General features: G+C 40.3%; 5 protein-coding genes across 12 annotated transcripts in view; 2 read left to right on the top strand and 3 right to left on the bottom strand.

Moving 5' to 3' along the window:
* Nucleotides 1-296: 296 nt before the first annotated feature.
* On the bottom strand, nt 297-5763 carry ubiad1 (UbiA prenyltransferase domain containing 1). 2 transcript variants are annotated; one of them, XM_062427057.1, is made up of 3 exons: nt 5444-5763; nt 2675-3285; nt 297-1150 (listed from the first exon to the last, which is right to left on the bottom strand). In XM_062427057.1, the coding sequence occupies exons 2-3, from the start codon at nt 3237-3239 to the stop codon at nt 663-665; spliced, it is 1053 nt and encodes a 350-aa protein (XP_062283041.1). In that variant the 5' UTR covers nt 3240-3285; nt 5444-5763; the 3' UTR covers nt 297-662. The 2 variants fall into 2 exon arrangements, with proteins under 2 accessions (XP_062283041.1, XP_062283042.1); XM_062427058.1 differs by having other exon boundaries at nt 5542-5612.
* A 2786-nt stretch (nt 5764-8549) lies between these two features.
* mmp23ba (matrix metallopeptidase 23ba) lies at nt 8550-19387 on the top strand. Its single transcript, XM_062426956.1, has 8 exons — nt 8550-9113; nt 12912-13048; nt 14096-14235; nt 14716-14883; nt 15023-15187; nt 16187-16297; nt 17368-17494; nt 19014-19387. The coding sequence occupies exons 1-8, from the start codon at nt 8886-8888 to the stop codon at nt 19186-19188; spliced, it is 1251 nt and encodes a 416-aa protein (XP_062282940.1). The 5' UTR covers nt 8550-8885; the 3' UTR covers nt 19189-19387.
* A 1124-nt stretch (nt 19388-20511) lies between these two features.
* On the bottom strand, nt 20512-33636 carry cdk11b (cyclin dependent kinase 11B). Of its 6 annotated transcripts, XM_062427852.1 has the most exons (21): nt 33619-33636; nt 32439-32569; nt 32055-32194; nt 31787-31914; nt 31525-31669; nt 30191-30217; nt 29838-30013; nt 29365-29490; nt 29130-29228; nt 28845-28973; nt 28683-28757; nt 27280-27497; nt 27069-27159; nt 26872-26993; nt 26672-26777; nt 26414-26535; nt 25064-25171; nt 24622-24738; nt 23955-24103; nt 21559-21748; nt 20512-21123 (listed from the first exon to the last, which is right to left on the bottom strand). In XM_062427852.1, exons 2-21 carry the CDS (start codon nt 32547-32549, stop codon nt 21031-21033), a joined length of 2472 nt encoding a protein of 823 aa, XP_062283836.1. In that variant the 5' UTR covers nt 32550-32569; nt 33619-33636; the 3' UTR covers nt 20512-21030. The 6 variants fall into 6 exon arrangements, with proteins under 6 accessions (XP_062283836.1, XP_062283837.1, XP_062283838.1 ...); XM_062427853.1 differs by lacking the exon at nt 33619-33636 and having other exon boundaries at nt 31525-31666; nt 32439-32592; XM_062427854.1 differs by lacking the exons at nt 30191-30217; nt 33619-33636 and having other exon boundaries at nt 32439-32592.
* An 8552-nt stretch (nt 33637-42188) lies between these two features.
* On the top strand, nt 42189-47753 carry szrd1 (SUZ RNA binding domain containing 1). Its single transcript, XM_062427851.1, has 4 exons — nt 42189-42255; nt 43526-43575; nt 44070-44339; nt 45265-47753. Exons 1-4 carry the CDS (start codon nt 42208-42210, stop codon nt 45374-45376), a joined length of 480 nt encoding a protein of 159 aa, XP_062283835.1. The 5' UTR covers nt 42189-42207; the 3' UTR covers nt 45377-47753.
* Nucleotides 47754-48125: 372 nt separating this feature from the next.
* Nucleotides 48126-60948, bottom strand: part of atp13a2 (ATPase cation transporting 13A2) — a 17475-nt gene continuing 4652 nt past the window's right edge. Inside the window, exons 3-29 of one of the 2 annotated variants that reach the window (XM_062427849.1) lie at nt 60506-60673; nt 58714-58772; nt 58532-58598; nt 58358-58437; nt 57476-57553; nt 57311-57380; nt 57032-57166; nt 56828-56894; nt 55244-55375; nt 54791-54952; nt 54524-54634; nt 54254-54300; nt 53952-54140; nt 53651-53857; nt 53386-53484; nt 52835-52991; nt 52452-52563; nt 52106-52230; nt 51788-51960; nt 51038-51130; nt 50772-50851; nt 50087-50239; nt 49902-49998; nt 49577-49800; nt 49288-49439; nt 48956-49128; nt 48126-48430 (exon numbers count right to left, since the gene is read on the bottom strand). In XM_062427849.1, coding sequence (XP_062283833.1) covers nt 48263-48430; nt 48956-49128; nt 49288-49439; nt 49577-49800; nt 49902-49998; nt 50087-50239; nt 50772-50851; nt 51038-51130; nt 51788-51960; nt 52106-52230; nt 52452-52563; nt 52835-52991; nt 53386-53484; nt 53651-53857; nt 53952-54140; nt 54254-54300; nt 54524-54634; nt 54791-54952; nt 55244-55375; nt 56828-56894; nt 57032-57166; nt 57311-57380; nt 57476-57553; nt 58358-58437; nt 58532-58598; nt 58714-58772; nt 60506-60673 — 3378 coding nt within the window. In that variant the 3' untranslated portion in view covers nt 48126-48262. The remainder of the gene's footprint in view (nt 48431-48955; nt 49129-49287; nt 49440-49576; nt 49801-49901; nt 49999-50086; nt 50240-50771; nt 50852-51037; nt 51131-51787; nt 51961-52105; nt 52231-52451; nt 52564-52834; nt 52992-53385; nt 53485-53650; nt 53858-53951; nt 54141-54253; nt 54301-54523; nt 54635-54790; nt 54953-55243; nt 55376-56827; nt 56895-57031; nt 57167-57310; nt 57381-57475; nt 57554-58357; nt 58438-58531; nt 58599-58713; nt 58773-60505; nt 60674-60948) is intronic. The other variant, XM_062427850.1, reaches the window with a different exon arrangement.

Raw genomic sequence — 60948 nt, 5'->3', positions numbered from 1 at the left:
AACAAAGATTTACATTCTTGGTAGAATAATACTTCAATTATTTTAGAGTCCACTCTATCAGCTACGTAGTACACATAGGTTGACCGATGTTCATTTAATTAAACCAATACTTAACATCAAACTGCATGTTACATGAAGAAATGTAAAATTCTTCAGCTTTGATCCAAAATGAAATGAAGACATGGCACATAAGCGTCAGTCAGTTTTATTACAATCCAATGAAACACTATTTGGCTCTCCAAAAAAAAAAAGAAAAAGAGAAAAATCACAATGAACAAGATGTACCATACAGAATATAATGTTTAGAATAATGGTTTATTGAAGTTTTTATGATAGTTGTATGTGTCATGTCTTAAAAATCTACAAATATGGCAACTGTAGTTTTATTGTCTGTCCATGTGATGAAAACTTTGCTTACCTCTACAAAATGACTCCAACACTTCTTACTTTTACCCACACATTACAGCGGACTTAATACTGAAAAAAAAAAAAAAATTACATCTGATTATGCCTTCAGTATCACAGAGGAGTAACTCAACTAAATTCTTCAACATATAAATTAAACAATAAATTAAAGCCCATGACAGCCCTCAAAAAGCGTCGTACATAATCTATTAGTCTGTATTAAAACGGCAAACATTTGAAATATCAAAGCTAAAGAATCACAGTAATGGCAAGCTGCCAGGAGGCGCCAGGATGATCCCGAACACATAGAAAAGTCCCATGAGGAGGTTGAGCTTGGCGGTCTTCTGGGGGATCTTGGCGTAGCATCGGCTGCGGAACTGCTTCTCCAGAGGGAAGGCCATGGGCAGTGTGAGCAGAGGCAGCGCCATGCTGATAGTGTAACGCGTGGCGAGGATGCAGAAGAGCACGTAGGGGACGAAGAGCAGGAGGTTGTAGAGGACGTAAGAGAGCATGGGGCCTATGAGGATGGCCAGGGTGACGATGCCCGCCTGCTTGTCAGAGTCCATGTCTCTGGTGTTGTTGCTGTGGAGGATGGCTTCTGTGTTGAGGGCCAGCGGGACGGCGTACACCAGCGGCAGCACTGACAGGTAGCCGACCTGCACCGCGTGGGCAAACATGACCGCTAGTGGGCCGAAGGTGATGAGGATGACCACATCTCCCAGGGCCACGTACTTTAGACCAATGCCTGGGTAAAAAAAAGTAAACAGCAGCCACATTTAACATTTTGATTACCAGTTATCAACCCAGTGTCATTTAATCCAGCTAGTACACGAGTCACGGTTTTTATACTATCTAATCTACTGAAAACAACTAATGCAGACAATAAACTTTAAATGATTACTATAAATATGGGGCTTGATGGATCCCATTAATAATTAAAAAGGGTACTCTTAGTAACACTTTGGGACTGCATTCCAATTAAGTTCAAAGACTCAGGAGATTTTTTAGAAAGAATAGTTGAAATCAATGCAGCACAGACTGAGATATGCTGATTTTTAGTCAAGCTTCAAAAAACACTGAAACCTACATTTCCCATAATGCAATACAACTATAGCTTTTGTTTTTGCATGGATACATTTTTAAAGTTTTTGAATATGAATTTAAAATGACAGCCTTGTAATCAGTTCAGGTCTGGTCAGCTGTCTTGCATGTGAAGTACTAAAGAATGATGTTTCTGTCTGTCTGCATGTTTTCAGAGGGGAAAAAATGGTGTCTGTAGAGTTCCCCTATAGTTACACTTTAAAAATCTACATTAGAGAAATAAGTAGAGACATAAGTTGAAACACACCAAAACAAAATTAGCTTGAATCAAAACGTGGGGCTGCAACAGAAAAGAACATCCCATCATAAAAACGTGCTTCAAGATTCTGCCCAGTTTGATTTTTTGTAGACACAGGGTGATGCATTGATCCTTTAGCCCCTTTCAGACATGCACTTCACCTCATGAAGAAATATAACACATTAGTGTCATGTCTGAAAAACTTGCAGACGGTCTGTTAGGGCTGGTTCACCAAAGTCACAAAAAACAGCCAGCTGTAGCTCAGCCGGTAGACTGTTTGTCTTTAAACATAAGGTTGATCCTCACAGAAGGTTGTGCCAAATGTGATGTAAAAACTTTTTTTTTATTGATTATCTAACCATGCAGACGGTTAGTTTTATGTGTGCACGTTTTTTTGATATGCTTCTCTGAAACGTCTGCCACCAAAGATAAACTGCTGTTGAGTGTTTCGAATGTAACTTTTCAGTTTTTTGAACAGCATTGACACACCACCACTATACTGGAGTGGAGGCACTCATTTCCACTGGTTAATATCTGAAAAATACATAATCCAAACTGTTTGCATTAACAGATAACAGTAGACAAGATATTTTTGAGGGGTGAAAGCTGTACTTACCAGAGTTTGAGTTTTTTGCTCTTTATTTGGTAATAAAACATGACTGACTGTGAATGTGATGTGTACACTTTCCTGGCATCGTATGCAAGTTGCTATTTTTCCAGTCAGCAACCTTTATCTGGCACCTGGAGCCCCTGGTATGCAATGTTGCCTAGTGCAGATTAAATATAAGATTGTGTGTGTGTGTGTGTGTGTGTGTGTGTGTGTGTGTGTGTGTGTGTGTGTGTGTGTGTGTGTGTGTGTGTGTTCTTAGCGACGTGGCTGAAAAACACTGAGGCAGCAATCTAAGAGATTCAAGTTAATGTTTCACTCACCTCCGGTGTATAAAAAAGAGCTGGAGAGTCCCCCAAAGTAAATAAGGGCTAGGTGCTCCAGTCTAAGAGTAGACAGGAAGTAGAGCAGGGTGGCACACAAGCACCCTAACGAATATAACAACGCTCCAAACATAACAACATCCTGTGGCGCCAAGATCTCATCTACAAGAGTCCTATCGTCACTCTTCTTGTGATCAATCCCTTTAGAGAAGTCATAGTAAGTGTTTACGAGGTTGCCTGCCCCGTGCACTACGAGGACAGCCACCGCACACACCATCAGGATGACCAAGTCCACAGAGCCCTCCAGTTTGTACGCCAAAGCGCTGCCGAGGGCCACCGGCGTGAGCGAGGCGCTGAAGCTCCACGGCCTAAGCGCGAGCACATAGGCTGCGCATTTGAGCCTCACGTCCGAGGTGACGCGGGCCATCCTCGACGTGTGGTTGTTGCCCGGTGGGTGATTTTGCACCATATTATTTAAACCAGTCTGCCATTGTTGGCTAATGTGACCATTCGATCCAGCCAGTACAAATGTTTCCGCCCTGCTGTGTTTCTGTTCTTTGGCCATGCCTCTGCAAGGGGTCTACGGTACCAGCGATGAGAGTTTGGTGTTCCTGCAACAGTGAGAACATACCAATGAAATGTCAAGACAGACAAAGTGTACATTCAAACCGCAGCATTGATACACACTGTATTACATCACTGATGTAAAACATGGCTGAGAAGCAAAATACTTTGAACACTACTCAAAATAACCTCAACTGCAGGCTTGTTTACAGAAATTTCTGAGTCCAAAATTAACACCCGACAAGCCAAATGCAGGTAATTTACCATTTGGCGGGTATGTGTGTGTGCTTTTTATGTGTGTCTAACACTAAGTCTACTCAGAGAGCAAAGTGTAAGCTGCACTTTTAGCAGAGCAGCAAGTGCTCCGTCTGTGCATCTACACGTGAGGTATAGTGTTAAGCATAGGTCACCCATGTTTTGGAAGTGCTCAGAGCCCAATCCCAATGACTATAGCCCTTTGGTAAACTACAGTTTTTAAATGTGCTTTACAAATAAACTTGACTTGATTTGATTAACCGTTGATCAATATATTAAAATTATTTTGCCCTGGTCTCTTCTTTAAGTGTGGATACCTGCCACATTTACAGTCTTTTAAGCATCAAATTCCCTCTTTGTGTTTTCCTGTTGAGCTGTGGTGGAGGTATAGTAACAAAAAGAGGGACTAAAAAGACTAATGTTGAAACATATATACGACTGAAAGCTTCATATTAGCTTCAGATAAACTTTTAAATACATTTTTTTGCACGGAAGGACTGGGTGGATTTTGTCCTCCATCGCTTACATTGTAAGTGTATTATGTAGGATCTTCTAATGACCTTACCTGACATCAAATTATTCAACCAAGTATCACAGCTTAATATGAGTATTGGTTCCAAATACTGTTTCTGTAGAAGAATCGACCTATTAACAGTTTAAATTGAGCGCTCTGGTTTGAACAGGGATAGTTGTGTAGCAGTCAAAATGATCATTCTTTAATGTTTTCATTAAAAAAAATTTACAGGGTACAATTTGTGTCTAAGCTTGAAGGAAACTGTGCCTCACTTATTTTGGCATTGTTACTAAACTAAGAGACTGTGGCTTTAGTGTATTGATGTGACATTTATGGCTGATTTTATATAAAAATGTGTTAGTTGCAACAGAAAGAATGGGAGACAAACTTACATCATTAGACTTATAATCATCTTGCTAAATTGCTAATCATCTCAGCTAAGTTTCATATTCATAAGTGTAAGTTTGCCAACAAAAACACCTTCAGAATGTGAGCATACAGACCATTTTTAATGTCTTTACTTTACTATACTGTTGTTTTATAAATTAATGGACCAAATATTAGGAACAACATTCAATATAATGCACCCTAATACATCACCATCACCCACTATGACCTCAATAATAAACATAAAGTAGCATTATCACATTCTTGGCGATGTTTACAAAAGATGTATAAAGCTTCATAAATGTAGAATTTAAAGCAGAGCTGTTGTATTGGACTGAATTAGATTGCACAGGTTTACCTAATGAAGTGGCCTGAGACTGTAGGTTATTCATTTGTTTAAAATATTCATGTAAGCACATTAAATGCATAACATCAAGTTATTCAAGGGTCTTGTAATGCTTCAATTTTGTTATTATAAGCAGATTGCAAAATATTATTACCAATGTTAATTACTTTTTGTAACAGCACAAACATTGTAATTACTGAAACTGGAAAGACTTCAACCATGAGCATTAGTGAGCAGAGAAGTTTTTTTATTGTATGAATTAATTTTGACCTTTCAGTGAGTGTCACAGCTTTCGGTCTGAACTGCCCCATATGAGGAAAGGCACCACTTGGCACAAGGAACACTTTTTTATGTTTGCTCTTCTTATCTGTATTCCGTAGTCTGATATGAGTAGAAAACACCATGGGGGATTTTAGAGTAGTATCGGCTGCGGATATAATGTATTACTCAAGAGCCAATGGCAGAAAACGGTCCCCCAATACAACTACTACTACTACTACTTCACCCTTTAACAGAGAAGCTGTCTGAACGCTGTGCAGTTGCAGCACATTAGCTCCCGGACACTGTGAATTCAAAGTAAAGTGGGTGTTTTGGTTTTAGCAGCAGAGTAATTTAGTGAGATTATGGGATTAAAACTGGCTTCTATCACCGAGCTAACGATGTGTGCAGGGACAGAGAGGAAATGTCCGCCTGCAGCTCTCACCTCTGAAGTCTTCACCGTCCGACACAAAGTGCGCCTCTTATAAACATACTTCTGAGCCCGCTGAGGCCGCTGCAACGACGGGCAGGTGGATATCTTACGTGTCAACTTCGAGGGGACTTGACTAGTTGGCAAACGTGAAGCCTGCTGCACCCGATGGGCGCCATTTCCTCCGCCGAACGTGCAACGTCGTAAAGAGGCGGAGGGGAAACCTCCACCTCTTACAAATGGTTCCGACATTTATTGAATGTTTAACCCTGCAAATCATTTGATACAAAAATAATTTAAATATTCAATTCATAGCAATGTAGTACATATTTATGGAAGCCCATGTCCGCCAATGTGATGAAAAAAATGATGTAAGTAAAAAATAATGACTTAGTATCTCAAAATAATTATCTTATATCTTATCTTATGACTTATTAGTAGTCTATCACATTATTTTTTAGATAGTTTCTCATTATTTTGAGATACTAAGTCATTATTTCGAGATAAGTCATTATTTTAAGATACTAAGTCATTACTCCGAGATAAGTCATTATTTTAAGATACTAAGTCATTATTTTAAGATACTACGTCATTATTTTGAGATACTAAGTCATTATTTTAAGATACTAAGTCATTATTTTGAGATGCTAAGTCATTATTTCGAGATAAGTCATTATTTTAAGATACTAAATCAGTATTTTGAGATACTAAGTCATTATTTCGAGATAAGTCATTATTTTAAGATACTAAGTCATTACTCCGAGATAAGTCTTTATTTTAAGATACTAAGTCAGTATTTTAAGATACTAAGTCATTATTTCGAGATAAGTCATTATTTTAAGATACTAAGTCATTACTCCGAGATAAGTCTTTATTTTAAGATACTAAGTCATTATTTTAAGATACTAAGTCATTATTTCGAGATAGTTTCTCATTATTTTGACTTAGACTTTGCGGAAATGGACTTCCACACATATTGAACCTAAATGAATTACAGTGTTTTATTTCAAACAAACAACAAAAAGAGATTGGTATGATTTTACCTAAATCGTGTCTTTACTTCACTCGTCTTGTCATTAAAGATCCCCTCCAGACATGTATTAAGACATATGAAAATAATCTGCTTGGAACAACTATTTGTGCCCTGATAAGTTTTTTCCAACAGAATATTTTTTATAATTTCCTTGTTAAAATTACTTCTCCTCCTTCTCCCTCATTAAAAATTCCAGAAATCATAAATAAGCAAATATGTTTCATTTCAGGAGTTTAACTGTTGTACACCAGATGTCTCCTACTTCATTGTAAAGATCATTCTTAGTGTTTGCGCCCTGGAGGCTTCAAGTAGCCCCATCAAACTGTAAATTAAATATTGGACCATGATTGGTTACTAAACTAGTTGGGATGCTACAAATTCTGCTCATAGGCCCACCACTTAAATTCAGATTCCCAGTGAGCACAGAGAAACTTGGAGTGGAGGTAGACGTTAATATAAAATATTTAAGTCGATAATCTTTTCACAAACTGAGGAAATGGAAAATGTACTAGTGTCCACCCAACTGCATAAAACCATTGGCTAAATTCAAAGGGAGGGAAGAGAGGTAAGCAATCAAAAAATATTTATATAGCACCTCTCTAGATCAAAAAAATAGCAAATAAAAATGGTCAGAAAGTCGTAATAGCTATTACAAATAAAATACCCAGCAAAGGAATTGTTAAATGATAACATTACAATAGGATAACTTATGTAATAAATCAAACATAAGAAGTCAAATAAAGTACAGATGAGCACAAGAAAAGTCCAAGTTCAAGGAGCCAGGCTGATGTTTGATGTGACAGTGGTGGAGGAGATGACCCAGTTCAACTAAACAGCCTGGAAAAGCAAAAACGAGACAGACAGTAGAGTGGAAGAGCAGGCCAGACCTCAGGGAAAAACCAAATAACTTCCTTTGGCAGAGATCAGGGCCCAATAAACAGCCAAGCTATGGACCAGAAAAGCCCACTTTAGAAAAGCCCAAAGCTGAACCATAACACAGCAGATATAGTTTGATTAAACAGTGAAAAACAAAAAGTCATTCTTATATACACCAATTTGGGGAATGTTAAATCAAACTCACTGAACTGGGAGCTTCTGACTTGTACCCCTTTTTGACTACCGCGGGTTCAAATAACCATGTTTCATTTGTCATTGTCCATTCATCCATCCATTTAGCAGACAATAATATTATATGAGTTACCCTTTTATAGCCCCGAATCCCAACAAGTAGTGCCCACATGGTCCATATTCCAGTTGATACCCATGCAGTAGAATCTGTCATGTGTACTGCAAAAGACAAAATGTAGAAGGCATTAGTGCGCATGAGGGGTGGGGACGTGTCTGCGCTGTTCATGAAATGGAAAATCACAAAAACAGGCTTTGCTCCCTCACGTTACCTGTATCTATCATCTTACAAGACGAGGAATGTCCTAAAAACAGCAGTTAGTCAAAAGGACACGATGAGTTGTGAGTGACTTGTGACAACAAATGCATGCTGTTTGCGCCCCCATCACCACCCATGTGTCACCTCTACGTCTGGCACTGCTTCAAACTTAATCGTGCAAGCAACCTGTATTCTCACTGTGCCCCCGTGATGTTCATCTTTTTCAGACATTTTAAGATGTTAAACCAGGAAAAGCACAGGTGTAATTAACATCATGAATCATGGCTGTATTCCATTTATGTGTGCAGGTTTCAGGGTCTTGCTTTATGCATGCTGGTGGTTTACATTCCACTTAGGTTTACGCCTTAATGGAAGAAAGCTATCAATATTGTTATTCATTATACCTGTGCTTTTCCTGCTGTGAAAAGGGTCCACAGTCTGCTGGCAAGCCAGAAATGCTTGCAATTAACAGTGAGAGAGCAGACACAACTTGAAAAGTTTCTCAAATCAATAAAAATGCATCTTTTGGATGAAAAAAAAGACATTGCAGCTGCTTTTTGATCAAACTGAAATTAGTTTCCATTTTTATGTCATAACATGCTAAGTCCTTGATCTTTTGGAATTGAGGCGAATATTGTGTAACACTGGCTTCACTTTTTCTTTTCTTTTTTTTTCTTTTTTTTTTTTACAGCAGCGTTGCATAAAACTTAGGGGAAAAAATCATGTTCAAAATAAGCCATCTGATTCTGCTTTAACTGAGCGTGGTTGCAGCAAGTGGTTTGATGGACAGAGCGCGTTTGGTTTTCATTAGATTGTCTCGACACTGACCCCTTGCCCCATCTACAGTAATGTGAAACCAGTCCTCTGGCAGGCGCACTGTGCGGAAGAGAGCAGAGCAGAGCTGATGCAGTCTGTACTGCTTTCACTACCTGGTCCGCAGGCTGGACTGCGCTGCTGCACACACAGCACCAGAAGCTGCTACCCAAGTAGTAACACAGCCTACTACCAGAAAAACGCGCAATGGCCAGGAAATAGTGTTAATGAGCATAGATGATAAACCTGTGCAGACTTCGCTGAGGGACTTTTTTTTTTCTTGTTTGGTATTTTTTTCCTGGAGGTGTGATCTCGTAGTCATGGTGTGCTGTCCGGCTCCCATAGGTTTGCGGAGAGGCAGCTGGGGCTTCGCTCCTCTGCTGGCTGCCGTGCTGCTCACACTTCTGCTCGCAGGGATGCAACAGACCACAGCGTTTCCCTCCTGGAGGTTAGAGGTATGCTGTGACCACTTCACGACAGGGCGAAGGGTCGTGTCAGCGATTGCAAAGTCCATTATGTTGTTCGGTGTGTCATTATAAGGTTTTTTTTAAGTAGGTTTCTGTTTCCTTTGGAATTCCAAATCAAAGAAAAACACCAGACTCCATTCAGAAGTCTGTTAGTTCAAATTGCTCATCTGTAAAGCTTGAAAATAGGAGTGCTATGGCTTATAACTATTTCAAATGGTCAAACCACTTTTCAGTTCGGCATAGTGCATAGTGTTATTACATGAGGCATGACTTATTTCAAACGTTAACTAGTCTTCCAGTTATTGCCATAGTGTAAAAATCTGAATTGCACAGAAATAAACGTATCCTTTATCCTTTATATCACGAATTTACCAAAAAGTTCTACTGATTGATAATGTATGTTATTATGTTTTGTGTGATGTGTGCCCATTTGATAGCCAGGTAAAAATACATTTAATTACATTATTATTTAATGAAGTATGGTCTTCAGTGGGGGATGACAAGTATCAGGATAATCACAGGTCGGAATAGAGTGTATAACCTTCATTCACATAGTTTTTTTTCACTGTTATTAAACTTTAATAGAGAACCTCCATACATTTCCAATCATTTCTCTGGTTTCTTTAAACGCATCATTAGTTGGACATCATCAGATGAAATCACAGAGTTATGGCTTACCCATGGCAATACACATCAAATTTAATTAATTTTCAGTTAAGATGGAGATCGAATAATCAGATTAAGCTATGGAATTGATCCCTGTACAGTAATATTTTCAGGGAATTGGATAAATGTGTGCTTCCACACACAACTTCAATCACTGCCACCCACTGGCTGTGATACAGAGCCTGAGGCTAAGGCTCTGTATCACAGCCAGGCCCTGAGGGATAGCTTTATATCATTTCCTCTACCACAAACTCTCATTATATGTCAATCAAGACGGCTACCGGTCACAATTACATAACTGCCTTAGATCTTAGATGTAAGTGTCTTGTAGATTATACAGCACGTGTAAAAGACAAATTAGAGTGTGATTGAATCCATTGATGAATGCAGAGAGATCAGGTTGTGTTTTAATTGTAATTTTTCATATATTTCCTTTTATGTGTACTAAAAATAACATGTTGATCACTTTAATGATCACATTCTCTATCAAAGTCTGATGGATAGTTAATGTTTTTAATTATATAAAGTAAATAGCACTTGTTGAATTGGCCCTTCGATCTCTCTTAAACTAAGGATGAAATCATAATTCCTGTTTTAACGGGCGCTGGAACTGAGGTTAAACTCTTCCAGACTCGACTCAAGATCTTCTGGGATTTGTCGTCAGATGTTTTGCCCTCCGAGTCAGCGTTCAGCACTGGCTTTAAGGTTTAGTCTACAGCGCTTGTTTCAGCCCTCATGGTTCATCTTTATTTGTGCCAAAGTGTGAGATTAGATTGCAGTGATCATAACAGGACATGACACAGAAAAGAACTGCGCCGGCCTTACAACATTAAACACCTCATAAATCACTGAACACAAGAATCCAGTGTGCCAACTGAGGTCAGGAAAGAAACTGTTATACAAAACAATAACCTGTATATATATCCGTATAATGCGATACAGACACAGTATCTTTAACATCAGAGGAAGAGACGTCACCAAGTTCATCAGTAGTGTGAGACAGTCTACTAGACTGCCTGCCCGTTTCACTATTTTGGTAAGGAAATGAAGGAAGTACTGCATCTATTTGTCCTGACTGGGCGAAGCAGAAACAGGAACCTGAGGATAGGGTGTAGAATACAAAATGAAGGGAGTGGTTTTGATATTTGCTCTCCATCTTTAGTAATTTTCTGCAGTAAGGAAATGCTGGAGGGGGGTGCCAAGATACATAAAAAATATCCATGAAACTTAAACATTAAAGAACCACTATAAGGGTTTTCTTAGGAATGCATTTAATAGTGTATGGACTGATTGTGTACACCATTGAGGCCTTGGTATGCTTTAAACAAACTTCTCAAGTGTCCTCAGACTAAAGGTTATGGTTCCGAATGGCCACGCTCAAAGCGCAGAAAATCTGCCATCAAGGCGAGGGGGCAAGATGCAATGAATCGTACAAATGGGGATAACAGAGCTGACTTTCTGTCAGTCTCTCCTTGACGGCATTCACAGTGTTGTAATCCGTTAAACACATAAAAATGATGGCAGTATTTGTATGAAAATAGTTTTAAAAAGCTTGAGAGGGATGTTCAGACTCTGCCTACTTTTCACACCTCTACACACTTGGCCGATTGCTGCATGAATTGGGCGTGCTTGTCGGACTGTCTGTTTGGGAGAGTTTCAGAAAATTGTCGGATGCATCCCACACTGTTCTGATGTTGGAAAAAATATGTGTGTGGGGGGGTGCAAGGAAGTTTCAGTTGCTGCTGGGTAATCTGACAGGAATTTTTTGAAGCATAACCTCCTCCTGGCTGCATCCCACTACCTCCCTGAACTCTCACCGAGAACTGTGTTTTGCATATTTTAATAGATGATGCATACAAATGGAGGTAATGGCATACTTGTTTGGATAGTATCTTCTCAAAGACATACATAGTTTAGAGCTTAGTTGGACACACAATGATGGTGGTAGTAGTAGTTGTGTGGAAAAAAACAGAGACCTTGCATGACAAGAAAATCTCGCCTATTTCCACGACATCTGGTCATTCTCTGCATAAAGCGAACATGATTGTTAGATTGCCTGGTTTTAAAAACATGTCAGATTCCGACATTTCTGAAAGGACGTTTCTGACATTGGACAGTCAGACAGCACTATATTTGGAGCATACTAAAGTCTTTACACTTCTTACTGCAATCTGTTGCCTTAGGCAGGCACTGTGCATCCCCTCACATCATACATCTGATGTTACATTCACATTTTGAGCATTAGACATCAAATAAAGACTACTGTAATGCTGTATCTAAGGTACGTTCGCTGGTTAGTCTCCAAGTACAGTGCTACAAGTGGCCTTTTTTAAAGAAGTCAAAATTCAGGCTGTGTGGGCAGTTTTTCGGTTTCAACATACACTTCCTTAAATGCTCCTTAAATGTATCAGGTAGGACAGGAAGTCTTCCCGCTGTCAAGCATAAAAACGTTTTCTTGTGACAGGACCACAGCCCAACTTCAAGTGTTGGAAAGGGGATTTATTACTTAAACCCATCTCCATAAAAAGTTATAGGTTTTATCAACTAGTGCGATCACTGTTATGAAATATTGCAGCCAAGGCAAACCGAAACCTACCTTCAGTCACAGAATATTTATGAAAGCACTAAAATGCAAAGCACCCATAGATGGCCTTTCAAAGCTATAAAAGGAGCATATAATCCAGGTGTTATTATTTGGATTCGATGTTGCTCATCCCTAAAGACACATGAGACACAACCTGTGAAAAGGATCAGATTTAACTTTTGGAAACCATTTTTACTGCTGACCACTTCCCTTTTCCCGAATATATAAATATAATATATGTAACATTCCTATGCAAGGCATTGAAATAACAGGAGTTCAGCACTGTAGTAACTGTCATTTTGCAAATCTGCAGCTACAAAAAAGCTGCAAAAGTCAAACCCTTTTTGAGGCTTGTAATGTGCATTTATGTGCCAAAACAAATCATTCATCTCACTGATTTCTCCTCAGAAACATAATCAAATCATTTTTAGACTGGTGCCCAAAACAGCTCCAGAGCCCTCAAGGTTCAGTTCCTAAATTCACTAAAAGGGTGATCACAGTGTGAGGTGATTAATTAAAGTTTTTCTTTGTCCAAGGAAGAAGCTTACACCACTGTGTTGCTCATCGGGATCCGCAAAGAGGCCCGTTCACAAATGCTTCACCTCTCCAGGAACAAGCGCTACACTCTCACCCCGGAGCAGCTGAAATGGGACAAGTTCAAGCTAACATACAAGTATTCATCTCCAGTTCTTCCAAGAGTTAACACAGCAGCAAAGTACAGTTTTTAAAAAATGGGAGGGAAGTCAAAGTCTCCTGAGACCACAGATGAAAAACACAAAGTGTTGGTTTTGGCAGGAAAATATAAGAACAGATATTTTTCAGCTTAATTTGGCATTAGCAAAAAATTTTAAGGTCCAACTGCTTTTAATTTCCTCTAAGTCTTGCATATTCAGCTGTTTGTATCCCTGCCAGTGTGTAGTAGTATGTACAATATTTTTTAGACCATCACGAAACATTAAAATTGTCATTTCAAACTCAAACTGAAGACATTATTGGGTGGATTAACTGCACCTTAATCCAATAATTTACCATAAATTAAAGAGCTTGTCAATATAACCTTACCTCATATCAAGAGGTAGGTCAAGATGTCCATTGAAAGTTGTAGGACCACGAAAAGTTCAAAGTGCATCATCTGACAATGAGCACCTTACAGAACTCTCTCTGTTTGCATTTGTCAGACAGGAGTACAGTGGAGTTTCACACCTACACTGTGATTGATTGGCTTCAACTCATTTGGATTGTGCTGCACAATCTGTTTGTGGTAGATCCAGGGATAATTTATTCTTTTGGGACTTTGAAATGATGGTCCCATAAACTTAAGTTATATAGGAGAAGACTGGATGGTCTATAATGGTAGTAGTACAGGATTTTGGTGCTCCTATAAACCCATAGTTGCAATTCAACTGACAGGAAAGTTGATAATGAGTCAAATTTCAGTCATTCTTATCTAGTGAAATTCTATCTTTATCTGTTTCACACTGACAGTCGATGACAATAACTGATCAATATCTGATTTTGAATAAAAGTATCCAGTCTAACCCTGGCTGAGATATCAGAGACTTCCCAGTCTCAGTAATGGAGCTGTACTTGCAGTGCTTGTGGGATTTCTGGTCTGTCTGAACAGTAGCCATTGTGTTTTGGCAGATTCCTCTGCTGTAGCCTAGAGGAATGTGTGTAGAGACCGGTAAAAACTACATAATGCTGTTGTTTTTTCGAGCAGGTTGCTGTCCTACCCTAAAAACTTGATAAATGCCAGCGACACGCGTCGAGGCATTGCCAAGGCTTTCGGCATGTGGAGCGATGTCTCGCCGTTCAGCTTCAGAGAAGTGCCAGCTGACCAAGAGGCAGACATTAAGATCGGTGGGTGCTCTGCATGTGGTTGTATCAATCCTCAACAGATGTTCCATGACTCCAAGCTCCAGACTTCTGCTTTGTCTTTACCGTTTTTCTCTCCGTGCTGTCATCGCCAAAGTGTCTTTGCCTCCAAACTCATTAAATCACAATACAGGGACTATATTACCAAGCTTATATTCAGTGTGATTCATAATTCAAAAAAAAAAAAAATATAGAAGTTCCTAACAGCTTCCATACATGTCAGCCCATGGTGAAGCAGTCTAAATTATGCTTTATATGTCCCTTTGGGTGCAAACTCCAGGGTCCTGCATAAATTCTCAGTGGCAGTGAGAGGAATGGTTGTCATCCTGCAGGGTGAAGGCTGAAGAAAAAGCTCTGTCTTTTGTAATCCATCATCCCACTGCTGTGGTCTACACTGAGCAGAAATAATGGAGTGAGGGTTTCCCTCCTCGGCTCTGAGGTATGTGTCTCTCTCTGTTTTGGCAGGCTTCTACCCCGTCAACCACACAGACTGTCTGCAGTCCTACTTGCACCATTGTTTCGATGGCATCACAGGAGAATTGGCTCATGCATTTTTCCCGCCAACAGGAGAGATCCACTTTGACAACAACGAATACTGGATTCTGGGAAACATGCGCTTCAGCTGGAAGAAAGGCATACGTTTTTATCATGTTTGTTTAAACAGCTAATATATAACTGATAAAGTGATGGATGCAACAGACGCTGAAGTGGACAGCTCAGGGGGGTCCACGGCAACTGAAAGACAAAATAATAAACTGTATCTTTGTTGCAGGGGTTTGGCTGACGGACCTCGTCCACGTGGCAACGCATGAAATTGGCCACGTCCTGGGACTCATGCACTCCATGGACCCAAAAGCTATAATGCACCTGAATGCAACTCTCACAGGGCGCAAGCTAATCACACAGGATGAAGTGCGGGGTTTGCACCATCTCTACGGTTCGTTTACAACACTTATATAACACTGTTTCGGAAAGTAGTACAGGGCTTCACAGAACCTTTCTGCCACAACACAAATGGGAATGTTTTTCTTTGATTTTGACAACAGTAAATATGCCTATCAACTAAATAACATTATCAGTCATCCAGGACATGGGATATCTAGAAATAGTAAGTCAAAGGCAAATTGACTTAATTGGTCTTGAAGACATTTTGCAGTTCATCCAAAGCTTGAACGACTGAATGGAAAATTTCTTCAAGACCTAAAAAGCTAATCCAGTTTTCATTCTAGGATCAGACTACTTAATATCATCCTGATAATGTCAACAGATGCCAGGAAGAAAAATAAGTTTTGGGCGTGACAATTACTCGTTTTATCCTGCGTAGTGTTTCGTTGTGGAAGCATCTAGGATGCCTCACAGCATCCTGAAATAAAGACCAGTACCTTTTTCTTTCTTTCGCCCGATTGATAACTTCTACTGTGGTTTCCATGACGTTGGCATTAAACATTAAAAATGGAAAGGCTAAAGAGAAGTGATGTAGTTGGTTCTGGCAGGTGGAACAGTAAAGTCGGTCATAAAAGTCATGAAACACGACAGCCCATGATTGGTCGCAGTCTGCCATGTCTCCTGGCCAAGTCTCGACATTGATTCAAGAATTCAAGTAATCTCCTAAACTGACACTGTGACCATCTCGGAAGGAAAAAATGTTGTGTTGTCTGATCCCGGCATTAGACAACCAAGATACACTGTGATCCATTTTTGGTGAAAATCAAGCTGTATGTAGACCGCAGTGTTTGTCTTTGACGACTGACAGTGAAAGCCAACGTGGCATTAATGAATACAGTATAAACTACTCATGAGTCATCATTAGCGTGTATTATGGTGAGTCATTTTCATTGGAACAAAAAGCAGATCAGTGATCCAAATTCCTTTGCTGCTGACTGAGAGCTGCTGTCTGATCCTCCTCCTCCTCACTCTGTCTCCCCCTCTCTTCTAGGATGTTTGGACCGGTTATTTATCTGTCCAGCCTGGGCTCGGAAAGGCTATTGCGACAGCAAACGCAGGCTGATGCAGAAGCACTGCCCCTCCAGCTGTGATTTCTGTTACGGTAAGACAGAGCAGCAGCAGAAGGCAGCAGCCGTCCAAGGGAAAAAAAGGTTTTCTTTCAACTGAGCAGCGCAAAGAGCTGCTGTGAACCGTTTGCCAATGGAGCAACGGGAGCCAACAGGTCCAGCCATGCAGAGCTGCGATGGGGTTTTTTTAATAATCAGATTTTAAGGAAGATTACACTTGCCACTGGTAGAGTTTGTGTTTAATTCTGGAGAATAGAAGAGTCCCCATTGAGGCATTATATGTTTTAGCCCACAACACTAACAGAGCAGTGCAGTTACCTCCAGATGGGTGTCTCGGTAAGTGATGCTTTATACCAAGAACTGATAACACATCAGCAATCTGACAGCCTGAGTCTCATTAGCTTTATCGAGGGACACACTTGTGTGGATGTCTCCTGTTACACAACAGGAAATGGCTCCTCCTAAACCATCACAGCCCCATAGATTGTTGTGGCTTTCTGGGATTTTTGTCAGCAACAAGGGACAGTGTGGAGAGGCAAGAGGATACGATTCCTGGCTCGCAGTAATCTGTTCCTCATTGTTGATTGGGAGACGTTGTACGGCTGTGGAAAATTCCTGAGTGACTCCAAACCGCTGGAATTTCAGACTGTGGCTTGAGGGTTAGAGACACACAAGGTCAATTTGGATTTTTGCGGCATTAACGAGAGCGACTGTTTTTTAGGCAGACTTTGAGATGATCACAAGGCGGCCTGTTGTGTTTGTCAGAACCCAGATGGGAGAGATTATATTGATAAGACAGCCATAGCGCCTGCAGCTCAGGAGTTGTGAAAAGCATGGGGAGTGTCTGATGTGATAAGGTTTGTATCACTGACATCGTCATTGACTTTGACAGTAATCAGAGTTTCAGCGATGTGTTTGTGAAGGAAAGTTGTGACGTCTCCAGATTATGAAATACACAGAGGTATATTGGGATCTCCTACGTCTCCTAGCCCAGTGACAATGACAATGACCATTGTATGATCAGAAACGTTGTAAGATCATTAAAGTTGCATGTCTTAATTTTTGAGCATTAATCTGAATCGCATTTTCCTTAAATCCTTTTCAGAATTCCCTTTCCCTACTGTGGCTCCCACCCCGACACCCCCAAGGACCAAACACAAGCTGGTTGTCGAGGGAAAAAAGCTTACCTTTCGTTGTGGGAAGAAAATAGCATCTAAGAAAGGCAAAGTATAGTGAGTATTGCTGTTTGCTCCACTATCAGTTCATTTAATCGTATGCTGTCATCTATCTATGATTTCACTAGCCCTATTCACACCAGTCAAGTGGACAGCTTTAAGTACGTCAGTTCATACCTGGCATTAGAATGTGTCTCCATATGCGTCTCGAGTGACCACCCGTGATCAGATTTCACTTCCCTACTCTATATGCAAATAAACCCATCATTCCCATTTGAAAAAACCAAATGCTGTTGCTGTTTTTAACCAGCAGGAGGCAGCAATGCACTCACTGTGCCTAGTCTGTCGGGAATTAAACGCAGAAGAAAGAGTTCGCAAGTCCTTCGGGTACGAGAAAAATCTAAACTCTTCATGTAGACTCCATCCACAAGAATCCATCTTGCCTGACGTGGCTTCTTCGTGTTGCGCACTTTAATATGACGCAATTGGCGCGCAAATTAATATGTACTACTACTTACACAGAGGACGTCAGTTGACTAGACGGTCACTGGCCGAATCCAAATTTCTGGACATTACCACAGTTGCAGACTTGTGGACTTAGCGGGTGAGTTCCTGGAAGTCTGCAAGAGCTGAGGTCTGTCCAAACCCTCAAATCATCAAATCCACAAGGGGCCTCAAGCAGACTTTCTGCAGACTTTCAGAGAGTCCACTCAGGGTGCAGACTTCATGAGACTTTGCTCTGAAAACTACCCATAGTCCTGTAGCAATAGGATATAATGTGACAACGTTAAAAAGAAAAGAAAAAATTAAAAACAAAAACAACAGCAAATAATTATTACCACAATAAAAACAATAATTATCATAATAATAGTCAATGTAAAATATTCACTTTGATGACATCTGTTTTTTATCCCTTTTTTAAAAAAACAACTTTTGTTGTGTAAATGACTTGATGTACTATAATGTCCACACAAAATAACAGGCCTAAAGGTTTAATAACATGGATTTGTATAATCTGCTAAATCAGACCGGCAAAGGTTGTTTTTTGGCCACCTACAATGTAAAAGTCCTCAGTTGATGATTTAATGTGAATATAATATCAGGAGTGTTCAGCAGTTCCTGTAAAGGGAAAATCTCACTGAGCATTCTGACTCAAGGACTTCAGTTTGTAAAAAGCTGGACTGGGATTTTCATGACTTTTGGATCCAGCCTTCAGCCCTATGGTCCAGGGCGCGGATGGCGAAGTCATGACCCCGCCCAACTCTACCTCTGATTGGCTGGCCGTGATATTCTTACCCCAAGCTCTGACCAATCTCAGTCCTCGTGCTTAAACCTGACCAAGGAAGGCAACGATTACTAGCCAATCAGAGGCAAAGTAGGGGCGGGTAGTGACTTCGCCATCCTAGGAAAAAAAAATATCGCGTCTAGGACACGTTTACGTACACAATGATATAAGACGGTGGACATATGCGGCCCAGACCACCTCCGAAAGAGGTCTAAGTGCATTTACACCTGTACTCAGAGCTGTTTCGCATGTCAATGTCAGTTGTAAACATTAACACTGATCTGGTTTCAGCTGGTACAAGGACGGCGAGCTGCTGGAGTACTCCCACCCGAACTACATCTCCTTGAAAGACGACCATATAAGTATAGTGGCCAACGCCATCAACGAAGGCACATACACCTGCATTGTGAAGAAAAAAGACAAAGTCCTCACAAACTACTCCTGGAGGGTGCGCGTGCGCTTCTGAAGGCCGCGCGAGTCCCTCTACACACTGAACAGGACGCGAGGGCACACTTCATACACACACGGTCACGAGGAGACCTCATTCACTAGGGCACATATTTGTTTTTTTCCCCCTCATCTTTACTTTCTACACACAACTGTATCTTTGATTATTTGTCGTTGTGTAAATTCATTTTAATATGTGCAAAAAAAATAAATAAACGTTCCGTGACAAGTCGTGTTTTTTGTGAATACACTGTCTGTGAGAATATGTTCATTGCTGTTTCCATTTGATGTGCTGATGAGAAATGTGTGCCTGCCTCGTCAGCTGTTTGGGACAATAACTGGTACTCTGGATTGATCCAGCCTGGACTTCTTCAAAGCTCTTGCTGCTGAGGCAGTGCTGGGGTCCAGGGTTTCTTTAGCCAAATGTTAACTTAATGAATCACTAAGGTTTAATTCAAAAGATATTAGCCAAGTTGGAGGCAGTGTAGGAGCACCTTTTCACATACAGTCAACACAAAATCTTCCGCTAAAGGCCCCTGGGGAAAAGTGTTGTCCAGAAAACAGATCCATGTCTCTGAAGTGTATCTTTTTGGGGGCCTGAAAAGGTTGAGAAGTCCCTGCTTAGATGAATGCCATTTGCATAATTTACGCACTGGCCAGACTAAGCTACTGAAGCCAGAATAAGCAATGTTATCTACAGCCTTTGAAACTATTTGGACCTCAAACCACATATGGAACACCTCAGACGTCTAGCTTACTTTACTAGCCTCACAGTGAAGCCAGCAGTCCGCCTCCGGAGACGGAGCAGTTGGTTCCACCGGCAGCTTAGCTTCCAAGCGTATTCAACACATCAGGTGTAATAATCTGCAGAAGGGCTCCGGTGGGGGTAGGGGATAGATAAAACTGATTAATGAACATTTCCATTTGGTTCAGGCTGTCTAAGTCCCAAGAAGAAAGGGGATTTTTTTTTTTAATTCTACGTCTGTTCCAGTTAAAGCAGCGAGCAGTCTTGCAGGGAACTAAACTGTACTGTTTATTTTTCTTCGGCTCAAAATCAAAGAATTTATTGGTTTAATCCTGGAGTCGCAGAGCCATTTAAAAACAAAGGCAGAGTGAAGTCTGGGCCTCTTTTCCCCTGAAAGAACAAAGTACGGAGACAAAGTGTGCAGTGCAAAGAATGACATCACTTTTGGACAGCTACAACCAAGTTGGGTTCAAGGCTGGATTTTTTTTTGTAAAGGCTCGACTTCCCCTCTTTTTTTTTCTCTCTCCTCTGGCAGAGTACAGTTGTGTTTGCATAGTTATGACAGAGTTTATAAATACAGGGAGAACAGCAGACAAAACAGTTTCAAACTTTATTTCTAGCAAAAACATCGTCCCCCTGTCATCAAGTGAGCTGACAGTCCTAATTTCTAACATTATGCTGGATGGAAAGCACGTCCAATGCTGCATCATTATACAGTAGCTCGCGCAGCCAGGAAATACCAACCATTTATAAAATCTGGTCCTCTCTCATGAAGTATAGAAGGGAAAATAAACAAAAGTCAAAACATGAGATCTAAAGTTCTAACAGACTTATGGTTGCGTCTCCTCTTGCACAGCTAAAATTGCCACATTTGAAACGAAGAAATGCCTTTAAAAAAAAAAAAAAACAGAAGACAAAAAGGAAAATTCAACATGTTTGAGCCACCAGTCTTGCTGTGAGACAGTCCTGACTATCTGGTAACAGTTGAATGATCAGATATTGATCTGGTTTACATTTGTAAACCAGTGACACCATCCGCTTTCGACATAACGAGTCCCAGAATTTTTTGCTCCCTCTCTTCCTCTGTTAGAAAGCCAGGTGTTTGCAGTTTTGGCCTCAGAATTTCAGGCTGAATCCTGGACCGACTGCAGACGCTCCCTGGTTGCTGGTTGTCAGGTGGAAGCCTGTGTCTTTAAGGTCATCATCCCCCTGGAGAGATTAGGGCCAACAGTCAGTCAGTGCTCGATCACACCTCTGATATCATGGTCATGCAGTTTAGTTTGATTTGATTTGACATGATGAAATTCTTACATGATTAAATGGTTTTTCTAACTTGATAAGAATAAAACTGACATAAACGATGAAAACCGTTGGCATGAAATGGTCTAAGATGTTGGTAAGACAGAAAATATTGACAGTCATTCCAAATGAAAAAAAAAAAAAAAAGCCTTAAAACTTCTGGGTGGGTTGCACTACTGCTGTAAACATTAGGAACTTAAAAAGGTGCTCATCATGGAAAACACAAGGAGGAACTACCCGGACACAAAGCAGAAGCCTGTAGGTCTGTAATCTCTTTAACACAGACAGCGTTCGGAAAGCCTGGTAGCTGTATGTAATGGAGAAAGTGGAGTCTAATGTCCTTACCAGGTGACTGTAGCCCAGGCCTCCCTCGGGTGGACGAGGACTGGTGCCTCTCTTCACCCTCTGTTGCTCGCTCTTGGCCGGCCAGGTGGGGAACATGGACGGGTCAATGGGCAATGGCGTCTCACGGAGGTACTCGTGCTTGAGTGCCTCGTCTGATAAGATCCTCTTACTAGGGCAGTAGGTGAGGAATCTGGAAGACAGACAACGATACAGTTCATGTGGAGATGCTAATGTACTTTGGCAACGTTTCAGCAAAGGAGCGCAGGCAAACGGGCGCCTCTGAGTGTTGTGTGGGCTTTGATTCTTCACACAGAGACTTCCATGAGTAGAGCAACGGTTAAAAATCATGAAACCTCACTTTACTTTATTTTGCTTAAGACTATAACCAAGTTTCAGACTCCTGAGTGATTGCTCTCATCGCAATCTCCAATTCAAACAGGCCTTGTGTTGTGCTCGCTGATGGCAGTCTCCCTGGTTGGAAAACCAATCAGGGCTTTGTAGGCGGGATTAATGTGGAGGTGGCAGATCCAGAAAAATAATGACAATGACATGTCGCTGGAAATACTAATAATGGCAATTCAGTCTAGTTATCAGGCTACTAAAGAGATACACTGGAAAAAATTCACACGTCGCTCATGTCCAAAATAATGTGGATAAGAGATCAAATTCATCCAAAGAAACTAAATTACAATCCATGATTTGAAGATTTAGACTTCGTAAATTTAACAATGTATTTTAATGTATGAACTTCACTACAAAAGCAGTTTAGTTTTAATACGGAGCACGAGATGAGATGCACCCTGGCCTGCGAGGCCAGTGGGTTTGTGAGTCCTAATTACACATGACGGGATTAACGCAGCATAATGGAGAGCTGCTTAATTGTAAAAATTAGCTTTCAGTCTGTGAGTGGGGGCAGTTGTGCTAAATGATTAACTGCAGCCTGACAAGTCTTTTACTAAAATAACCTTTGGCTTTTTTTATGTGGGGGAAGTCACTGAGAAGAATTACTAACTGCTACCAGCTTCATGACACAATGCTGGCGTTAAAAGGGACAAACTTTCCCTTGTGTCCAAACTACTGTTTTAGGTTTCGAAATCCAAGAATGTGCGCTCTTCCTGCACCTGTGAACTCACTACTCAGGACCTTTAGGAGCCAAAAACCCTGCTGCTTTTCATTTGATTCACACAGACCCCTTTACTACTGGGAAACCTGGCAAAGGAAATTAATTAATTGGTAAAATAAATAAAAATCGGCCTAATGTTAATATTGGAGCAATACAGTAAAACGGTTTGATGTGGTAAAAAAGTAAGTAAAGTGCAGAAATGAACTGCATGTCTAAGTGTTCTCCAGTTAGGTGCTGAAGTCCTCAACCTCGAAACACTCACTACACAGAGGTGTGTGATATTCCAAACAGCTCTGTGATGTCTACCTGCCAAACAAGCCCTCTAAACCTCTACTACGCTGCTCCGTCTCCAACTTTTCAGAAAGCACTCCTCTGCGCGTTGACCTCCTGTGGTCTGAATCTATCCTGCCAGCCGTCTGACAGCTGGAAGGTCTCGGCAGCTCTGGAGAGGTGCCAAACTTCCACTGAACCATGATCCCTCCCGCAGCACAGTGGACATGTTGTTACCGTCCTCTGCAGCTGTGAAGTAACTGAGCGCTGCGGGTTTTTGCCATTTAAAAGGTGTAGGCAAAGACTCTGCGGGTGGGTAAAGATCTGAGAGGAGAGTGGAGAAGCTCTAAGCTGCTTCTTTGCAGCCGCTAAACAACGCTGATCATCAGAATGTGCAACAAAGAATTATGAATCCATTACTCTCGGTGTGAAAATGATTTTCCGTATTAAAACATTTTTCTGTAGTGTGGAGCGTCACCGTGGCGAGTGTGTCTGTGAAACGGAACATGGGGATGGAACGGGAACGCTGCGGAGGCATGTTGATGAATTACCAGTCCGCTACCGTTGTCATGTTTTAAGTCGGCTTGCCAGAAATGCAGACTGAATAAAAAGCTCTGGAAAGACTAACAGACTTTGACAGAGTAACAATGCGTTGATCCAAGTAAGGCAGTTTCCACTGGAGGAGTCACGCTGTTCTTTCTCTCATATTAGTGGTTAATATTTGCCTTTAATAAACATATCAGTATGTATCTCGTCAGTAATTAACTGAAAACACTGCCATCAATTTTTTTCATGCATTTCATAATGTTCTTCTTATGTCTGTGGCACAAGCTCCCCATAAAGTACTCATGCCTTAACAGCTATAGTTGTTTGTCTAGAAGACGGACAGAAAACAGCTGCAATATCACAGTCAGGCTGACTATATGCAGTAAAGATGCAGTGTGTGTGTGTGGTGTAATGTTGCCTCTTGTGTGTGGAATAAAATAGCCTCTAAGAATCTTACTTGTTCATGAGGTCAAAGCCTTGGTCTGACAGCAGTGCTCCAAAGCGCTTTCGCAGGTTGTTGTAAGGATACTCTGTGAAAGTCATCTTCTTCACAGCGGGCAGCTCGTTGTAGCCGGGCCAGATCTTCTCGCTGGGTGACCCCAGATCCTACACACACACACACACACACACACACACACACACACACACACACACACACACACACACACACACACACACACACAAGTCAGCAGACATGTAGTGCTGTCAATGTCGGGAGAGATGGATATGAAGTATTCCTACTTGAGCTGATGTATTCATCAACCACAGCCATGTGGCAATAGACCAGTCCTAAGTACATTTCAATACTTTTAATTTATCACTGCTACAGACTGCAGGACAACTTGGGAGGCCTGAATGACATCAGGCAACACGGCTGTCGTGTGTTATGCAGATGATCTACTGAAAATTATTTAGACAACTAGGGTGGGCTTCTCAGTTTCACAATAAATTCATCTGGGTTGATGTCTAGCAGCAGCTCTACCCTGTGGTGCACGACAGAACTGCACGCTGACCCACTCCTGACAGATGACACACTCGGATGATTTACGGGCTGTAAACACAAGAGCTTTACCCTTTATGGTGAGGATTTACTTCATTTTATAAGGGCAAGTGAGGGCATTTACCTTGAAAATCTTGTTAATTTGGTCAATTTCAGATTTTCCAGGGAAGAGAGGTTTCTGGGTGAGGAGCTCGCCAAATATGCAGCCCACTGACCACATGTCCACAGCTGTGGAGTACTCCTGCGGAGAGAAGAACAAACACAGTGGCGGGCCTCAGAAACATAAAGTAGACAGTCTGCCTGGCACGTTTCTACGTTCGTCTGTCTCGTGTGTGAAAGTGGATGTGCTCTGACGGCTGCTGGAGCTCTGCCGCCTCACTGTGTAAATCATACATTGTAAAACTCAAATTGTGTTTCAGTGGTATTTGGTATCTTATGAGCCAATGCCTCACAGATGTTGCCTTCTTCTGGAAATATATCTTTGGGAAAAACAATGAATCAAGATGATATAACCACCTCTATGAAAGTACATCCCCTTTATATTGTAGTTTCGCTTCAGTTCTTACCTTGGCTCCGAGCAGCAGCTCTGGTGATCGATACCACAGGGTCACCACTACAGGGGTGTAGGGCTTAAGGGGGGAACCGTACTCACGGGCCAAACCAAAGTCGCCAATCTACAGTACAAGACAGATGGGGAGGGGGGGATAGTTCTGATGAGATTCTTCAAAAAGGTGTTTATGTCCTGACTTTTCAGAGTGGATTAAATTATCATACACTAGTGCTAAAATGTTCATATTTTCTGTTGTCAGTTAACATAAAATTCACACTCTTCACAATCTGGTTTCAGTGTTTCCCCAATAATTGTACAAGCCAACGAGAACCCCCGCCAACTCAAAAAAAAAATCTTTTCCATTCATTCAGAAAATCAGTAGCGCCTGGGAGCCTCTGTGTGGCGCTGTTCTGAAATCTCATGGCAGCATAGCTCCTTTAAGGAATAGGGCAGTGTGTAATGTGTGTAGTTGAGCGAGTGCCAGAAAAGTGATGGTAAATGCGAGTGGAGCAGAGGAAAAGGTTAGCAGTAAGTTGTCAGTTTGGCAGTAAGTGTACAGTACAGACTGCATGGTGTCAGTTCATAAATGCTGCAGCTTCTAAAGACAAAGAAAAGTTTTGTCTGTCGTTTTCCCAAACTGCTGGAAAATTGAAGGGGGTTAGCCCCGAGTTAGCGACAATGGGTTAGCCTAACACTGGAAACACTGTGTTCATTTACACACTGGCCCAGGCAGCTTTTCCTTTTGCCAGAAATTCATGCTCTAATTTACTTTTAGTAATCATGTGTTGTTTGTGTAACTATTCTGTGTTGCTGTAAGCTCAGGGGAAAGTTGTGAATCATCCTAAAATGGATTAAAGGAATCACTTTTTGAGTTGCTGTACTATGTAAAAGGGGGAAAAAAGGCTTTTTCTGTTTTGTTGTGGTAATATTTACCAATCAAATCATGAATCCGGGCTCCAACTCATAACAAATTTTAAGTATCATAACTCTTTCGGACCCTCTCAATCTACAAGTCACATATTCCAAATACTCATATTGAGATATCCACTTTCAGACACTAATGCCCATCAAAAGTTAACCCTGTGTGGCATCATGGCTCTACATCTGTGCTTATGACCTGGGTTTAACATGGATGTGTAAATATAAAGTAGAGATCATAAATTCCACTCAACCTCTCACCTTTTCTCATAAGCAAAGTGCTGTTTACATTCAGTATTTCACATTAAAAATCTTCTGTTAGTTTGCCTAATCTACTTCAACAGGTGATTTCCTACATTTCCCACAAAGCCATCAACTGCCACAGTACGGGGGTGGAATTTGACTTCCCTCCATGTTTCCCTGCGTAAGAACCGCAGTGCGAGCATACCTTGAGGATTCCCTTGTGGCTGAGCAGCAGATTGGACGTCTTCAGGTCGCGATGGAGAATCCAGTTATCGTGCAGGTGTCTGACTCCTCGAAGCAGCTGAATCATCAGAGTCTTAACTTCACCTGAGAGAGAAGAGAAGAGACGTTGTGTTTTAACAGAGCTGCTGTGGAGTGGAGGAGGCGCGCTCACTGCTTTATCCATAAATTAAAGCACATCAAACACAGAAATGGACTATAGCTCAACAATGTCTCTCATTACCTGGCAGGAAAGGCTGCTTCATGGTTTCCATCAGACTCTTCAGGTCATGCTCTACATAGTTCATCACGATGTAGATCTTGTCCATATTGCTTCCAACAACGATTTCCTGATATAGTGGAGAAAAGGGTTAGATTTTCCTACAACACTCCAGGAGATACAATAACCATTAAAAGCGTAAATAATTAAGTAAGTTCTCTCACCCGTACTGTGACAATGTTTGGGTGCTGAGCTTTCAGGATAGTATTGATTTCTCTTAAAGAGGTAATGGGGAATCCCTCCTTCTCTTTCTCCATCTTCAGCCTTTTCAAGGCCACAATTTCATCTGCAAACATGAGGTCACATTTATTGTTTCAGTAAACACATGTGAGACCCCATCAACACATGTTTACTCTCATACCTGTCTTTTTGTCCTTGGCTCTGTACACCACACCGTACGTTCCCTCCTCTATTCTGTTCAGGCACTGGAACTCCTCCACACTGCGACAACCCTGAACAACAACAACACACAGTGTAATTAAAGACTTCAACACACCATTAACTTCTTTTACATGATATATGCATAACTTTTGGCTTATATGGATGAATATTTGTGTCACGCTGACTCCGACCTGTAAAGCAGGAAGATATTTAGGGAGCTCCTTCTTCAGCTCCACCGGTGAAATAGGAGGGGATTCGGGTATATAGTTCTCTTCGGGGGTGGGGGAGCGGGAATGAGTCTGAGATTGGGGCGTAGGGTCATTGTCCCCTGCGTCGTCCTCCTCCTCTTCCTCGTCCTCCATCTCTTCACCGCTCTCCTCCGAGTCGTGGTCGAAACGGGACTCTGGCACTGCAAGAAGAAAAAGGGTGGAGTCAGTTTAGTGCTGATGAGTGGATTTTATTAGCCCTACTAGAATTTAGATATGGGTCTGTCACTGACACTATGCATTTGATGATTCATTTGAGGCTGTAACAAACAACTAGTTTCATTATCCATTAGTCTGCCAATTATTTTTTTGATCAATCGTCAATAAGATATCAGAAAAAAGGCCATTACAATTTCCCAGGATGCAATTTTTTGCATTTGAGAAGCTGGAACCACTCTTCATTGATTGATTATGTAACTTCTTACCGATTAATACTTTGTTTCTTGACCCGTCTATTAATCTACTAACTGTTTAAGCTCTAATAGTCAACACATAATTAAAAAAAATAAAAGTTTCATTACAAAAATACTGATTCTGGTCTGAAATACTGTCTGAGGGCATTTAACAACTGATTGTAATTCTCAATTTAATTGCAAGTTCCATCTGTACAGTAAACTACAAACAATCATCAGAATAATAAAACTGTTTATTTTGGGCTATCTGACACCTCAAAAACAGGTCTACGAAAATAATTTGGGGGTTTTCTTTTTGGTTGTTTTGGTGAAACTGGTATTTCTAATACTATTTCACCGACGATATTTTGACATGTCACGGTAGGAAAAGAACAGGTGTAAGTAATAAAAGCAATGATGGCCGAACTCCATGTAGCTGCTTCGGTTTCAACGTCATGGTATTGTGCATTCAAGCCATCGTTAATGTCATTAGTAACACCTGGGCTTTTCCTGCTATGGCGAGCAAAATGTGTAAAAGGAGCATTGGACAGACAGCAAGTTCCACTCCTGTGTTTTGAAGCTTTGGTGGCGGGATTTCCTATTTTTTTGTTTGAATCGCAGATCGTGCCTTTCAGGAACCTGCGGTAGAAAGCTCCTGGCAAGATATTTGCTTAACCTTCAAGAGAAGAATTATGAAGAAAACCCCCCAAATGTTCAGCAGTCAAAGCCAAACCTTTACTGATCCAAATATGATTCATGACCTCTCTCGTGGCCGTGCAGCTCATTCATCTAAAATCATTTCCAGATAAATACTAAACATAAAAAAATGTATACATTCAAGAAAACACAACACATAATTACTCTTTAGTAGCGCATATAGAGTAGATACACAGGCACCATATGACATGTTATGGTAACATCAGAGGGTTTAGTCACCTGCAGGTATATGATTTCCATTTTCTCTCTCCTCTTCAAAGTCCTCCTCTGACTGCTCGTCCTCACTCACGTCCTCTGAAAAGGAAAGAAGCCGCTCTGTTAAACCTGTGTTGCTTTATAACTTGACAGCCACGTGAGTCACAGGAACATTTTTTTTCTCACCTGCACTCTGGTCAGACCTGCCAGAGCCGGAGACAGACTCCTCGTCCTCTTCCTCTTCGCCCTCACTCTGGCTGCTGGACTCCTCATCCTCGTCATCATCATCGTCATCGTCAGAGCCTGATCCTGACGCTGGACAAGGTGAAAAAGAAACTTAGTCAGGGGCTTATCGTCTGACATGTCCTTCCAAAGAAGTCAACCCCTTGAAAAGCCTAGTACTGTGTTTTAGTTGTAACATGTTCTTTGCTTGTGCTGGGTGCTGAAAGTGTAGGTGACGTCATCATTTACCTAAAGACGATTCTCCTGTGCTGGTCTTCCTTTCGCTGTCACTGATGTCCTGGAGGTCTGCGAGGAGATCTTTGCCCTCTGGCTTCTCCTCCTTTGATGCTGCGGACATAACACAGTGTGAGCTACACTGAAAAGTAAAACATGATCTTGGGGAAAATAAATGACTGGATAGTTTAGTATAAATATGATAAAAACAACTTTGTTTTTTAGAAGAGTGACATAAAGGTGCACTCACTTCCACTCTTCCGTGTTTCGCTATGGTCAGATCTCTCTCGGGAAACGTGGGCGGGGCTGCGGCTGCGGTGACTTTGCTTTGGCTTTTCGTCGTACTCTTCAGGCAGCATCCGATGGTGAGACGGCACTGTGGACAGGAAATTCTCTTATTAATCATTGCTGCTGATTTAGCTTCAGAGTTCATGCTGGGAAATAAGGTTTAAAAAAACAAAATCCTTATGGTTGGCAATAGGACAGAGACTGGATGTTTGGACTTTGTGTCTGAATGAAGTGTTGAACACTTTTGTGAACATTATACGCTCTTTTCCCAAGAGTGAGATCAGTCTTGTGTCTGCGTGTTAACTCCAGAGCGGCAGTCTGGATGTGCTTAAGCGATCTTAAAAGTAGGAATAAAGAAACACGTCGCCTAGTTCTGTCCAAAGTGAAAAAAAAATATGCCTGTTGTCCAACAAGTGTTTGAGTTCGATCACTGACCTTCTCGTCTAGACCCTCGCTCTTTGCGCCGCTCCTCGGCCCTCCTCTCTCGATCCTTAAGCTCCCGTTGCTCTTTTTGCTGCTCGCGGAGCTTTCTGTCCCGCTCGCGCTGGCGTTCCAGCTGCTCCAGCCGGTCCCTGTGGTCCAAAAAAAACCCAGGAGAGTCCAGTCGAGGTCTGTCCAGACAACCAAAACCCCAATCTTGTCATTGTTTGTCATCATTTTAGTTTCGGTTGTAATAACTTCAAACTTTCAAGTAGTTTATGGCTGCAGGTTTGTTTTGTTACCTTCAGCGCTGCACTAAACATATAGATATTAACAGTCTTTTTAATTTGCTAATAAAACATACGTACTGTACTTGTAGTCCTACAGTAGATGTACTGTAAATTAGAAAAAAATAGACATCTAAATCAAGTTTCATGTTGTTTGAAGGTTCAATCTTGACAAGAAAACAATTGAGAAGACACATTGAATAACTTTTTAACAACGCAAATCCAACAATCCAACATTAAAAATCATCAGGTACTGATTAAACTCAAGTTGTATTTCAACAAATAGATACATCTGTGTCTGGATTAATGTAAGATGGGGTTGTAAGGGTACATGTATTCATCCTGAACCATTATGGTATGGAGGTTATGGTTTAGTGCATGCAGTCCTAACCCAAACAATTACTGACGAAATAGAGTAATAATTCACTTATTCTGACATGCGGAACAATAATTCCACAGCGTGAGCTCTGCCTGAAATGTTTTGGCAGCGCACCACTTAGCTGCACCATGCTCACGGCTGTTGAGAAGGGTGTGGCTGCAGTCTTGTAGACTTACCCCTACCCAACTCAACACACCCACTTTAATACACCTGTAAGCAAGTTAGCCTGGTTACCCTGCCGTGTTGCTGCTGTCAGAATGACAAACAGTGACTGAGTGGACACTTTCAAAATATGCTCCATTATCTTTATAGTGAAACAATAGTAAAAGCCTTCCATCCCCATCCCCGATCTGTGACAATCAGCTTTTCCACTCCACCTCTGAGTGAAGCCCTTCAGAACTACTACAATGTTAAGTGTTTGTAATAAGAACCAGTTCTGAGGTAGAAAAATGTAGTTAAAAAGTATGAAAGTAAAAGGAGTGGTTTAATGTTAGAGACCGGGCCAAGACAGCACACCAGTTACAGTTTAAGGAGAAATACAAACATTAAAAAACACACAAGGAAGAGATTAAATCCAGCTCAAATAAAGCAGTTGCAATTCTCAGTTACAGGGACTTCTAACATGGCTTTAAATTTTTCCACATATATATATTATTATGCATGACATCATTATATTAATACTGGAGCATCAGTATCAGTGTAAGCAGCATGTTACTTTTGTAGCAGCTGGACCTACTTTCAACTACTTTATGTACAGTTACACCATAAATCATCATAAAGCAGCTGTCAGCAGGTGTTCGGACTCCTTGCAGGAAACTGAAAGGTTGTTTTCATTTTCCACTGCAGCACAACTAAACTGTTCCAGTAATAGTTTCCACTGCAGCATCATGCTGCCTTTTCTTTTTTCTGCTGTGCCGAAATCATCCCAAATTGTGACCCCGAAACATACAAACATGCATACAGAACCGTGGATTCTGTGTGCCATTACACCCCTAATGTAAAGTCGTTTAATATGTGGCTCAGGGTCGGTGCTCACCTCTCTCTGCGTGAATGAGCTCTGGCCTGCTCCCTTCGTTTCTGCCGCTCCCAGTCTCGCCGGGCTTTATCTTCTTCCCACTGACGCTTCCTGCGTTCGCTCTCTCTCTCCTTTTCTTTGTCTTTGGGCCGTACATGTTTCCCTGCTGTAGAAACAAAAAACCCTGAGTGGATACAGATCCACAATAACAGTTCCAAACCTGTCATATTCAGCTGTAAAAACCATATGCTTGTGTTTATGCGATTAAGCGGCACTCCCACACCTCCTTCAGCAGAGTGGCTGCGATGACGTCTTTTATCTTTTCTCTTCTCCTCCTTTCTGTGGTGAGATTTGTCTTTCCGTGCTATTTGCTGTGGAGGCTTGATTGCCAGTGATTCATCTTCCTCTCCCCTGCATTAATGTAAAGAAAACATTGTGAGACTCAGCTGCATACATGTTTTTGACTAAAGTTAAAGTACTGAATACACTGTTTTCGTATTAGCAGTCAACTAAAAAGATAAAGAATGTTTATTTCCTACAGTTTAAAGTACCTGTCTTCTGTTGAGTCTTCCCGGGCGTACGGGGAATTCCGAATTGTTATTTCCATCTTTTGATCCCGTAGTTCTCCTTCCTCCGGAGTATCTCGTTTGGCTTCCCGATCATCCGTCTGTGGAACAAGGCCCTGGGTGAACTGTGCAAGACCAGAACAGCAAAAGATGCGGTTAATGCCAGAGACACAAAATATCCTGTGTTTCTCTTTACTGCAAAAGCTTCTGTGACAACTATCAGAATGTAGGAGTCATTTTTAAGCACAGAAAGACGATGAAAGATCATCATCAACAACAAAAAACTGAGCCAGTGTACATTAGTTTTAAAATTACCAAACATGTTTCCAAAAATATTCAAATGTATTAAATTACTTTGGAAATACTTACGTTTTTCTGGCGCTTGGGTTCTGTTCTCTCTTCTAATTCTCTTCTGCGTTTTTTCTCTAGTAGGATTTCGTCAAGAGTTTTCACTTTCCAGGTCTCCTTTTCGTCCCCCATCAGCGTCCGCTCTGCACCGCCTGCATTGCATCACACACACAACACAGGTGGTATTACACACTGAAGAATTTATACCAAACAGAACAAAGGGGATCAATATACTTGTAATACACCCATAGCAGAGAAAAGCCTGACAGTTTGTTGGTCATTGTTTTATCAAATTGTCAAAATAAGACCAATGGTGATTTTTTTTGTGTAGAAATCTTATAGTATGACCCACTATTAGACTATGTTTTATTTAAGTCAGCTTCATTAGCAAATAAAAGAAAAATAAAGAAAGATTCATTCGGTTTTCATTGAAAATGTGAGATTTAGATACATTCATGTAAATCTGCACCTTTAGTGTGCTAAATTAACTAATTTAGATGTATATTTCACTCTCCTTTCTACATACATAGACCCAGTGCCGGACGCATTAATTACATTACATTATATAATGAGTGCTTTCAGTAAAAATTTCCTTTTAATAACTGATGATACGCCTCTCATCCCAAGCGTTGTCCCACCAAAATGCATTGTATAGTTCAGGTCCACTTCGACTGTAAGTGAGTGTTTATCAGTGCTTATAAGAAATAATACATCGCTATAAGTTCAGATCGATCTTACAATGTGAATTAAGTTTGACATGTGCTAGTGATAGGCATTGAGCTAAACCTGCTAACTGTTGGTGTAACTTAACATAAGGCCAGTAAGGAGTTATATATACTGATATTATTATGCAGTACTTTGTTATATCTTACTCCTGTATTCAAGTTAGTTAATTGTACAGCAAAAGCAAACTGAGTGAAAAGACACATCGGTGGTAGACTTTAACTCGCTGTTTGTTGTTATGAGTCAAGCTGCGGATGCTAACACTAGCTAGCTAGCTAGCGTCAGTTAGCTACAACTAGCATGTCGACTTTTGCAACACTTTTCTTCAGCTAACTGCGACGTTATAAGAAAATATAGCGATATAGCAGACAGAGCAACAAACTGAAGGACCGACAACTGTGTCCGCAGCTCTGTTTCAACGCATGTGTGCAGAGCAGGATGAGAATAATCACCGAGCAGATAAAATGGTTAAACTAACCTGAGATACGCGCAGCGGTTTTACGGAGGTCTCTACGCGCTGCAACCGTCGGTACAACTTCCGGTGTGAAACAATCACTTCCGCCAGTGATAAATCATTTATATCTTATTTTATTCCTGTTTAAACCAGGTATTAGTTTTTATCTGTTTCCCTTTGTCTCATCTACTAGCACAATATATTATAGTATTATAAGTCATGTTAATGTAATGTATAAAGTATATATTTCTGATTTGTAACCTCTATCAGGCCTAGTTAGAATATTGATTAAAACGTATATGACAAAATAAACCTACTCCTCTCTATGAGAATATCCTAAAGAAGACTTTACTGAGACAAATTAGGCCTAATAAAGATTTACATTTGATATAAAACTCAGATATAACTCTCAATTCAATTCAATGTAATTGTCTTTTCATATTGCGCAGCCATTTTAGGACCAAAAAGTGAGGATTAAGTGCAGCTGCTGGGTTTGTACATTTGATAACAATATGTTGCTCATTTGTAATTTGTCTTACCAGTTTCCATGGTGATGCAGGATAAGGATGCTGCAGAATCCACACAGTATTTGTCTATATTTTATATAGCAAACCCATTTCAAGAAGCCAGACCCACAGCAGGTGTTCAGTGCTGTTAGCCTGTTACCTGTCCATGAGGAGGCAGCAGCACACAAACAGAGCCATCACCTCCACCAGGCCCTGCAGAGTGACCACATGGTTACAAAAACCAGACAAGTGATGACTGCAGCCTTCTTCTACCCATCATAGTGCCCACAGGTGCTTTGCAGGTCCTCTGGGGAGCAAGTATTAACCCCTTCCCCAGTTAATATCAAGTCAAAACCAAAGTATAAGTCAATTTAAGTCTTTGTTCTACATCTGCAAATGTATGTTGCTAAATATATATAAACCTCAAGATTCCCTATAAAATGCATGAGATGTGTCATGGGGTCATCACCATATTTGCTTTGAGACATTAGTATATTTAAAACAAAACGAGTGAGTAGCTGAGATTGCTGGATTCCTTTACATCTAAGAACAGAAGAGGGTGCTGCTATTCCTGCACAAACAGATCAACATGTGCTTAGATGTGCAGTAGAGACTAAACAAATTCTATGACACAACACAGTGATATTGTATTGAACCAAATCACATTTTCACCCAGTAAACATTATTCCATGAAAATCTGCAACACATAAGTATTTTTGCTTTGCAGTCAACTATTTATGCAGGATGTGTTGCAACCGGAGATTACTGAAGCAGAGGTATGATAGTTCTTTATCAAAGAGAAAGAGCCATATAAGCAGGTAAAAGTGAATAGCTGGAATGCAACCAATAGATTTACGACTTATGACCTCATTGAACACATGAACTATGGCCAAGGTCTACTTTTAAAAGTGCGGCAGAGCAGAGTTTTCTGAGGAGTTTGTTAGACTCATACAGGTGAGTACAGCTTGAGTTCATTTGAATGTAGAGGTATGATTTTGCTAAGGGATACAATCATCCAATCAATGACTTTTGAATCTAATTATTTAAATCATGTGGACTGATTTTGCTGTAGAGTAGATTGAACAATGTAAATTCTTGATTGGTTTAATTTTAAATGTCATATATGTTTGTTTTTTTAAACAATTCACACTTTACTTCAAGTGCACTGTGGTACATTACAGGCATACAATTACAATCATGAAAAGCATAGATTACTTTTATTTTACATAGCAATCAAAGTGACATTTCCTCCCCAGCTCGTCATCCTCACTGTGTCAGAGTGCGGAGTTTATGTGCTGAGCAGTGAAGCAGTGAGTCAACGTTGATTCCAGGCAGTTAAGGAGAGAAATGACTTCCCAAATGGAGACCAACAATACCGGCACCGTGCAATATGATCGCTGGAACGAGAGCAACATCAACATGAATGTAGAGGCCTCACAGTCCACTATGATGAGGTGAGACTAGATGACGCCTGATATAAAGATGCAAAAATCAAATATGCAGTTTTTATATTAGAAAATATTAGAAAATACAGTGAAGTTGTGTTTCACCCTGGATTTTTTAACTGCAATCAATTTGTATGATAATACAAATCAGGATAAAAGGAATTATAACTTTCAAAGAAATTAAAATTAGCTTTCAAATCTGGTATCAATTGAATGCTGCAGTACTAATGAGCTTTGTAAAACCTTTATAGTCACATTAAAGTGACTATGTGCTGAAACCAGGGCATACAATTGAAGAACATTCCACCAACAGCTGTTTAACCTGAGTCTGCCTCACTCTGTGTTGCATTCAGGGTCTACAACAGAATGTGTACCGGCACCACAGGGATTATAGTGAAGGCAGGAGGGGCTTTGGTTACAATGGTGGTCATCTACATCATGGGATACGCGACAGGATACTACGTACACAGGTGCTGACGGCGGAGTCCAGCGAGGAGAGGAATGAGCTCTGGATAAACCACAAATTCAAAAAGTTGTAAATAAACATTAACCAAAACAAGAGCACACTGACAATGAGAGATGTGTATGTCAGAGGGAAATGAAATTAACTGTGATTCAGAAGCCATGTAAGAAGGTGTTATCGTGTGTGTTTCATTAACCTCAAACCGAAATTTTTGATACATGGGAATATGTTAAAGTTTGTAAATTCTGATTTTATTATATTGTCCAAATAAACGCAATATTGCAACCATGCATCAAAGAGAGTCGACTGGATTTCAAAAAGGTAACATATCCTGTGTTTTACAAATGAAATACAGTACATTTACTGTACATCAGCTATTTGAATTCCAGTCAGGTGATACAGTCACAGCATACACTTCAGTTGAATCAATCTCCACAGTAAATTATCTTTAGCTTCACAGAGACAGAGCATCATGTTTAACCCTGGCTCATGCTGTGATGCTCATTATCTCTAAGATCACTGCTGTCATTATTCTGTTGTCTTATTGGAGGATTTACTGGTGTTGGAATCAGTGTTGCATGAAGCCGAGCATCAGAAGCCCTTTTAATCAGCCTGGTGTGAGTCTCTGAATCCCGATGAATGAAATGCATGAAACACTGGGAAAATTCCTCTGCTGCACAAGGCTACATCTTATACTTTCAATCAGTTGCATCTATTGCCAGAGAGGGTGATCAAGAACACAGTTCCACCAACAGAAACCAGACTTCACTGATATGAAATCTAAGTTTCTCTCCTGAATGCAGTATACAAACAGCACAGCAATGGAAAAAATTACTTCAAAATTATGAGCAGTCAATAAAACATTACAGTCCTACAGATTAATCAATCAATCAGTCAAACTTGATTTGTGTAGCATACTTCATAAAGGTTAATGGAGTTCAAAGTGCCTCACAGATGACTGACAAGCCAATATTAAGATATAACAAGAGTAACCTGTAACCTGTGACCAATTCATGAAAAAAAAAAAAAATATATATGTTTTTTTAAAAGCTATAATACAGTAAGTGTAGAGTGGTCAGTACGTAGAGTGAAATAAGAACTAGATTAATAACTAGATAAAACAGATTAAAAGACAAAATAAATATAATAATAACTGAATTACATAACATAATGCAATTCTACAACACAAATATGAAATAAAGTGAATAAAATAAATAGTGTCTATAAACCCTTCTGAATCAAAGCCAGGCTGAAGAGGTACAGTAGAGACAGTAAATTTACATTTAAAGATTTCAACACTTCCAGCTGCTCTTGGTCCTTAGGCGATAAAAGCTAAAAGTTACCTCACCAAAGGTTTGATTTATCCCTGCACTTTGGAACAATGCACAATGCACAGACTTGTAGCAGATGACCTCAGGGGCCATACTGTACAGGCATGGCCCCAGGCAGCCAATGTAAGGACTTTGAAACCGGTTGAATGTGTTCTGCCCAGATAGGAGAGCTTTACAATAGTAAGTGGTCACACTTAAGTAATATTTTTTAGATGAAAAAAAGCAGATTTGGTGTCGTAGTCTAAGTTCAGTGTCACTTAAAATGACCGTTAACAAAAGGCAAATTATGCCCAAAATTTGTAATTAATACAAAAAGTAAGATGCCATATTTGACATGGTCCCAGAAAGTCCAGGTTTATTTAGCTATGATGACTTGAACAAGACAAAAATTGCAGATTTTCATCAAAGTTCATTAGTCATAGTCTTCATATACAAGTGTGAATATATCTGTGATTAATATGGTCAAAATAAAGAAGGATTAAGCCTTTAACCACTGTGGAATAAATTTATGGTTGTAAGTATTGTAGCTGTGTGTCACCATGTCTGAATGTGTGTAAACATTTTGTATGATCTATTTGTGAATCCCATGTTTAAAGCTATGAATCAAATCTACAAATACCCCATTTGATGCTTCCTCCTGAATAGCCAGTGGGGATGCTCTAAAACACTGAGGGCCGCTGAAGGTGCTAAAAGCATGCCCCACATGAACAGCCTCTGAGCCTCTGAATCTAACAACGCTCAATATAAAAAATACACAATTTAAAGGCTGTCTTGTTTGCAGGTGTAGGACAAGCAACATTGATATTGCTTGATGATATTTTAAAAATAAAGTAACATTAGGAGCCACTGTTTAATTCTGGAACCGTTTTGTAGGTAAATTGACTTATTTCAGTATAAATGTAACTTCAATGACTTGTTAACAAGCAAACCACCACCATCATATTAAATGTTCATTTTTTCCAATGGAGTTCAGTGTTAATGTTTCTCTGCTGAGGAGTCTGCTTGCGGCTTCAATTTTGCACCATGCTGCCAGGAAAATGCTCTCATTCAACATACATTCAAACATTTCACTGTATTCATAGAAAATGTTCTCACAAGTTCAGATATGGTGGTACACATACGACCCTAATGTTATTCCATAGATATCCTCCCAAAGGTTAAACTTCTGCAGGATTATTTGTTGCATGTTGAATAAATTCAGCCCCAATGACCCAAAATGTAATGTGGACCTGTGTGGATATATGGAACTAGCTCTTCTTGGGATTTAAGTTTCAAGTCACACTCAAGAGATCCACCACTACTCCATCTAAACCCACTTCCTGGTCATTATTTCTGCATATTCAGCTTTTTCTTTTTTTAATATGGTAAGAAATTTTAACAATATCTGCCAAACCTTTGACAGTGTGCACAATAATGTATCTAAAACAGTGATCACTCCTAATTACAGCACACATTTTCTTGATATATGTAGTGGACAACACTCAAATAATCACATCCATGAGCAACTCTATGGCCATCTTTCTCTCTATAAGGTGCAATAAGTTCATTGTGTAAACATTTACATCATATCCTCAAACACAAACATCCCAGGTGATAATGTGGCACATTCAGAAAGCTGACATGCATTTCAGGGTCACTGAGTTCTCTTCCTAAGCTCCACAGTATCCGGTCCAAATTACTGTGACAGCATATAAATGGAAATTCACTCTTATCAGAGAACATCATTAAGATAACCAGGAAGTGAATATAATTCCGGTGGCAATAAAACATTATTTCTGTGTGTTATGAGTTTAGTCAGTAAATGGACAAAGTACAGAAACAAACATCTACCAGTGATATTTTCATTTTGAATCGAATGATAACAATATCATTCAAACCAAGTTATTTGCAAGAATTTTCAATAAGGTCTGCTTTAATCCATTGAATGTTTGAGAACCTCTGCACCTTTGCAAAAGACATGTGTCTGTGCTCAGATAAAAATGGCAAGCTCACACACACACACACACACACACACACACACACACACACACACACACACACACACAAACACACACACACACAGCTCATCAAGTCATAAAACCCTGGCAGCCAGTGCCTTGAGGTACATTGCAGTGCATTGACCACAGATTAAACAACCTTTTGCAAAATTGTCAATTTTTATAAATCCGTCATGTCATTTATTATAATAAAACAATGTAAAAATGTAATTTAACCAAATGCCATTTAGCATTTTGAATAAATGTTTCTATATAATCTTTTTTCTGTTCTGATGAAAACAAACTGTAATCACAAACATGGTCTTAATGATCTTGTGATGCCTTAAAACATATGCATACTAAATGTGTTGAAAACATTTTGCTTATCAAACTGTACAATATAGGCTAGGTATGCCTAAACTGTAAACCACAGTATCATGTTGCAAATTGACTAAAAACACCAGCTGTGGTCTGACAAACCCATACTGCCCTCATGTGTTCAAACAGAGAGTCTTATCAAAACAGGGCTAAGAACTGGAAACGCTCAATAGAACAAAGTTTTCTTAATGCAAACAATACTAAAATTCCTCTTAACCCAACCAAAAATATCAATTTAATGTTATTAGAATTAATGACATTTTATAACAGGGGGTGCGGATCAGAAAAATAACCCACTCGATAATACCTCTAATCACCAATAGCACCATAAAAAAACAACAGTCAGGTGTCCTTTTAGCATCAAATTCTCTCTTTGTGTTTTCTCAGACAGTGTTTCCCTGTTGAGCTGTGGTGGAAATATAACAACAAAAAGAGATATTTTGGCACTAAAAAGACTGTTTATATCGACTTGATTTGACTCATTTGGACAGCTTCAGAAAAACGTTCAAATAAATTTTACACTAAAGGAAGCTTGTAGATGTTGCCCCCCATCACTTACATTGTAATTGAATTATGAAGGGATCTTCTAATGGTCAGCTTGGACAGGAGGAATGATTCAGCAGCAGTTGCATGTGTTCAAGGAGACAAATTTGAATTTTTTGGTCAAATCATTGAAACACATTCAGTTCAGTGAACAATTGTTGGTTAGGAGGTCACATTTAAAAGGAAAAACAAGTCCATTACCATACCTCAGGTCCTTTTTTTAGAGAATGGTGTCCCAACTCAGTCTTACATCAGAGAACAAAAAGGTCATTCAGAAATAATGCATCAGCTACATGGTTGCTTTAAGCAAGGGGCTTCAAGCAAGGCTCTCAGACAACCTAGAAGTCTTGCAAAACACAGCCTTGTTCAGTTTAAAAGAAATGCACAATAATGGCACCGCTGAAATTATCAAATTAGCTGGGCTACTGGAGTACCAGCCCCAATAATTAACTAAATTGTTTCCCAATGGAGAAACATCCATCTGTTTAAATTGGGCTCATCTGAAAACACAGTTGAGTTTTGGAGTGAAGTGAATAATTACACAGACTCTTCCAGATCAAATCCATTTGAGGAACTGTGTAAAGCTGCACTCGCTGCACTCGCTGCCCTCGCTGCCCTCTCTGCCCTCCTTCTGATCAACTGAAACTCAAATGCGGAGAAATCGAATGGCTGCTTAGCCAAATGTGTGTGGTCAAATAAATTTAATATATAGACTGCACACTCTCAACTTCTGGTGCAGTATAGAATGAAGCTGGCTGGTGATACTTGTTACCAGCTGACACTTTCAAGTGATGTTCTGCAGCAGTTTGGCACCACAGCAGCATACAGCTTTAAGGCCACTCCATCCTCTTCTGCTGGTTCAAGCTCAGCGACAATGCAGTTAATAAGGAGGATTTTCTTGCCAATTTATGATTCATCATATTTATGTATGCAATTAGTGGACTTTCTGGAACTAGTGGAGACACACAGTTGATGTTGGCAGTGTGCACTGCAGTGTGGGTGAGAACAGTGCCAATACCTGAAGGAGATCATTGAGCAGCTAGCCCCTGCCAGAGAGTTGGACAGAGGTGCCTAGTGCATCATATTTGAGTTATGTTGCTAGCTGCAATTATTCAATTAGATAGCATATGATATACCTTGTTATTCGCTTGTACCTATAATTGTTGAAGGTTAGGTAGCATGTTAACTAACAAGACACTATTTAAAATAACTGTTCAGAATGTGTAGTTTTACTAGTTAGTAAGACAATATATAAAATATGTGTTAAAGAAAATTGTTGTTTTTAAAAATAAAAATATTTGATTATAAAAAAAATTGTGTTTATATTACTAATATTGTGTTTTGTGTATTGTATGCATAGACTGTATATAAGAAAGATTGTATGTATGTCTATGGCATATTCTACGCATAGACAAAGTTGTACGTTTTACGTCATAACGTCATCACGCAACATTACAACGTCGTTTAGCAACTTTAGTAACAAATCGACTTCCCCTTTGCGCCAACCTAAAACCTAACCCAACCTAACCTAACCTATAACCTTTAACCTATAAGAAAAAGCAGACGCTGTACTTATGATGCCTTGTTGAAAAAGTTGACAGACTGACTTATTTTTATTCTTAGTTTGCCATGAAAGCAAGTTTTCCCAATAGCTGTTTCAGTTACTTTTAACAATATGTCAACGACAGCTGAGAAAAATAATTGATTCCAACACCTTTCACAGTGCTGAAATAAACTCAACATAGAGTTGGCAACATTGTTTGGATAACTGACTAAGCAATTAAATACTATTACTAAACCACTGTTGAAAAATATTGTTTTTATACAAAGTATGGTCATTTGTTGGTCGGGGGTTATGATGCTGTGGGGGACTCCGTCAGTGAGCTGTGGACAGCAGGGAGGAGGAGAGGAGGAGAGGCGGGTCTGGCGGGTCTGACGGAGCTCCACAGCGTGTCTGAAGCAAAATGAAACATGGATGAGGAGGTCGCCGAAAGTTGGGAGGAAGCTGCTGATAGCGGGGTAAGTAACCAAAGTCTCAATATACCTTCCCGCCACCACCAAAAATTAGTTTGACAGCTGGTTAATGTTCAAACTTTTGCTTTGAGAAGTTTTAATAACGTTGTTGTATGTTTTAAACAACGGGCCAACAATGTGGCTCCAGCTAACGCGTTAGCTTCAAGAAAGTTAGCCAGCTAACGTTAGCGAGCGAGACAAGCATAAGATGGACTTATCCAACTAACAACCCGAGTGGTGACAGCTATTTGTGACTTTTTCGCTTTAAGCAACGCTAATATACCGTATTATTAGCGACCAGTCTATATGTAACGAGTGTACAACGCAATAGCTAAACCCTCGGATTTAAAGTTGCAGTTGAGATGCTAAGGTTGGTGTTAGCTAATGCTAAGTTAGCTGTTTATTGTGTCGCTAACACGGAACATTTCAATTAAATGTTGCAAGCACCGCCTACAAGGCGAGTTAAGACATTTTTACCAGGCACTCTCGTAACGTAATCAATTTTTCGCACATTTGATAACACTAATAGCTTTCAGTTAAGAAATATATTCAACTATTGTATTGATTCACTCTCTTCATCCCAGAAACGACGAATAAGTTACTGTGAATCAGTTTTAAAGGTTGAAATATTGCTGTCGCATAGTCAGCATGTGTAACTTTCTAAGCCTTATTGTTTATCGGCTTCATAAAACGGTTTATGAATTACATTGTCTGAACTCTAAAGCCTTCACAATGTTAGGTGAATGCTAGCTTCCTGGAGTAACTATGTGGCTTCCTGGAGTTTACTAGGCCACATGTTCTGCCAAGTTGTAAAGTTAGTGGCCTGTTAGTGAGCTAGTTATGTAGTTGTAACATTTAGCCAACATTAGCTGTCGTCACGGCAGACTATCATCGCTACCTAATGACGTCAATAACGTGGCTCTGGGAAGAAGTTAGCCGGAAGCAGTCAGTCAGGTGGTGTTACCTTGTTTTTACCATACTCTCCATTGGTTAATAAGCATGAACCCAAGTGTTTAAAGTGTACCTAAACTGACCTCATTATCAGTTTTGCTGCCATTTGATGGGAACATTAGCCCACTGAGCACTCTGTCTGTTATGATTTGGCAGCTGCTCTACACATGTAACTTATAAATAGATTGTAACTGAATCCTGTTTTCCATGCACTCTGTGACTTGCTTACTATCTGTCGCACTTTTTTCTCTACCCTCTCAAATCAATATGAGCATGTTGTTTGTTTCCATGAATACATGTTTTTGATGCCCCCTCCTCCCCACAGGAAATGGAAAAGCGGTTAGAAGAGAAGCTACGGATCAGCCAGAAAGAAAAGTAAGACCCAAAATGTTGTACTATAAAATTATTGCTTTAATTTCCATTAAAAACTGTAATCTGCTGCTTATCTGCAGATGTAGACACCTGAACAAAACCTGTTACAAATTAGTAAGAGGTAGCTATACACGCTTCAGTTCACAATACAGCTGATCTACTGAGAAAGGTGTTGTTTTAGTCAAAAAATCAGCCGCTGCTCAATTTATTAGAAGTGAGCTGAGCGGATCTTAAGATCCCATCCAGATATGTTTTTACAATGTATATAAAATGCTCTACTTTGAATAATAATTTGTGTCTGATATGGTCTTTCCACAAAAAGTTGAATTATCTTGTTGATTAATGGAAACACTGACTTGGTCATTGACTTGGCATGTCTTTCTTAAGTCTATAGGCCACTGGTGTCTCATCTAAGTTTTTATTTCTGCTGTAACACAGTGACCACTTCCTGTCTGTCGTATCGCTCATTTTAAGTGGACTGTGTGTTGTTCTTCCAGGGAGTCCAGTAATAATTCTTCACGGTCTCCGTTGAGGACCACCATGGTAATCCAGGACGACTCTTTACCAGCAGCCCCACCGCCTCAGATTCGCATCTTGAAGCGTCCTGCAAACAACGGGTCGTTGGGATCAGCCTCGAATCAGAACAGGCCTACACCACAGGTCAAGTCTCTGGCCCAGCGTGAGGCAGAGTACGCAGAGGCCAGGAAGAGAATACTGGGCAGCGCCTGCCCAGAGGAGACGCCGCAGGACAAGCCCAACACTGACAGGTAATGATGCTCAAATATTGACAGTTTAGAGGTTTAACTCGGTTGTAGTCAGTATGTGTGTTGTTGTGCTTAACACTGTTTTTACTTCATGGTTTTTGTGGTCTCTTCATCTACTTTGATTTCAATATCTTTGGTTGGTGAGTATTTAAGTGTGTTTATCTCGTAAGCACAGCGCCATCTTTTAATTTGATTTAACTTTTGATCATGAAGATTCTTTCACTTTACTACTTTTAGACTTGTCTTGAATTAGAAAAAAGAATAGATGCAGCTTAGACAGATCACAGGAGAAGCATAAGTGAACAATCAGAATGATAACTGGAAAAGTAGCCGTTAAACGGTGGGATGAATGCTGAGAATTGACTCATCAGCAGGGTTGAGTGCTTCATTAACCTCCCTGCTGGTGTTACTTTCTCTTTCTTTTAAAAAGTGAAGCAGGCAGAAGCACATTCCTGTTTTGTGCATTTTGGCTGGAACTAGTTTTGATTGACAAGTGGAGCTTAACAATAATTACAGAAGCTCTCTTCTTTTTTTACATTTCCAGTTAATGAACTGAATAAAAAGAAGTTATTTTCTGTTTTCATTCTCTGTGATTGTTACTGATCGGTGCCAAAACGAAAGTAAAAGCAACCAAAATAAACTCAAAAAATGGAAAAACTTACAAGAAATCTTTTGTTTGAATACAAATTTTCGAGCTAACTTTCCAGTTACACAGCAACAAATCTGAGAACACAAACTAAAATCATGTGTGGAGACCTGTTTGATGTGAGACTGCGAGGCTCCTGTAATCAGGACAGTTGGGCAGAAACGAGAATTGCTGCTGCAACTTGCCAACTGGAAACGAGCTACGAGACGTTTCTGTCCAGCAGCTGGCACACGGAAAAGGCTGCTGTCTCTAATTTATTCCCATTTCCCCTCTGTCTGCCAGGCCAGGGCGCATTAACTCTACATTGCCTTCAGAGGACACCAGATCAAACAATCACACTGTCCGGCAGCCTGCCGGCCCAGACGGCACCCAAGGGTTCCGACAGCACAGATAAGTTGGCCCCTGCGCTGCCCAGCCATTGAGGGGAGAGAGAGAGAAAGAGAGAGATTGATTGAGGGCCACCTGAGAGCAGAGACAGCACTGTATTTTTAAAGCTTCCTTCCTTCAGTTTTAGTGTATTGAACGGTTTGCTGCCCCGCTCTTCCCTCTTGTGTGGAACTGAGAGGGAGAGCCGATCTCCAGGAGGAAGTAAAACGGATGGAAATGTGCTCTCTCCTCTCCCCACTCGTCTGTTTGACACTGTGATAATGAACATATTCTGGACTCACTGTGATGATCCCTTTAAGAGACCCCACCCCACCCGTACCACCACCTCTATCTCTGTCCTCCGTCAGCCCCCAGCAGCTCCGTCTCAGGACGCCTCCAGGGTGGAAGCAAAAGACTTAAACAAAGGACGGCTTAAGAGAAGAGAAGTGGCGGTTCCTATAAAACTAAGATGAGCTGGTACATGTGCAGCAGCTTGTCCGCAGCAATAATACCAGATATCACTTGTCACACCATATACATGTTTTTAATCTTTGAGATGTTGGCTCACTAAAATTTTTATCTTTAGTTTTTCTCGCTTTTCTTTTGTTTTTTTATACTAGGGATGCACTGATATCTTATTTCAGATGGACTAAAAGTGTGAGGAAGTTCTTTTTATAGTACTTTCAGATCACAAGCAACAGCTACAAGTACCTAACATTATTTTAACATTTCTTTGCTGTCATTTCTCAAAACTCAGTGAGAAATGAAATGAAATCTGTCTTCTGCATTCGATCCATCCTGTATACTGGGAGCAGTGGACGGCTGCATTGCAGCATGGTCATACATTTTCTTGCTGTGAGGCATCAGTGTGAACCACTGATCCACCATGCTGCATTCTACATATATCACCAAGAGCTAATTCATGAATTAAAACAGTATATAATGAGATTTTTTTTTTTTTAAATAAATTGAGCAATATCTGCAGATTTTATGAAATGGTTAACATAATTTTTCCACCTTTTTCTTTCGTAGTGAAAGGGTCCCAAACCGTTTAGGTTTAAACAAACACTGTTTTGTGGGCTGCAGTTGGTGGTGTTTGATGTCTTATAGTAAACTCACTGCTAACGCCGAGTACTTGTTTGGTACCTGCCCGGTAACATTATCAGTGCACCCCTAATATGTACATTGCCATCTGTTTTTTTTTTGTTTTTTTTAAACTGAGGGAAAGGATGTCGTGTGTCAAGTTGTATATCTGACAAGTTCTGTTTACGGTTTTTGTTTGTTTTTTGTTAGTTTTTTTAATTAAGCTTAGCAGCTGTCTTCCTCGGACTGTCATTTCATTGTTTCTATTTAAAAGTAAAAGCAAAAAAACACAAAAAACAGAACAGAAGGTTGATTGTGGATTGAAGTCCATTTTAAGTAGCTTTTCTGCCTTTTTGTAAGAGACGGCAGTGACGTCGAGCAGTATTTTAATCAAAACAAAACCAAAAGCCCATTTTAAAATCACCCTGTGTATATATATATCAGTTAATTCAGACGTTATTTTAAGTTGGTGTCGGCAGCAACTCAAGGGAGGGTCAGATGGGGAACGAATTTACTGCTGTACTTCATAAGCCTCCTCCGTCATATCACCTCGTAGGCGGCATGCTCCTTTTTTTGTGTCCTTCACTGACGGACAGTACGCAGGAACTCAGGTGCAAGTGAACCAGACTGAATGAATGAAATGAACGAAGATTGTATTTTTTTCTTCCAGCGGGGTTGATTGCTCGAACAGCAAATGTCCGTATTAAAGCTTGAGTCGAGTGTGAGGGGAAATGGAACTGAAGCTATATCCACGTCCTAAGATGAACTATCAAATGCCAGTCTGTCGGTTAATTGTTAATTTTTTTTGTCTGTTCACTAGTCTGACTGTTGGCATCGTGGGCACAGTAAGAAAGAGTAACATCACTCCCTGTTTGATTTTTCACTATCTGGCATTTTAACAGATGGTCCATTGCTGATATAGAACATGTAGAGATGTGACCCTGACAGAAAAATGACAACCTGGCTGTCCAGGGCCACTGTGCCCAATTGATGTTCTTAGTTTCTCAACTTTTTATCTGTTCAAACAGAGAAGATATCTCAATAAAGCCATATTCAGTGGTGCACATCCATCAACAGAAACGTTATTGTAATGGTTAAAATTCAGCTTGTGCCTCCCGTATCACACCTTTACTTCCTGGTTGTCAATTTTGTTACTGTAGTACAAGTAAGTGAAAAACTGAATATATCAGAGGAAGAATCGAGAATACTGGAAAGAGATTTTTAGTTCAGGAAAATCTAGCAGCAGTGCAGGAGACAAGACGGGTTTAGCTGAGCTCTGAGTGAGAACACAAACTGCCTGTAAATACAGATTTAATAAAATGATTTGCAAAAAATGTCATGTTGTGATGCATGTTCATTTCATTACTTTAAACTGGCAAGGTAGCAGCTTTTGTTTAAAGCGACTCACAATGTAAGTACGTTCAAACTCTGTAGGGAAAAAAATTCAGTAAGAAGTAATTCTAATGACCAATATTCACTTAAATATCTGGATCATCCAACATGAAAGGGATGCTCATGTCTGCGGAGGGGACCAGGACAAATATAACCTGACTGTATGGCTAGTCATTAAGGTGAATTGAGCCTAAACCCACCAGCACAGTCCTTTTAACATCCGTAGGGCCACACTATTAAATCATGCTATAAAGTGACGGTGAATATGAATGTCATCCAAAATACAAACGCTACAGCGGACATAAAAATTATATTTTATTCATAAAGGTAAACATGACTTTGCATTGTTGGTCCAATTGCGGATTTGGCTCTGGCATCCACAGCATTGTTTGGTCTGGATGACTGAATGTCCGACAGAAAGGGGGGGGGGAGGTGGATGCTAGCTGATTCCGATGACTGTGTGCCCTGCAGGGGACAGGGTTTGATTCAGGGGCGGCCATGTGGGACAGTCTGACAGGATGACGTTGAGACGTTTATACTGTTTTTTGGATATACGCCTTCCACGAAGCAGCCGAAGATAGTTCAAGAGACCCAGGTCTATCAGCACCTGGGGGGAAAAAAGTTATCAAGCTTTTAATAATAGGCAAAACATTTAGAATATTTATCTGTTAATTATTTTTCACAGTAGACATTTTGACCTGTCATAGCAGGAAAAGCACATGACATGAACAATGGCTCTGTTCAATTCAAGTGTCTCAGCAAGTGCAACACTAAACACCCTCAAACTGAAACTGTTACATTGAATTTAGCCATCGTTAATTTGATTATTTCCACTTTTGCTTTTCAAGCTGTGGGATGTCGGCGAGAAATACCAATAAAAACATTCATGTGCTCTTATGTTGAGCATGATCTTTTACTTGATGTCTTAATTACAGATCAAAGTCTTGTGTTTTGTGTAGGAGAGGGGAACCAATTTGAAATTAGAAAAGGAAAATGGCTCGTTAAATGAAATTTCCAAAAATCTGTCAGGCACAGAAGTAATGCTTTAGTTTTATTCATTTAAAGCATAGAACAAACTTTTAAAGCCACCTTTTAAGCCTGAAGGAGACCATCAAACAGAGTCCACACTCACCTCTGCCACAAAACATATGAGGAGGTTGAGAGCAGCCAGGGCAACAAGCAGCAATTTGTATTCCATGTCAGATATGTTGTATAGTTGGAGATATTTGGCAATGATGGGCGTTGGATACACCACCAGCCAAGTCATCACGGCAAAGAGGATAAGCAGTAGACAGAGGAAAACCACTGGAAAGATAAGAAGACTAAAATCATGTCTGAGTTCAGGCTCCAAAATCTTCAGAAAGTTACCAACAAAGCTAAAGAAAATGTGTAGAAGGTGAATATCAGAATGATTTATCAGCATTATCCCAAAATCATCATCCTGGGATATTTCTGATGTCTTACCATTGTGGTAGAGAGGTTTCTTGTGAGGGTAACCCTTGGTGACCACCACAGCCATGATGATATACTGAAAACCTGACAAGGCAAACACGCTGGTGTCCTCCATGTTGGGCAGATTGGCTGCTCCAGTCACTGTTGAATTGAGTGGAACGTACCTACAAACAATATCAGGGATGGATACATTTAACAATGTATTAACATGCATCATGTTTAATGAGTATAGAAACAAATATAAATCAATATAATATTTAGATGGAAAAAGCTCTGTGTAGCTTTCTGTCTTTGTACTGACCAGTCCTGTGACATGGTGATGAAGAGTGCTGCCAGCTGGCCCAGGATATTCATGCAGGCATGGATGAAGAGGCTGCCGAGGACAGGCAGGGCCAGCAGACTGGCTGGGGGTCTGCAGTGGTGCAGCTCCTTACTGGGGACTCCTTTCCCCATCACAATGGCCAGCAGAGTCACCAGGACAATGTCACAGAACAGGAACTGCAGGTCAGCCAGGTCTGTCTTCACCTGAACACATGTGTGGACAAGTCACATGTTTCACTTGAAAAGGGTCTTTTTAAGCAACACAGGTGAAGGAGGAATCTGCAGTCAGCTCCACAGCTACTCACTGTGTAGAGGATGAGGACAGCAGAGAACTGAATGAGGCTGTACAGGGCCATGTATCTGAAGAGACTGAAGGAGGTGACCAGAGAACATCGGCCCTCTCTGCACAGGTGAGGAGGAAAAATATGTGATTATTTTTTTCAGATTCTGTAACAACTTAAACACATCTAACGCCTCTTTCTTCCCCCACCTGATGAGCAGAGGTACGCAGCTGATGTTTCCCGTCTTGGAAGTGAAAGGTGAAGCGACCGAGGCCTCAGCTTCAGACAGAGACACCCCAACATCAGCAGCTCGCAGGGCCCCGCAGTCATTGGCCCCGTCCCCGCACATGCCTACCCGGTAGCTGAGGTAACAAGTGGAGGATTAGTGTTGGACTAGTAACTGATGTCTTATTTAAAGTCAGTTAGAAGCCACTTGGTGTGACATATGATGACAAGCAGATAGACGTACTGTGTTTACTTATATGTATTTTTTCTGAAACAACATAACACAATATACTGGTACTGAGTTTCTGTATCCTACGCTCCTTTATAAGCTTTCTTTTGAGCCAATCTAATCTAATAACTAAGCTGCTGTTCCATTAATGGCCACTAGGTGTCTCTCAGGTTAATATGTGTTAGATTTACCCTAATACTCAAATTCATACAGAACACAAAATAAACATACAAAATATGACTACTCCTAAGTGATGACAAACTAACAGTAACACAATACTGAAATGAATGAAAACAACAATGATGACAATAAAATCTAAACATAAGCAGAAGTGTGTGTGTTTGTGTAAATTTGTGAAATATTCTTTTAGATTTGGTTCATTCCTGCTTAAGTTTTATTTCCTGTGTGTGTATTCCGTTGTTCCACTTTTCTGCACTCACTTCAGTTTTTGTAGCTCTTTCACCAGCTGGGTTTTTTGGTCGGGTGCCATGCGTGCAAATACTGTGGCTCGCATCAACACCTGGAATGACAGCACGTCAAGGGAAAAAACCCAGTGTCAAAAATAAAATCATGTTGATTTGAGTTCCAACAGTCAGTCATGATTTTTAATCCAGAGAAAATAGCTCTTAAAATGTTAATCTAATGCCTCTCCGTCTTTGGTGCATTATCTTGGTCAGATGCGTTGAAACTCCACTGTGTGCATTACCTTTGGCAGATACTCAGGGAAGTGTTCACAGAGGGCGGCAAAGGACTTGCCATTAATAGCCAAGTGATAACCAAAACCACCCTGGTACAGGCCCTAAGAGGAGAAGGACAACATCAATATGAGCCACCAAATCATCGAAACATAGACCAGGATTGTCCTCATTATGTCTCTTATGTGCAATATTGTGATAACTGCTTCATCATTAAAAATGACAGGACCAAGTACAAATATTTAGGACTAGTTTCTAATTAAACTATTATTGCCCTCCTCTGAAAATTTCTTTTTCACAGCACTGTACAGACAACCGCAACATAAAGTGACAGGTAGTAGTGTACACTCAGGCCTGTTCTGCAAGTCCTGCTGTTTAAGGCGGCTATGACTGAGGGAATTAGGCTTTTCCAAAGTGAGCCCTTCTAAACTGCAATGGTGTATACCGGCGCCCAGTGAGCATTAGGTGGTGATTAAATGGGTGTGTGATGTCATGTGCTATTGAGATTGCAATGCGCGCAATGGTTTTATTGTTCATTTCTGTGAGGTTGGGTGTGGGGAGACCAATTATCCTGGCAGCAGTGTTGGTAATGTGTGTGAGGTTGGCCTGGTTGGTGTCAGATACATGGTGGGACAGTACACTAATGCTCTGGTACAACAGTGGGAGGAGATGGGGGGGGGGCAACATATCGTCCCTTAAGCTTGCGGACGAAAGGTAGTCTTTGGTGGCAGCGGTGTTGTTTGTGTCTGAGCAGGACTGACCTGGGTGATTACCTCTATGGAGCTTTGTGTGGGCCCTCCATCCCCAAGGTTGAACTTCAGGGTGGGCATGGAATGAGCAGTTTGGGGGGTGGCATTGACAAATATTACCTTCTCATCAGACCCCACCATGCCACAGCTTTTTGCAACATTGACTGCAGTTAAAATGTTGTCCCCTATGTGAAGAAGGAGAAAACAAGATTTGACATGGCGGAACATTTGATCATCAAACTGAACAATTGTCAAACGAACAGTGTTAAAACACAGTGACTGCACAGTGTTATAAAGCTGTAGTCAATACAGACGCATAATATTTCTCACCAGTGACCATGACACTGCGAAGCTGTGCCCGTGTGAGGATGCCGATAACCGTGGCACTCTGCGGCTTCACCAGGTTCTTCATCATTAGGAATCCCAGAAACTGCATGTCTTTCTCTACCGCTTCTCTGTGGAAGGACACGCAGCTGCATTAACACTCACAGCTAATCGTTACTAAGCTTGGTTGCAGCTTACAGAACTGTCTACTAAAGACACATACGTTATTTTTGAGGCATCTTTTTCACCATGACTGGACTTATCAAACGCTTCATGTGTGTGAAGGAAAAAAAGAGTCTATGAAAGAGCCTTGGTGACACAAAGAAGCCAGAAACACAAACTGGGTTCTTACCGTTCAATGGTCTTGAGGTCAGTGTTCTTGTCTAATGGTTTATAGCCCAGTGCAAGAACCCTGAGACCTTCACTGGAGAAGTTATGCAGTTTGCTTGAGAATTGTGCAGGCACTGTAAACACAAAGCATCCCATTCAATCAATCACTAAAGATTTAGATTTTAAAGGAATAGTTAACTTAAACATGAACCTAAAAATTTAAAATCACTAAAACATAAAGTGGCATATAACACTAACTGGTCATTCACTATACTTTAAAAGAACAAAGAAGAATATTCACAGAAGACAAAAAACAATTGATTGGCTTATTTGTTTGAATACTGAATGAAGTACTACATAGAAAATGAACTTAGACAGATTTACTTTAAATCTTAAGTGTCTGACCAGTGTCTTGTCGGCAGAGGCTAGCCACCATCTCTGGCGATCCTTTGATGAAAGCGAGAGGCGAGCGTCCCCCAGGGCCCACTGTCACTACGCTCATCCTCTGCAGGGCTGAGGAGAAGGGAAACCTCTGGACAATGGCCACTGGCTCACTTGTGAACTGACAAGACAATGAAAGAGCAGAAGTTAAAGCTAAGCACAACTGACTTAATATCCAGGCAGATATTGACTTTTTATGGCCTCATAATTATTCTGGATAAGTTGGGACTCAAAACAAAGCAGATGTGTTACACTGTTGAGAGTGCCCTGCTTAACTATTCTTCCTCATAACTTTTACTTATTTACTTAGCTAATGATTACATACATTTCCCATAATGCCAATTGAAAATGGGCATAAAATGGTTGCTTTAAATCACAGTATTATGCCATGGTTAATTAATGCAAGAAAAAAATCGATCCTGCAACTTTGTTCCAGTGGTTGAGGAGTTGTTCACTTTAGTAACACTTGCACCCTATTGGTCAGTCTATATGAAATTGATGGCAGGGACACTCACAGCTCCTCGAGCTGTAGGAGGTCTCATTACAGCCAAAACTCGGTGCCCTCCAAATTCTGCATCCAGCACCTTTCCATCTCCTTCTGGCTCCAAGAGAGTCTGGAAAATAAGTTATAATGTAAAGATGATATAAACGCAGAAGGAAAAAAAGCATTGTTTTAGTATTGGCAATGATCTCAGCACTCATATTGGAACTTGTCAGACAATGCCAAGTCCTAGTTAAGTACCTCTTTAAATAAAGAAAATGAGCTTCAAAGTATCATACCCAACCAGTGGACTCGAGCATCTTGAGCTCCAGAGGGTCTCCAAGGGGCTCACCCTGCAGCAGGGTGACAGTGTGACAGCAGGCCAAGCCTGAGAGCATGGGTCCCGGCAGCAGCTTTCTGGGATCTGGAACGAGCTCTGAGAAACCGGCATGCCCCCCTTCCATCACTCCCCAAACATCCAGACCGTCCTCTGTCAGAGTTCCTGTCTGGAAAAACAAAAGTACTCTGATGAAAGGCAACTTCAATATGTAAGGTGACCATGAAGGGTAATGTGGGATCAGGTAATTGTTTCTCCCTCACCTTGTCAAAGCAGAAGAGTGAAACTTTGCCACTGATGTTGATGCGTGGTGGACTAATGCAGAAGACGCCCTGGTTCTTCAGCCTGCGCTGGGCATAGATAGTGCCAGTGGTAATGGCAGCAGGCAGGGCAGGAGGCACCGCAATGGTCACAACATCCAAGCTTCTCATCACCAACTCCAACCAGGTCACCTTGACACAATCAGATAACTCAGTGTACATGCTGTATTTACTGATGGCATGGCAAATACAAACAAACCAGAAGTTGTTGTTTTTTTGTCTTGACATTTGTAACTTGCACTTACATTGCTTCCGAAGAGAACCACAAAGCTGTAAATGGTGCCAAGTAAAGCTGAAGCAAGAAGGAGAATATTGGGCTAAGTTTATTAATGTTCAATTGTTGTTGAATTAATGGTCAAAAAGGCTTGAAGTGCATAATCTAAGTAACTCACTTTTCATTTTAACGGCATTACAGATAACATTCTAGCACCAAAATGTAATTTTTCTATCCTGCTCCACAGGGAGTACATCATCCCTGATATAACAAAGGGGCAGCTTGCTGTTAAAGCTCTTACCAACAAAACCCAGGACAATCAGGAACTTGACAGAATCCTGGTAGAAGCGGAAGTTGGCTGGCTGAGGATACAAAATGGAGCTGACCAAGTTACCTTTGGCTGTATAAAACCCTGCGGATGAGATGTAAGAGCTGGCTTGACTTGGAGAGCAAACATAAGCTCTTATCATGCACAATAATCACAATATAATACCTAGGTGTACAGTAAAGTACATTATGGCTTCTCACTAAGATGGTACTGACTCATATCAGTAGTTTCACTACTCACCAGTGCTTATAACCACAGCGACAGCACCGCCGCCTCCTGGCCTTCCCCCTTTGGCCTGGATGAGCTGGGTACCACAGAAGAGGGTGTGTCTACGCTCTGTCTCTGAGTTGTATCTCCCCTCACCAGCTGGCAGTGGGGTTTTCAGCACTGGGACACTTTCACCTACACATGGAAATATGGAGAACAGACTCATTTTTATTTAGGATAAAGAGAGCAAAGACCTTCACATACCACATAGTTATGAACATGCACAGCTTTAATGAAAAAGCACTGGTTTGTAGCCCTCTTGAAAATCATGTTCCATGTCCAAAAAGAGTCTAAAATCCTACATGAATCCTACACTGAATGAGTTCTGAGGGGTTGTTTCATTTCCTCAGCATAACATGAGACATTATAAATTCTTCCAGTTACAGTACTCAGTGCCTGGTGCTGTTATGGCGGTTTGTTGGTCACCTGTGAGCATACTCTCGTTGACCAGACACTCCCCAGCCAGCAGGGCAGCATCGCAGGGCAGCAGCAAACCCTCCTGAGGGATGATTATACAGTCGCCAGGGACAAGCTCCACCGAGCTCACACACTCCTCCTCTGAGAAAACACACAACAAAGAAAGAATGTCCTTGTGATTAAGAGTTTAAAGGTGTTAGAAAAGACTTGTAAACATTGACTGTCATTTACCAGTGGGAATATTTACTAAGCAAATAGTGTCATGGGATCAAACTTTTGTCACTGCATTTTATTTTATTTTATTTTTTTTAAAATCTAGTGGAGTATTTACTGAGACGGGCGCAGTCCTTTCCCATCACTCCCTCTCTTCATTTCCTGTCATCTGTCTATTGTCGTCTGTCTAATAAAGGTATATGTTGTCCGAAAGTACCTCAATTCTCCACATTTACTTATTAATGTAGGTTTCACATTACTGATGGTGAGGCAGTAAGTTGAGAATAAAGCTGTTTTCATTGAGTGTTGTTGCTCATCGGTTGGGTAAAGCATACAACTGCTATGTACACTATAGTTTAGTTGAGTTTTGCCTCCAGGCAGGAACTGTCACACAGCTTAAAGGTGTCCTGTACACTTCTTGTAGACTACCAAGTTTCTGTTTACATTCAGCATTGTGTGCATCCTTAAGGGTTAGTAAACATGTTCAATGCATTTCCCTCCTCAGAAAACACCATCAAAGCCAGTTATGCAAAGTATGGAAACCTGCATGTTTAATCGCTAACAGTTCTCCTCCCTGTTTTTGTTGACACATTGCTCCAAACCCCACAGGGTATCTTAACAACAAGGTATGCCTCTGCTATTTTTCGATGTACAACTCCTAAGAGAATTGTACGTCATACCAACAGTTTGATTCCCTCTCTGCAGACTCCATGGGCACAGGTACTGTAGGGAAAGCTTTCACCATATGTGTACATGCTCATGAGAACAGTGATGCCAGGTCAATAAAAAACATCCAGTCCAAGAGTCACTAGAGAACAGCTAGAAGCCCACATAAATATCACAAATCATAAACTTGCTTCATCTAACTACTTCAAAGACTATTTTTCACAACCGTGAGAAAGAGAGAACTGAAACAGTGGTGGTTAAAGAGAGACAACTATTAATGGAGAATACTTGCCAACTATTATTGTCTACAATCTCACACAAAACCTTGATGCAGCATAAGCTAACTAATCAAAACAATCTTTTATTGTTTGGCTCCTTTAATAATATCACTTTTAATTTATTTTAAGTATGACAACCATGAGTCCTTGGCTACTAGCCAAAGCCACACCCATTCTCCAACCTGCAACTCATCAGGAAAGCAAGTGGTTTAAAATATTTTGTTAATATCAAGACATACTGCTCTCACAGCACTTTCTGTTTTGCTTTGTTAATATTTCTAATATTTTTCCCACTGTCAGGTGAAGTCAAAGTTAACGCCAAGTGAATAAAATAGCCTGAAATATCAACTGAATTAACAAATCCACTTACTTTTATATCATTTTCTTAACTGTAATAAATTCATATTGGAAGATCAATACGTTTGTGCAAACTTACCTCCTGAGTTTCTGCGTACTGTAACATTTGTGACCAATCGGGCCATGTTGCGAAGAGTGATGCTTTGCTGCGGATTAAGATAAAAAAGACAAAAAGGTTTATATACTATTGGTCACTCACACTGGTTCTGACATTTACATCAATATTTGGAGGGAAAGTCATAAACTAAACATGATCAGATTAAGTATCTCACTACAGACTCACCTTGCGGATCTCATAAAGTGAGATACCGATGGAGAGAAATGAGATAATAAATATACATGAGGCGTAATAATAATAACTATCAATCATCCACAGGATGATGCTGAACACTTGGAACACATAGAATGGGTTGAGGACCTACAGAGGCAGACAAAAGGACACAAAAGAAAGGAGGGGGGTTACATTTGATACTTCATCTGGATTTGAGTAAAATATATCTTCAAACCATCATTACAAAAATAAATCTGAGGCGGTATAAAGGACTATGTTTTTCCATCTCACCTCCTCAAACAGCAGTCTTATGTAAGGCTTCACAGGCACATCAATAAGGTTTGGCCCATACACGCATCTCCTGAAAGATTTCATGTCATGAATTTCTCAGCAGTGCCCTCTCAGATTAAAGAACCTTAGAAGTATGCATATTTGTTTTGTTTTTGTTTTTTTTACCTCAAACTCTGCTCCAGTTGACTCAGGCCCTTTTGGAAGCCGTACAGGTCCATGCAGGTCCAGTCCTCATTGAGGACACTACAGACAAAGACCAAAGATTATGTTAAAACATTAAACATTAACATTAAAGGAAACAGTGTACTTTCCATCAACTCCCCATTTTTCAATGAACATTATTATTTAGCTGTAGTAACAAGTGCATTAACAAAACATATTTCAAACGTTTATGTTTTTGGAATTTACTTGGATTTCATTACTTGAAAATGGTTAATGTTTCATAATTTTTTTAATCTGTATTAAGACATCAGTCAGGATCAAATCTTGTTGTAGTCATTCCTCCTGTTCATACTGACCATTAGAAGATCCCTTTATAATGCACTTACAATGTAAGTGATGGGGGACCAGATCCATAGTCCTCCTCCTTCTGTTCAAAAATGTATTTAAAGTTGATCTGAAGCTAATGTGAAGCTTTATCCAAATAAGTCAAATCAAGTATCTATCAACATTACAGTGTTTTTAGTACCAAAGTCCCTCTTTTTGTTACTATACTTCCACCACAGCTCAACAGGGAAACACAAAGAGGGAATTTGATGCTAAAAAGACTGTAAATGTGGCAGATATCCACTTGATATGACTAACTCAGACTGCTGAAGCCTCAAATAAGTTTCACATCAACTCTTATTTTTGCACAAAATTACCCTCTGGACCCACTGTGGATTTTGGCCTCCATGAAATTGTCAGTATGAACAGGAGGAATGATTATAGTGAGGACACCTGACTCTTGTTTTAAGAGATTTTCTATACACAGTAGTACTGCTTAAAAGCTGTTTCAATCCAAAAACATAGGCATACATACAAACATAAGTGTTTCTGTTTCAATACCTAACACGACAAAAGCTTCCCTTCCTGTCCACCCAGATGTAGCGTAGCCCTTCAAATAGGTAGTAGCGCAGGAGTGTTTTCTGTAACACAATAATCATTTTCAGTCGGAGAAAAAAGATCACTCAGTACTTTATTCTGCAGAAAAAAAAACCCAACTGTCCACTTCTTCCTTACCTCCTCCTTGTACAGCTGAACTGTATCTCTCCATTCAGTGTCCTCCAGAGCTCCAAACACCTCCGAGCTGAAAGGAAAAAAACAAAAAACAAGTAAGCAGATCCTAGTTTTTTTTTCAGATATGTGCAGAGTGTTGACAGGCTTAAGGTGATGCTGTCAAAGGATAGAGACATGAAACTGACCTTCCCCCCTCCATCTCTTCTGTGAGGACCTCCACCACATGCTGCTGGCCAAAACTGTCCTGAAGCAAAAGGCAATATTAAATGCATCTGTGACTGCTGGAATCTGGGTACTTATCCATGATAGTGAATCAAAGTATAACACAGAATACAGGTACCCTTTTCCATCTTACACTAACATTCATCTCAGGTGATCAGGATGTCAAGAGCAGGATATTTTTATTTACATAGCACTTTTCACATCATAAAACACAGTTCAAAGTGCTGAGAGGAGGAAAAGGAAAAATAGCTCAAAACAGACAAGTCAAGATTATGCTTTTTAAATGAGGGCTTGACTAGAGCTGTTTTGAGTTTATATAGAAAAATGTCTCTAGAGAACAATTTACAATGTCCAGTACCTCACAAATTAAACTATCCGAAACATCCTTAAAGAACTGCATCCAGGGAGCAAGTGAGACTTCAACTGCAGAATGATTTACGGTTTCACTTATTTTACAAAAATAATTTAAATTTCCCGAGGATGTACTAACTAGGTCAGATTTTTTTGATTGTTTACATTATTAAAAATACTAGCTTGGATATATTAACAGTTGTTTTTTTTTAAACTGATGAAAACCCCTAAAATTTTGACTGAGAGGCATGGCATATTTGTTCAGGAAGTAGGGAAAGATTTAAAAGGCGATCAATGGTAGAAAATAAAATTGTGGGGTTGTTCCTGCTTTCACTAATAATCTTAGAGAAGTATGCCTGTCTCTCACAGCGTAAAGCTTTGTTATAGGCACAGGGATTTTGTAAGGACCTCTTGGTGAATTGTTAATTTGTTTTGCCTCCAAATCACGTCACTCCCTCTTGAGCAGACGTATTCACTCATTTTTCCAAGGCATTACCTTAATCTGTCATTTCCTTTTAGTTTCCACAGGCGCCACAATGTCGATCACTATGAGCTGACCTTATTTTAGAGTTAAAGTAATTTAAATTTCATGAATCAATGAGATATCATCAGAGGTTGACTACGCATGTGGTTAGAGAACGTAAGAGCGCTCCATATTATTTTAGCTATACCAGTGACATGTTAAAAAACAAACAGTAATGATCTGATATATATGTATTAAAAATCTTATCAACAACAATATTCTGATCTCTAGAGATGACTAAATCTAGGGTGTGGCCACAGTTGTGAGATGGCCCAATAGCATGTTTAGTGAAATCAAAAGAATGCAAAACTCTATAGCCTTGCAGTCCGAGATGTTATTAACATGTTAATTAAAATCACCAGTTGTAACAGTCCTATCATGGTTATTAGAACCGCATGCTTTGGTGGTTGATAAATAGTAATCACATCAAATCAATGTATAAATGTTTTTAGATAACCCAAAACAGCTCAGGATGTGGAGGTTTGCATATATGCCAACTCTGTAAACAGGAATTTAATCTACAGTTCCACCCACTAATTACATGTGAATTAAACAGCCAATAGCCAGCGTGGAAAATAAATACTGGTCAGAAACTGCTGAAGCAAGGGGGGTCATTTACTACATCTGACTACATGGCTGATATTTTGAAGGTTGTCATTTCTGGCAAAAAGAAGTAGAAGTATACAGTGTGAATTTCAACCTGGACGAGACACTAAAACAGCATTTCAGAAATAAGAGGACACTAAAAGTCTCTTTCAAGCTTTCTTTGGAGTGAGGTCACTAGGTAATTCATACAATGCATTGGAAAAATCCAGTGTCGGTAATAATGCTAGGTATCAAACGGATTTTAATTTTGAGTAGGAGCTAATTTATAATCTCACTCTTATTAGAAGAATATCTGCCAAAGCCAGAGGGCAGGAGCAGCAGCGGGCGAGGACAGCAAGCCGTGGGCGCCAATGAAATACAATCAGGAGGAGACCCAAGGACAGCACGGCAAACAGACGACACAGCCACACTCGCCAGCGCACCCACTTATACCCCTGAACATCCTGGTGGGACAAAGAAGATAGAGAGTTAGATTCAGAGGTTCATTTTAATATTCAAACAGAGGTTAATTTCCATAACGCCCGGCTTATCAGCACCCATATTACAGGAGAAGAAGCCATGCTGTGGCAGCAGCTTGTTTGGTAACTGTGTAACCTGAATCAAACCTACAGACAATATGCCAAACCACTGCTGAGTATATATTGGTTAATATTCGCTGGTTCGTTTGCAAATATAACAAGGTTATAGAGACCAGTGCACATGTGCAACCACTGGTGCA

This window comes from Scomber scombrus, chromosome 10 (genome assembly GCF_963691925.1).
Source record: "Scomber scombrus chromosome 10, fScoSco1.1, whole genome shotgun sequence".
NCBI lineage: Eukaryota > Metazoa > Chordata > Actinopteri > Scombriformes > Scombridae > Scomber > Scomber scombrus.
The sequence above is the reverse complement of the archived record's forward strand: the minus strand, read 5'-3'. Positions and strand labels throughout refer to the sequence as shown.

Coding starts and splice junctions, on each gene's coding strand:
- mmp23ba (XM_062426956.1), top strand. CDS start 8,886: ATGAGCATAGATGATAAACCTGTGCAGACTTCGCTGAGGGACTTTTTT. Junction 15,188..16,186: donor GGGTTTGCACCATCTCTACG/GTTCGTTTACAA, acceptor CCTCTCTTCTAG/GATGTTTGGACCGGTTATTT. Junction 17,495..19,013: donor TCTAAGAAAGGCAAAGTATA/GTGAGTATTGCT, acceptor ATCTGGTTTCAG/CTGGTACAAGGACGGCGAGC.
- ubiad1 (XM_062427057.1), bottom strand. CDS start 3,239: ATGGCCAAAGAACAGAAACACAGCAGGGCGGAAACATTTGTACTGGCT. Junction 1,151..2,674: donor CTCTTTTTTATACACCGGAG/GTGAGTGAAACA, acceptor TTTTTTACCCAG/GCATTGGTCTAAAGTACGTG.
- szrd1 (XM_062427851.1), top strand. CDS start 42,208: ATGGATGAGGAGGTCGCCGAAAGTTGGGAGGAAGCTGCTGATAGCGGG. Junction 42,256..43,525: donor AGGAAGCTGCTGATAGCGGG/GTAAGTAACCAA, acceptor TCCTCCCCACAG/GAAATGGAAAAGCGGTTAGA. Junction 44,340..45,264: donor GACAAGCCCAACACTGACAG/GTAATGATGCTC, acceptor TCTGTCTGCCAG/GCCAGGGCGCATTAACTCTA.
- cdk11b (XM_062427852.1), bottom strand. CDS start 32,549: ATGGGGGACGAAAAGGAGACCTGGAAAGTGAAAACTCTTGACGAAATC. Junction 30,218..31,524: donor GCTCATTCACGCAGAGAGAG/GTGAGCACCGAC, acceptor TCTAATTTACAG/TACATCTACTGTAGGACTAC. Junction 28,974..29,129: donor CACAGGAGAATCGTCTTTAG/GTAAATGATGAC, acceptor CACCTTGTCCAG/CGTCAGGATCAGGCTCTGAC.